Source organism: Theropithecus gelada, chromosome 7b, assembly GCF_003255815.1.
Source record: "Theropithecus gelada isolate Dixy chromosome 7b, Tgel_1.0, whole genome shotgun sequence".
Classification (NCBI taxonomy): domain Eukaryota; kingdom Metazoa; phylum Chordata; class Mammalia; order Primates; family Cercopithecidae; genus Theropithecus; species Theropithecus gelada.
In genome coordinates, this window is record NC_037675.1 from 10,266,280 (window position 1) to 10,338,368 (window position 72,089).

Sequence of the window (72,089 nt, forward strand, 5' to 3'; positions counted from 1 at the left end):
GACAATTGAATCATAGGGGCGGTTTCCCCCATACTATTCTCGTGGTAGTGAGTAAGTCTCACGAGATCTGATGATTTTATAAGGTGGTTTCCCCTTTCATTGGGCTCTCATTCTCTCTTGCCTGCCACCATGTAAGACGTGCTTTTCATCTTCTGATACAATTGTGAAGCCTCCCCAGCCACATGGAACTGAGTCCATTAAACCTCTTTTCCTTTATAAATTGCCCAGTCTTGGGTATGTCTTTATCAACAGTGAGTGAAAACAGACTAATACACTGAATGACCAAACTTCAGCTCTATTATAGAAATATGTATATGTATGTATATAGTTTGTATATTTTATACCTATATGTAACTAAATTTATAAATACTAAATATAAAACTATATTTATATAAATATATAAATTATATCTAAAATATATGAATTGAAAATATAAAATAAGGTATAGTGTGCTAAATAACAATTTTAATTTAAAAATGAATCAACAGGCTCATATTTTATTTGTTTAACTGGGAGTTTAGAGATCGTTAATAAGATGAGGGGGCATCCCCAAACTAGATAAGAAAATCCCTCAGAGCAATGGTGAATAATTGGGGTGGAGGGGTTCTGACTCCTTTGAGAATCTGATGAAAGCCATAAAACACTTTCCATGAAAATGAACATATACCCATTGATGCGAGTTTTCTTTCTGGGTGGTCCATGAACCCCTGGTGTTGATCCCTATGGAGAGTCCAAGGGCGGCCTAAGCCTTCTCTCATGATCATTTCCCAAGCAGCAAAAGAGATGGACAAACCATCAAGATTTCTAAAAACCAGTTTATAAATGTTTTGTTGAAGGAGTTCTGAGTTTATCTATTTGTATACATGGGGTTTGATTTCTATGCCTTCCAATTTCCAGATAATGTTCCAGATACACATGTCCCCAAATAATTGAAGTCAGACAGATAATAAAAGAGCAGAACAGGGATCAAGTACTCTTACCCTTTGGTGCATTAGCAAGAGACTCCCAAAGCTTAGAAACTGATGGACATGAAAGACTGAAGAATCTGATTCACAGAGGCATGGCCAGGAGAGCCAGAATGTTGCTCCGTCCCTCTCTGCTGCACATCTGTGGCAGAATTGAAACAGGTGAATGATGGTGTTGGAGCTGTGAGGTCATGGAAGCCATGTGCCAAGCCCAGAGGCTGATCCCAAATAACAGAATGGAGCTGTGTCATGTGCACATTTCACTCTCATTCATTCAATGACATAGCCTAGGGAAATAAACGAAAATGCCCACGTAAGAGCAAGATAAAAGGTAAATAATTGAAACAGTGTAGACCATTAGGCCATGCCACTCAACAAGCACAGGCCAAATGGCAGCGGACACAACGCTTCTGGCAAAACATAAAGGACAAGCAAGAACATGTGAAGGATGTTAAGGAAGCCACTGACAAGGAAGCAAGCCTGTGGTTCAGTGAGACCAGCAAGTGAGTGTTCAAGGAAGCAAAGTGGAATTGAGGACCTGGCCCACAAAGAAACATTAACCAGCGGTGAACTAGACAAATGTATGAAATCATATGCAAAAGATGGAAATGCCTAGATATTTTCTTTGGTAATTGGTGGGAGAAGTATATTGGGCGAGTACTCTCCCTCATAGAAACGGGTGGCACAATATTCATTCTTGGCAGAAAACTAAAAATATTTTTAACAAGGAAATATGACTGCAGCCTCAGAGTCACTAGCCACTATATTCCTGGATCAGTCTGGTACATACATAGTCAGATTACATATTTGTTGAACGCTCCTAGGTTGTTGTCACTGAGAGATATTAAAGTACTGACTAAAGTGGATCTTATGGTACACCTGACCTTGAGCAAGAGAAATCAAAAAGGGAAAGCATCATCCACATCAAATACTACCTGAGCTCCACAGGTGTCTCGTGCGTGTATGAATTGCACATGGGGGAGATTGTTCCAGACCACACACTGTCTGTCACCACAACTGATTGAACTATTGCAGTGAAAGACTGTGGTCCTAACCCATAAGGAAAAAGTTTATGCCTCAGATAACACTTCGTCTGTCAACACGTCCTTGAAATTACTTACCAAAAAGTCTTCCAAGGGGCTTTGCACTTGTTATCAACAATAAAACCTCAAAGGAAGTCAAATTATCCCAGAAGAGTCAAAGGACATGAGACAGTCATTTCATTGACTTCAAAAACAAGTGAATATTATTGTATTAAATATCAAATGCAAATCACAGGCAGGAGATGATAATGGGGGAAAAATAATTCCTCCTCTTATTGTGACCTACCTTAGAACTGCATTTGTAGATATAATGGTCTATAAAATCCTGTTATCACACCTGCAAAATTGCTAGAAAAAGCTTTCACTCTTATTCATACAGTACTTTACAGTTCCCAATATACCTTAACACGTACTGTCTCTTGCCATAGAGTGAACTCAGATGCAGAATATAACAGTGAGGAAACTGAGGTTCAGAAGGTTAAGTGAACTGTCCAGGTTCAGGCTTGAAATGGGGAGAGCTATTTGACCATAATGGTAAGAAATCAAATTTAGCCACTAATAAGACCCTGTTCTGAGCTATAAAAGAGAAGGAACAACTGTTTGGCTTCTATTCTCTTGGAGTAACAGCTTGCAAGTTTCCGAAAGAACAACTTGCTAGTAGGGCATTGGCTCCTTGAACTCCATTATTAATCCAGGATGAATGGATGCCCGGTTTTGTAGGCTTCTCTGGAAATGATACTGGCTCTCTGCTCTTTCCTACATCCCCATCTCCTATTCAGAACTGCTGTTTTGTTGTTTTTCATTGTCTTTCCTTTATTTATTCATTATAAAGCCCCTCCAATTCTAACATCTCAAGCTATTTGAAATACAGGCTGGGCACGGTGGCTCACGCCAATAATCCCAGCACTTTGGGAAGCCGAGGCAAGCGGATCACAAGGTCAGGAGATTGAGACCAGCCTGGCTAACATGGTGAAACCCCATCTCTACTAAAAATACAAAAAATTAGCCGGGTGTGGTGGCAGGCGCCTGTAGTCCCAGCTACTCAGGAGGCTGAGGTGGGAGAATGGCTTGAACATGGGAGGCAGAGCTTGCAGTGAGCTGAGATCATGCCACTGCCCTCCAGCCTGGGGGACAGAGCAAGACTCCGTCTCAAGAAAGAAAAGAAAGAAAAGAAAGAAAGAGAGAAAGAGAGAGAGAGAGAGAGAGAGAGAGAGAGAGAAAGAAGAAAGAAAGAAAGAAAGAAAGAAAGAAAGAAAGAAAGAAAGAAAGAAAGAAAGAAAGAAAGAAAGAAAGAAAGAAAAAGAAAGAAAGAAAGAAAGAGAAAGAAAGAAAGAAAGAAAGAAAGAGAGAGAGAAAGAGAAAGAAAGAAAGAAAAAGAAAGAGAAAGGAAGAAAGAGAAAGAAAGAAAGAAAAAAGAAAAGAAAAGAAAAGAAATACAAATGCAGGAGATGCAGGAGGCATTTGTCATATCCGTGAACATGCTGTGTGACTATATCTACCTCTGGAAGACACTGCAAATGCATGTTAGTCTGCAGCGCCTTTGCTCCTGGAATTTTCTCATTATAGAAAACCAAAAATGGCAGAAGATGGCTTATTTTGCCTGCAGTTTAGGCAACCTTTTATCTACCCTAGTATAACAATAATAATGTCTCTGGAACTCAATATTATATTCAAACCCCCAGCTCCCTCATGTAGTTGGTGGGTTCTGAAAACTAGAATAGAGGAATAACTTCAAGTTTAAAGAAGAAAATAAGCACAGATCTCATAAAACAATTCTAACTTCATGAAAGTTATAACTCTAGTCCAGATGTTTCATGCCCAATAGGCCCTCCTCTGCCTTCCAAATTGAAACTAAATCCACTCTAATCTTCAGTACTCAGACAGAGGACAACTTTCTACCTATGAATCCCACTATCAGAGTAAAATGTTTTAAAAAATTTCTCATCCACATGATGGAATATTATACACACATGCAAGTGGTGTTTTCAAATCATTCATAATGTCATGGAAAGGAAATAAATAAGATATTAAACCATGTATGCTCTCTAATCTCATTGACATGAAATATGTAATATGTAATATAGTTTATAGTTTACAGTTTAAATGGCTGGAAAGAAATACACAAAATATTCATAACAATGATCTCTGCTCTACAATGATGATTGACTTTTGTGTTCTTTATCTTTTCCTTTTTTATGTCTGTCACTTCATTTATTTTATTTAATTAATTTACTTATTTACAGGAGGAGTTGAAACACATTTTAAGAAGACTTTTCCTCTTTTTTCCCCTAAACATGAATCATTCGAGTAAAACCAACTTAACTACAGAAATGTAATAAAGTAAGGAGAGTGGGTGCAGCCCACATGTGTTTAAAGGGCTGTGTGCTCAGGATTGCCTGCCTAGAAGGCAAGCACAAAGACCCTTTAAAGAAGATATTTTTCTCCCCAAACATCTACAAATGTTTCAACTTAGAGCTTAAAATTTTTTTTTGAGAAAAAAAAAAGGTACAAAGGTGGCCGAGTTTGGCAACTCATGCCTGTAATCCCAGCACTTTGGGATCTGCCAACTTGGGCAGATCACCTGAGGTCAGGAGTTCGAAACCAGCCTGGCCAACATGGCAAAATCCTGTCTCTACTAAAAATACAAAAATCAGCCAGGCATGGTGGTGGGTGCCTGTAATCCCAGCTACTTGGGAGACTGAGGCTGGAGAATCGCTTGAACCCAGGAGGCGGAGGTTGCAGTGAGCTGAGATCATGTCATTGTACTCCTGCCTGGGCAACAAGAGCAAAACTCTGTCAAAAAAAAAAAAAAAAAAAAAAAAGAGGGGGAGAAAAATATTAACAACAAAAAACTAAAAAAAAAAAAATCCACACAAACCACTCACTCCTAATCACCTTCCTTAACTGATTATGTTTGTCACAAATTTTACCAAAAGATTAATGAAAATATTGAAAACAATTATTTTCTCACATTACATTTGTAAAGATAATAGAATTTAGGAGTGTCTCAGAAAATAGACCAGAAACTGTCATTAAGTTTCCAGACTAGAAAGTCTGGGACAACAGAGCTGCAGGTGGGGAATGGGAAGCCCAGGAGAAATCAGAAAATATTGGACTGGGGTGTGGTCGGGAGCTGCTCCATAGGAGACATAGCTGCACGAGAAAGGGGAACACGATGTAATCAGAAAAACCTTAACTCCCCGCTGACATACAGCACTGGCTTTCACAACGATTCCAGCAGTTTGGTTCCAAACTGAGGTAAACACTTCAATGCTTATTCACATGCTTTCATTCACATTGTTTTTTCAGACTCAAGTTGCCCAAATTTAATACTTCTGCTAATGTGACTACACATGCCTAAAAAGTGGGGTGAGGTGGGGGGGTGCTTTTAAAATCAGGATGGGAAAAGAGATTTAAAATCATCAAATTAATCCTTTTAGCTCAAAATGAAATGAAGCACAAAATTATTGGTTTCCAATAGGAAATAACCCAAAATCTAAGCATCACTTTCCCTTCCTGCCCTAGTCTCTACACTACACATAGAGAAGAAATGAGAAACTCAACTTAAGTCCAGTGTGTTTTGTTCTGTTGAAGAGCAGAGCTTCACCCCAGGCCCTGTGGCCAGCCTCTCCTGTCCAGTGGGATGCAGCGCGTGAGATACTTTCGGCTGTAGTAGGATTCCGCAAGGCTGGTGGGGTTGAGGATAAGATCTTCAGAATCTTCTTGAGGCTCCCCTGTTAGCTACTCACCCACCATCTTCCTAGTGCTTCTCTCCCCTAGGCAAGAACTCCTGTCAAAACAGCCCCCACTGAGTTGTGGGCTATAAATTATCCTAGGTTCTCTGTCCCACTCTCATTATCTTCAATCTCCCCTTCCTCCCCACTGAACTTGTCATGGGCCCATCTGGGGCTGGTGCTGGACTTCTGAAACATGAACCTCCCCAGCCTTGGCCCTGGCTCTGGCTCACCCACTTCTCTCTGCCTTCAACTTCACGGTCATTGTGTGAGTAACACTTCTTGCTTTTGGGTGTATACTCTGGGTTCCACTGCTAGTCCTGGTTTCTCTTTTGAAAGTCATTGTTGCTACTGTGATTCCAGAGTAGTTGACTCTTCCCAAGCCACTCCCCCTGGCAGGAAATGGGAAGGTTCCTCGAGCTCTTCTGCTCCTCTTTCTCTTGGACCCACAAAGTTTTGGTCCTCAGTCTCAATTTGTCAAAGCCCACGTGCTCTTCTTTCCCTCCTCTGTTTCTTCAGTGCACACTTCTGCTTTGCAGGAGTGAGATGCCTGGGAGGAAGGGGATGATTACCTGGGCCAGTCTGTGTTCTGGCAGCTTTTCTGGTTTTGATCCCTTGAGTTTTCTCTGTTTTCTCAGCTGATCCTTCCCTTGAGTGGCTTGAGTCTTGGGAATCCACTGATTCTCTTGATTTACGTCTTTTAAGATCTTTCTCCTTATGTTTTTTACCATGTTCAATATCAAGGTGAGGATCAATGAGATCTTCTTTATATTTTTCTTTGGCCTTATAGCCAAGTTGCTGGGGAATTCTCATTTCATCATGAGCCAGACCATATTTTTGAATGTGTTGAGGGAAATGTCTAACCTCCTGTGTATCTCTGGGCTTTTCTTGTTTTTAGCTGCATCCTGCTCAGTTTAGGTATTTACTAAAGCATTCATACAATGTCATCCCGAGGAGTGAAAGTGATGCTCCACATCATGGTGAACAAGGGTCACTATCTGCTGGGCAAACAATTCTGAGGGGCTATACTGAGACTGAGCTGACTGTACGTGCTGGAAAATGGGACAAAATTTCTGTTCCTTTTTTTGTTGCTGTGAACTAAATCCTGACAAAGCTTGTGTTCCTGAGCCAGTAACCCACTGGGTCATGGAAGGTCCTCATCAAAAGTTTCCATCCAGACATTGACCTGTGTCTCTTGAATAATCATAAAGACTTTCCTGCAGACAAGTCTTCTTTGGCTCCCATGTGTTCTTTCTTCTTCTTGTTGTTCTTCTTCTTGTTCTTGTTCTTGTTCTTCTTCTTCTTCTTCATTCCCTTAGGTCTCTGCAATAATCACATATTGCTTGTTTTAGAAAAATATCTTTTTTCAAGCAACCTTTCCTGTATTATAGCAATAATATGTCAATTTGCATTCCTACAACTATCTACTTCAGTGTTCAGCTTACTCTATGCTCAGAATTTACTCTATACATTTTCCTCTAGCCCTCTTCCTTTCCCATTCTATATTCTTCCTAGTCAAGCTCTTCCACTCCCATTGCTTCAGTTACAATCTATATATTTATAACTCCCAAACATATATTGCATATCCCAGACTTCTCCTATGAATGCTAAACCTATGTATCCAGTTGCCTATTTAGTATATATCCACCATGATCACTCACTGGCAATTCAAACTCAGTATATTTAAATCAGAACTCAAAGAGCCTTCTCCATACCCAGTCCTCTTTCTGTTTCCTACGTCAGTGAGTGACACTCCTATCTATGCCATTGCATAAGCTAGAAAACTGGTTTAACACCTCCCTATCCAACATACCACATATATCCAATACATTATCAAGTCCTATTGGTTCTCCTTACAAAATATCTCTCAGATCTTTCCACAGTGCTCCATACTCATAGACACTCCACTGGGTGAAGTCTTCGTCTCTCACCTGGATCACTGCAATAGGCTTGAATTGTTTTTGGTTTGTTTGTTTGTTTGTTTTTGTATCCACAGATGACTGCCTTCCTCCCATCATCTTCTCTCTGCCAAATTTATCATTTTGAAAACACTAATTTGACCATAAATTTTTCAAACCTTAAATCTTTCAATAGTTTCTCTTTTGATTTTTAAAATAAAATGTAAAAATCACCAAAATTACAGGACCCCCAGCAATATAACCTCTTTCTTTCTCATCATCCTTATCCTCCCCTTCCCCTTGAGTTTTGCAGCCTTATGCTGTAGGGGAGGAAACCCCACAGATCCAGAATTTGAAAACAAGGCTTTGCTTTTCATAAGAAATGTAGGAGGAAAGAAGACTTCTCACCAGCCATGGGTCGAGGACCACTTCAAGCCCAATTCTTAACACATCAACATGACAGGCTTTATTTTAGATCTGAGCACAACAAATGCTGTTTCCAAGAATTGCCCTGTATCTAGCAAAGGGAGAGAAGGCCTCAGGATGCTCAGGTAGAGAAGAAGGGGCACTGTGCTGCTCACCAGAAAAGAAAAGGTAAGCCTTGTAATAAGCTATCAAACTTCAAAAGGCCAATTGTGTAGAGGCACTGACAACATTTGTTTGAAGGAATTATTTATCCTATAAAGTGTTTAGAATCTATAAGAGAGTGTAATATTTGTCCAGGAAAGTAAAATAGTGAAACTGTACAAGGGAGACACAGTATTTGCCCAGAGCAACAAAACATTAAGGATCTCTTGGCTGATATTTTGATATGCTGAGCCAGGAACATCTGTTGATCTCAGGGAGGCTGACTTCCTCATCTACAACCACAATAACTTTCATTAAGTACCACAAGGGAGAAAGCGTCTTTATGGTTAGGTCCATTTTGTGCACTGTCTGTGTTCTATTTGGAACACTTTTCTCTTTCTTCTCTTGTTCCTTCTCCATGCTAACTCCTACTCTTCATGGAGATCTCAGCGAAACATAATAGCTTCTTGGATAGCTTCCCTGATTAACTGACCATCAGCTGTTAACTGATTAACCACTTCCTTGATTAGCTGCTTTAGAACTCTCTGTCTTTGACCCACTTACCAGCAATATGATTCAATAATTAAATGACTAATATATGTTAGAATATGCCTATCAGGTTCTTCACTGTAGGTCCCTTTCTCAGTACAGGAACTTACACACTAAAAAAAAATTTGCTGAAAGATATGTTAATTCGTTTGTATTATTTAATATTTGTTCATCTATCCTATTAAACTGTAACTCCCTTGACCAGGACTTTGTCATAATTCTCTTTGTCAAAAAGGAGATTGATGATTTAATGTGGTGCTTTGTCCACAGTATACGTTCAGTCAGTGTTTTATACATAACAAAATAAAAAGGAAAGCAAAGCACTTCTTTACTGATGTCCCTGTGTGGTAGAGCAGCAACTTAAATCTTGGCTTCACATACCTTTACATTATTCAAATTTATTTATGACTTCAAAGAGCTATTGTTTATATGGTTATATCTATGAATATTTTTTCATCTGAGTTAAAACTGTGAAAAACTAAAATATATCTACTTAGCAATTTATTTAGGTAATAACAAACCCATTGCATGTTAGCAAAATCACCGTGCATCTGTATGAAAATACATGCATTCGTATGCAAATACAATGAAAATACAAATGCATGGTATTTTTGTTGACGTGCAATGGGTTTGTTGTTACCTTAATAAATGGAGATATATTTATTACCTTAATGTATTTGGAAATGCACTTTGGAAATACATTTCCAAAATTAAAACCTTTTTAGTTAGAAAAATGGCATTGTTTTGTGTTTTTAAAAAATATCTTTAATGTCTAGTTTAAAGATGATAACTAGATTCTAAAACCTGCTTCTGCTTTCAACCTGCTGCAAGATGTTGTTTTGTTTGAAGTATATAAAGAAAACTGTCATTACACAATTATGCAGCTGGAAAATAAAGAGATTTTAATAACCTTTTTAAATAATTGTGGATTAAATTGTGGATTATATCCTCCTTTACTACTACACCAAAATTCAACAAGTGGTAATTTCTTAAAGATGAATTGAAATATCAAATCAAAACATTATCAGTGAACTTTTTTCATAATGGTTACGTTAAAATCTGTCAGTTCACTTTGCACTTTGAACAGATATTTAACTCATGCATGCTTTTGTAATGTCATGCAGTGGTCACTTAGAAGATATTAATTCACTGAGTTATACAAATCTTCTAAATGTCATATTTCATTATACAATAAAAAATTAAAAAATTACATTTATTAACACCATCTCATTAGAAAAGCAATTATTGGGAAGCTGCCAAGCTTGCAGTGGCAAATACAAATTTTCCAAAAGTCTAACTTTTACTTGAAATGTTAAATTTTATCATAGGCAACAAAAATTCTCAGTTGTTAGTGATAGACCCAATTTATATATTTTTAAGAAAGTGTCTTGAGAATATCCAAATCTGCATAACGACAGTTTGTCTATTAGTCATTGTTCCAGATAAAAATGCTGTTTCCTTAAAAAACGAAAATGCTGACATTTCAGCTTGCAACTCAGACAACTACACAAGTGCTTTTCCCCGGGAAAACCATGATGCTTCAGTATGCAGCAGAAGTGCTTTAGACACTTGACTTTTATCTTGGAGTACTCATGAAATACCAGAGCTCGAGGGGCATTTGCTGGAAATCAATATTCTATCCTCAGCCTCTTTTAACTCTGAGGGAAAACGTATGCTTTCCAGTACCTCTGTCTTCCAAACATCCCATTCAACATACACAAATTATACCTCCAAGCCTGCCAGTTTTATTGTCAACACTAATATCCTTAAGGGCCTAGGTGAGAGAATACAGATGCCAGCCAGGGAAAAAGAAAACAAAATCCATTCAAAGTCCAGGTCCTTTCACTGGTGGGTGGGGCGATTGCTTCCATATTAATTCAAAAGCACGTAGAATTAGGAGAAAGAAAGATAAAAGACAACTTCCGGGGCTGTGACTAGCATCAGGGAGGATGATGCTATCATAGCGGAAGGAGAAATCACAAAGCAACAACTCAGGAAGGAGGCTTGATGACTGCACTGAAACTGGGGATAGTTTTTGACATGTGCGACCGTGTGAAGAGACCACCAAACAGGCTTTGTGTGAGCAACATGGCTGTTTATTTCACCTGGGTGCAGGCAGGCTGAGTCCGAAAAGAGTCAGCGAAGGGAGATAAGTGTGGGGCCGTTTTATAGGATTTGGGTAGGTAAAGGAAATTTACAGTCAAAGGGGGGTTTTTCTCTGGCAGGCAGGAGTGGGAGTCACAAGGTGCTCAGTGGGGGAGCTTTCTGAGCCAGGATGAGCCAGGCACGAGATAATGTCATCGCTTAAGGCAAGGATGCGATGACTTGGCTTGGGCTCAGAGGCCTGACAATTTTCTTCCCATTAACTAAACGCAAAGGTTTCCCGAAACTCACCTACCTCGTTGATGTGGTGGTTTAGCCAAGGAGTGTAAAACCATTGTCATTAGGGAGTAAGGAAGTAGTTCAGGAAGTTCACAATGGAGCCACCACCAGGAGACAAGAGACCCCACTTCTAGAAGATTGGAGTATCTCCTAGTCACTCTCCCTCCACTGGTTCCCCTCTCCAATGGGCAACAACTTTAAAAAATACTTGTATACATTTTGAGATCAGGATTTGGAAATATCACAGGCCATTTTGGAATTTTTTTATTCACTATGGATTTTCTATTTATTAAATAATTAAGAACATCTTTAAGAGGATAAGCCATGAGAAGGAGGAATATCTTTGTCATGAGAATCTCTTGAAAGATGCTGTTGAAATGAGGATTCTTCAAAGAGAACACATCTATTACTTTATTTTCAATGAATAAGAGTAGGATGCAACCGCAGCTTTGCATCCTTAAGGAAGCTACTTAACCTTTCTGAGCCTCTGTTTCCTCACTTGTAAAATAAAGATAATAATAGTATTTGCCTCCAAAGATTATTGTGAGGATTAAATAAAATATTACACATGCGGTATTTGGCGCTCTGTTTAGCACAAGTAATACATCACAAATAGTGACAGAAGTGACAGTGGTGGTGGCAGTGGCAGCAGCAGAGGTTGTAGTAGTCATGGTGGAGACTGATGATAGTATAAGCAATGGTGGTTGTGGTGGTGGCCGTGGCAGCAGGAGTGGTGACAATAATGTCAGTGGTTGTGGTGGTGGTGGCAGCAGAGATAGTAGGGTGGTAGCAGGTGGTAGTGGAGATTTTAGTCCTGGGGGTGGGGTGATATGGCAATGGTGGTTGTGGTGGCAATAATGTCAGCAGTGATGGTGGTGATAATTGCTGTGGTGGTGGTGGACTTGGTGGTACTGGAATTGGAAATGGTGATGGTGATGGTGGTGGAATTGTTGGAGATGGATGTGGTGAAGATGAAGGTGGAGGTCGAAGTAGAGGTGGAGGTGGGGGTGGTGGAGATGGAGATGGAGGTGGAGGTGGAGGTGCTAGAGGTGAAAGTGGAGGTGGTGGTGGAGGTGGAGATGGAGGTGGATGTGGTAGAAGTGGTGCTGGAGGTGGAGGTGGAGGTGGTGGTCGTGGTGGAGGTGGTGGAGGTGGAGGCAGTGGAGATGGAGGTTGAGGTGGTGGAGGTGGAGATGGAGGTGGAGGTGGAGGTGGTGGTGATGAAGGTGGAAGTGGAGGTGGTGGTGGAGACGGTGGTGGTGGAGATGGAGATGGAGGTGGTAGTGGTGGTGGTGGTGATAATGGTAGTGGTGGAAGTGGAGGAGGAAGTGGTAGTGGCGATGGAAGTGGAGGTGTTAGAGGTGGTGGGAGTGGGGATGATGGTGGTGGAGGTAGAGGTGGTTAGAATTGAAGGTGGAGATGGTGGGGGTAACAATGGAGGAGGTGATGGCAGTGGAGGTAGAGACGATGGTGGTGGAGGTGCTGGCGATGGTGCTGGCAGTGATGGTGGTGGAGGGGTGGTGTGGTGGTGATGGTGGAAGTGATAGTGGAGGTGAAGTTGATGGTGGTGGATGTGGAGGTGGTGGAGATGGTGCTGGTCATGGTGACGCTGGCATTGGTGGTAGTGCTGGAGACAACAATGGTAGAGGAGTGGTGATGGTAGAGGCAGTGATGGTGTTGGTGGTAATGATGGTGGTGAAGACAGTAGTGGTAGTAGTGGTAGCAGTGGTGATGGTGGAGACAGTAGTGGTGGAGGTGGTGGTGGTCACGGGGGCAGCGATGGTAGTGATGGTGGTGGTGGTGGTGGTTGTGGAGATAGTTGTGGTGGAGGTGGTGGTGGTGGTGATGGTGGTGGAGACAGTAGTGATAGTGATGGAGACAGCAGTTGTGGAGGTGGTGATGATGGTGGTGGAAACAGTAGTGGTGGAGGTGGTAGTGGTAGTAATGGTGGTGGTGGGAGCAGTGATGGTGGTGGTATTAGTTCTGGTAGTGGTGGTGATGGGAATGCAGGCTGTGGTGTGATGTTGGCAACTGTGACGGTGATGGTGGTGGTGATGTCTGCTGTGGCAGTGGTGGCAGTAATATGGTGTAGTGGTGGTGGCTACACTGTGTTTAATTATTAAAGCCAGTTGGTTATCACAGAGGGGGTACAACCCTGACTCACTTGGTTATCAGAGTAAGATCAAGTCTTTTCAAAGGCATTGGTGAGAGGAGCTGGAAACCATCTCCTCATGTGGGACTCACAGGGTTCTAGCTCTGCCGCTTAGGTTATACGTCCTCAGCTCAGGATGCTTCCTGTAGCTGTAGAAAGTCCAGGAAGGCAACTAAAATAACTGATGATGAGACCTGTTCATGGAATGGGCTGAACTTGAAAGAGGGGTAGAAGAATTGATTTAATTATTTTCCCCTTTGTCCCTTCAAACCCAACTTTTTTTCTCATTATGGGATAAAATATTTTATCAGACATGCCCTTCTAATTTTTAATCATTTTTACATAATAAACAAATAATATCTTTGTTTTGGCATCAAAACGTGGAGTCCAATCTAATAATTACATAATTCCAGTGAGACAAAGCACAATTATCAAAACACTGTGAATTCCTCACCCACCTCAAGCTGGTTTCAGGCTGGGTGCCTGGCCTCTGCTGTTCCTGGAATGCTGTTTCTGAATGTTCCTGGCAGGGCCAAGATGGGACGGAACAGGGGTAGAGGAAATAGTCTTACATGCTGGTACTGTTGGCATCTGGCTTTGGTCTCTCTTGGATGGAAGGTGGAAGGCACATATTTACTGAGTTTTGCTGTTACAGGCACTTTTGAAGAGTCTTTGCCAACTTGCCACACACTCACACACACAACTCATGCACACACACACATACACACACTCATCCATACACACACTCACATATACACACACACGTACACACACTCATCCATACACACACTCATATAGACACACACTGCCACACACACTCATGTACATGCACACTCACATGCACACTCATGCACACACACACAGAGCAAAGCCTCTCTCCTGAGAACAATGCCCCTCTTCTCAGCCACTGGGTTTCTAATGGCCCACCCCTCTCCTGGGATCACAGTGTCTCTCCAGAACATCTTCTTTGGTCCCTTTCACCAAGTCCACAGCTGGCCCCTGGAGAACACTCACCTTTGTTCTTGATCATCTGATAAGGGTGGCATCGGTCACAGCTGCTTCCTTTTGAATTCTCTTGGCTATAGTAAGACACATTTCTATGTTCCCCAAATGCCAGGGGGCACATGCCAGACTCCCCGGGTGGCCCCCTCAAAGGCCTCTCAGTTGACTTGCAGTGAGGCATAATCTCCTATCCACACTCATATAGGGGACAGGGGATGGAGTACACCACCCTGAAAATGTGTCCAAAGAAACCCTCTTTCTGTCAGCCTCTCTAGCCCTCCTTAAGCCTGAAAACAGATGAAGGGGTAATGCTTGCAGAACTGATTTTCCGATCTCTCAGTATGCTCTGCTAAGGACACGGCAGAACTTGCCACCTACTGTCCTCTTTTAAGGCTTTGAGGCCCTGCTGAAAGCTGCAGACAGAGTGAGTGACATTTTCACATTCTCTTATAATAGAGTTGGAGTGCTGGCAAATAAGAACAGAACAAAACATGATGAACACGCTTGATCTAGGAAGACAAACACAAAGAGAAAATAGTAATAATGAGAAAATACCCTGCATTTGTTGAGCAAAGCTTTTACATGTATTGTTATATAATTTTCAAGGACTGGGAAATGGATATGGAGATCACAGTAATAACCTAGCATTTAGATAATGTGGCAGAGTTTACAAAGAGCTGTCTCCCATATCGACTCATTTGACTCTCATAAGAAGTTGGCTGGGTTCGTGCTATTCATCTCATTTTACAGAGGAAGAATTAGGGTCAGGAGTGGCAAAGGGGGCTAATCTCACAAGCCAACCCATATTAATTGAGCCCTCCTGCCAATCATAGTGCTATTCAAAGTATAGTCCAAGAGCAGAAAATGAAAATAAATACTTGGAAACTTTTTTTTTTGAGGTGTAGTCTTGCTCTTTCACCCAGGTTGGAGTGCAGTGATGCGATCTCGGCTCACTGCAACCTCCGCCTCCCTGGTTCAAGTGATTCTCCTGCCTCAGCCTCCTGAGTAGCTGGGACTACAGGCTGGTCTCAGACTCCTGACCTCAAATGATCTGCCTGCCTCAGCCTCCCAAAGTGCTGGGATTACAGATGTGAGCCACTGCGCCTTGCTGAAACTCCTTTTTTTTTTTTTTTTGAGGCAGAGTCTCGCTCTGTCTCCAGGCTGGAGTGCAGTGGCGCAATCTTGTCTCACTGCAATCTCCGCTCCCAGGTTCAAGCGATTTCCTTGCCTCAGCCTCCTGAGTAGCTGGGACTACAGGCACGGACTACCATGCCTGGCTAATTTTTAAAATTTTGTTTTGTAGACATGGGGGTCTTGCTTTTATGCCCAGGCTGTTCTCAAACTCCTAGCATCAAACAATCCTCCTGCCTTGGCCTCCCAAAATGCTGCTGGGATTACAGACATAAGCTACTGCACCCCACCTAAAAACTCTAAAAGGAATTTAATGTTGCCATGACATCCAAGCATGTGATCAGTAGACTCACTTCACTGAGCATAGTATGGACCAGTTTACATGTTGTCAAACTCATATGGTGAGTCTCACACAGCTTGAGCTCTTTTCTAGTCATGTACAGTAGGACTACATTCTAGTCAGCAACAGATTAGAAATTTAAAAAGAGAAAAAACCAGGCCCTTCATGACAGACAATTTAAGAAACATTTCCCTAGACAGAGCATTGCATTTAAAAGGATCCAAAGTCCAGGAAACAGTGTTGTGGTTGATTAGTGATGTCTGCCCTGAGCAAGGGGGTGGGAGGTGGTGACATGTGCACCACCCTGTGCCTATCAGCTAGGTCATGGTGTCCTATCCTAGTAGAACAACCTCAGATCTTAAAAAGAGACATATATGGGGGAAAGACTAATAAACCTGATTACAGAAACAGCTATTTTCGAAATGCTTTACAAATTTCAAATACTATCAAATTCATGTACTATCTCATTTGAAACTTGGAACAATCCTGTAAAGGAGATGAAGAAGGGATTATTAGTCCCACATTGCAGAGAGGAAGATTGTGAGTCAGACCATTTAAGTTGCTGTCCATAATCACAGAGGTGAGCAGTGGCAAGTGCTGGGCCCAGAACCAACACTTGGTTGCCAGCTGCTTAGTCCAAGTATCCTCACTCCCTATCCAGCTGCCTCCCTGTTGAGGATGAAATAAAGTGATATATGTGAAAGCTCCAAGTAAAAATGAGAATGTCATACGATATCAGTTTTATTATACAGCAGCTTAGATAATTTCATGGATGGCATCCCTACATGGTTTTTAGATTGACATTCCAGAGGACAATCTAGCCTTCCTGATACTAAAAGAGCAATTGCCCCTTTCAAACAAATCTCTGGGCTAGAAAGACACGTAAGTCCAGGATGGCAATTTATCTCTTCATTTGCTATCCTAGTTCCAGATGTTAACTACTGAGTGTTATTATAAATAGGACGGTAAAAATGTCCTGTCCAGCAAGCACCTATTGAGCACTTGCTCTGTGTCAGAGAAAGGCTACACTGCACTAGGCACAAGAAACACAGACATAAATGGGACCTACAGATGCATAGACTCTGAGTCCCTTAGGTGGCCCCTGTTCTCAATTAATATGGTTGGCTTGTGAGATTAGCCCCCTTTGGCACTCCTGACCCTGGTTCTTCCTCTGTAAAATGAGATGAATAGCACCAACTTAGCCGACTTCTTATGAGAGTCAAATGAGTCGATATGGGAGAAAGCTCTTTGTAAACTACCACATTAACTGTTCTTGCAATTAACTGTTCTATGTGTAGTAATAAAAAATAGATAAGAGGTCCAGAATTGCTTTCAAGGGAGACTGATTTACTCATGAGTGGAGATAGTGAGTTAAGCAGAGAGGAAAAAGAATTTACAAAGGAGAAGAAACTGCTCACAGCACACGTGGAAGGGTGAATGAGAAGACAATTGGAGAAAGGGCATTCACCCAAAAGGAATAGTACGTGCAAAGGCTCAGAGGCTTCAAACCATCTGATGGGTTTGGGCAATATAGATGGTTCTACATATCGCCTGCATGTAACAGGGAAAAAAATCAAGACTGACTTTCACTATGTATTTTTTTTAAAGAAAGTCATCTATTGTTCACATGAATTGCAAACATTTCCCCTACTGAAACTATCCTACTACTTAATCTGTCTTATTTCATCTTTGATAATATAAGGACGCTAACAGAACCTACAGCTCTAGGCTGTTTTGTTAACCATGTAGAGTGCTTAGAACTGTGTTAGTCCATAGTAAATGCTCGGTAAGTGTTTTATTGTTGATGACAGTGGTAGTGGTGGTGATGATGATGATGAAGGTCATGATTTCTACTTTATTTGACTCCTCAACTCAACTGCCACATCTGAGCTTCCACACCCAATATAGAATGAATGTGAAATAATTTGTTTATGCTATGACAGTTTGGCTTATTGCTTTTCTCACATAGGTTCCTTTAAAGTCTGTTATGCTTGGTATCTTTTGGGCTTTGCTGAAAAGAGGCACATCTGAGATGCCTAGAGCTCACAGCAAGGAGACCAGGTTCCCTTGCACAGGCACTGGTGCCCTAGATCAGGTTTAAGCAAACTAAAATCCCTGGGACAAATCAACCCTCCATTTGTTTTTGTAAGTAATATTTAGTGGAACTCAGTCCTTTTTATTCACTGATTATTGTCTTTGTTTGCTTTTGTGCTACAATGGCAGAGTTGAGCTGTGACAAAGATCTTATGGCTGACAAAGCCTAAAATATTTACTCTCTGGACTTTGGTTGAAAAAAATTAGCCATCTCTTGCCCTCAGTGATGCCCAGACTCCTGCTACTCACCATTGGCTATACCAGCCATTCCAAAGCTGGTCAAAGTTAGGGCAGAGGTTGGTGCACTGTTGATTAGAGCACATTGGTGTCCTGATCTAATTCTCTTCTCCCAGAAACCTCACAGCAGTGCCAAACACTTCTTGAAAATATGGCCAGTCCTCATGATTCACAGATTCTATATTTGAAAATTCACCTACTTGCTGAAATCTATGTGTAACCTCAAAATCAATATGCACAGCACTGTCTTGGTCATTCATTGACATGCGCAGAGCTGTGAAAAATTTGAGTCACCCAACGCTCACATGTTCCCAGCTGAAGTTGGACAGGGGGACTCTCTGCCTTCTTGTTTTACTCTCACAATGTAAAACGAGTATCCTTTTTGCAGTCTCTTCAGGGTCATGATTTTCTCAGTTTTGTGCTTTTCGTCCATGGTTTTGCTGTATAAAATGGTCCCCAAGCCCAGTGCTGAAGTGCTGTCTAGCAGCTAAGTGCAGGGTGGCTGTGACACACCTTATGTGTCTTAGACAAGCTTCCTTCAGTCACACGTGACAGTGCCGTTGACCCTGAGTTCAATGTTAACGAGTCAACAATATATATTAAATGAAGTGTCTTTAAACTGAAACACACATACAGCAAGGCTACGTATTGATTGACAGATGAAATGTGACTGGAGGCTTGCAGTAACCCTAACCCTGTGTTTTTGTCTTGGTTAATTTAGTGTTTGAGTTGAATTTATACAACATAACTACAGCAAATAATGAGAATTGACTATAAGAAAAAAAATGGTTCAGGAAGGCCCAAGGTGTATAATCATCTTGGCGGAGAGCACTGTGCACAGGGACCTGAGACCTTCCTTAGCAATAAAAGAAGCTCTTTTGTGTCACATTCTGATGGGTGAGAAAAGGTCTCTTGCTCTCTCATCTGCTGACTCCAGGAAGACAGGAGATATTCCACAGTGGTTTGAGCACAGGAAGTCTCCATAACTCATAAAATAAAGGTTTCTGGGAACTGACTCTGGACTTAGGGATATGGTACATGAGCTCTCCTTTCCAGAAAGTTGCTTATGTAGGATTCCAAATGGCTTAAATTCTGATTTCCTGCCTGCCTCTCTCTCTCTTCCCTCCTTCCCCAACCCCTGCCTTTTTTTTTTTTTTTTTTTTTTTTTCGAGACGGAGTTTCACTCTTGTTACCCAGGCTGGAGTGCGATGGTGCGATCTCGGCTCACCGCAACCTCTGCCTCCCAGGTTCAAGTGATTCTCCTGCCTCAGCCTCCCGAGTAGCTGGGATTACAGGCATGTGCTACCACGCCCATCTAATTTTATATTTTTTTAGTAGAGATGGGGTTTCTCCATGTTGGTTAGGCTGGTCTTGAACTCCTGACCTCAGGTGATCTGCCCACCTTGGCCTCCCAAAGTGCTGGGATTACAGGCGTGAGCCACCACCCCCAACCCCCCTCCACCACGCCACCTGCCACTTCTTTTTTCTGGAACTCTGGTATAGCTTCTGAAAAACACTTCATTCCTGACTGGCCAGACCTCACCATGTCTTTTCTTCTTCCAAGTACACAGGGGTGTTAAAAGTCCCCCAAATTATTACTTTGTGCTCATCCTAGCTGATGATGGCACCCATCTCTGAGGCCAGTCCTGGGCACTGCCTACCTCAGGGACGCAATCCTGTGTTTGCACAGTTACAAGAGCAAGTTGCCCCTCTTGCCTCTGTGGGGTGGTGTCTCGAACTGAGTAGGAGGGACATTCTGAAGGGCATACAATGAGCTGAAGTGCCTGGTGATGGTGGTGCCAACATCCCTGGGGAGCATCTAACTCAGGCGTTATCCACAAAGCAGCTCTGCAGGCTTGACATGGGGTCGTGATACCCACCACGTGCATTAAAGGAGATGGCATTTATCAGCTTCCTTTAGTGGTACCTCCTTGGATTCCCACTTTCTCTTCTTTCCTTCCCTCCCCTCTTTGCTTCTTCCTTTCCTTCTCTCTGTCCTCTCTTTATCTTGATCAACTCAAATGGTATTGAATACTAATGAATATCACACCTAGGCCAGCTGATAAGTAAAATTTAGAGATAGGAGTTTGGAGTTTGATGCCTTCTTTGTCACTCACTAATTGCATTAATTTGATTAGCTCATTCATCAAATATTGATTGTTTACTAGGTGCCAGGTGCCATGCTGGGCACTTGGGCTAGGTCAGGCAAGGAGCAGAGTGTAAGTTAGAGAATGAAAGGAGCCATGGAAGAAAGAAAACACAGATGAGCACAGTGACCCAAAGGGAGGCCAAAACCGATCTCTGAGACCCCACCTGCTCAAACATAAAATGTGGGTGATGACTCTCGCTCTCCTCGTGAAGGTGAAATGAGACAACACCTGTGAGAGGGCCACATAAATCATCAACCGTACGAGATGAATGTGTGCTGTGTCAGGAAGAATCATCTCATCCATAGGACCCGAAGGTTAAAATACACTCCTCATTTGGAGAGGAAAGTGATAAGGGATGGAAATCCACATTTGTGGGGTGCCTATTCTGTGCCACCTCCCACCCCTCAGGGACCTCCTCTCCCCTCTAAGGTGGGCCTCTTTCCCAATTTTGAGGATGAGAAAGGCAAGGCTTAAAGTGAAGTAACCTACCCAACGTCAGGTCACAGCACTGGGAGGATGACAGAGCCGGGCTGAGAATCCATCTTCATCTTTCTGGGGCTTTTTCCTCCAGGGATCTGAGGTATAAACCCGGCTGGGTGACCTCTAAAGTCCCTCCAATTCCAGGAGCACACAACTTCTCAGCAATTACTCTTCCGGGTAAGGATAATTGGATGACCCAAAGAAAAACACATCTCGGAGGGACCTCAGGGGGAAACAGACATCCACAGGCTTGGATCAGATGGTTTGGAGAGGGGCAGAAGTTTTCACTCAAGGGGCTTCCTCCACTGTGAGGGGTCCCAGAGCCCAAGGAGAAAATAGAAGCATGGGGGATTTCACTGGTGCTTCCAAGCCTCCTAATAACAAAATGAGAAGGATGGGGCTGCAGGTGAAGAAGCCTTGCTTCTGACAGCAGGGCAATTATCAGAAGGGAGCAACTCAGGCTTCTTTCTTTAAAGAATGGAGATCTACACGCTTGACCTAAAGTACAAGGTGGCTAAGAAAAAGAAGAAATACACACACACACACACACACACACACATATTCACACAAAGAATTGACAGTTCTGTTAAATATTGCTCACCAAGAAGTTGACCAGGAAGAAGTGTTTATGTCATGCAATTTTCCCAGTGTTTGAAGTTTTGAGATATTAAATCACTTAATATTATAGATAGCATAGTGTTTTTTGGCTGTTATCTCATGTCTGATCCCTGGCAGGTTATGAATAAAGATAGTGTGATTTACATATTTATTAGCTCCTTTCTTCACAAAAATAGCAGCCCCACATCTCCCATAGTCCACAGTCTGCACTGACTGGCAAGGACATTTAAAATAAGACCTTGTCACAAATTCTCATTTTATACTGGTCACAGTGATAGTGTGCATAAAATGATAATAGGGAATACTCCCAAGTCTGTGCCGAATATCAAGTTTAAGTGCAGTGAGGTCATTTGATGAGTCTGTGATCCCTCTATAGAGGTAAGAAAGTCACTGATACCCCTGAACCCCATCTCAGGAACACAGTGGCCTAGATTGGCTTGCAGAACAAAGGTTCCGATTATAACTGCTCTGTCCAGAGGCTGTGGCATCAGTGCCCTTTGCAAAAGGGCCTGTCACCTGGAGTGGACATTAAACAGAGCAGCACTCTTTGCCTGGGGTCTTAATGCCCATGGTGGTTTGTTTGAACTTGAACTCCTCAGCAGAGTTCCAGTCATTCTCCTGGGAATATGGGCTCCTTCAACTGAAAAGCACTGAACACAATTAATCTCCTTGTCTGGTTCCCTTTATCTTGTAGAAACATATGTGTATAGAAAATTTCAGCAAGGAGTTCTCCTCTCAGACACAGAAGGACCTGCCATGTATAAATTATTTGGCAAGGAAGTACAGGCATTTTGACTTAAGAAGGCAGAGCTGTTCCTCTGGGAGGAGACCCCAGGTGCCTTTTCCTCCCCTAGAGCAGTGATGGTCGCCTGTGGATGGAGAGATGATTGCAGGTAGACATAGGAGAAGAAAATTCTGAATGAATCCAAATTTTTATTTTCTAAGTACATCTTTGTGTTTAAATAAAATTTCTTGGACCAGCAGGTTTGTGGTGTCAGGAGTCCTTAAATAACTAAGTAATATTTCTAACTATTGACGTTCTTGAGCAATGATTCAAGTATTATGTGAGCGGCGTAGCCTATAATGGATCCGTATTACTATAGAAAAGGATGTCTCTTTAACACTGTACTACTTGACTGTAAATCCAACAACCCACTGGCCTCTTGCCTACTTCCCTGGGCATGGGAAGAACTGTAAAATTGTATGGACGTTTGGCACACAGTTTCTTTGAGAGAGGTATTTATTATCTCTTTTCTAAAAAGCCTGGAAGCAACTTTTTATCTACTCCAGAAGCAGGCATCTTCTAAGAAGTCACACCAAACCTAATTTGAGTCCTTATCTAATGAGAGCATCTTAGGGCTGCTTCAGAGATTTGTTGGAGACTCGTATATCCTGTTTCTAGGCCATTGGTCCTCTCTGAGCTGTTTTAGGCAGAGATTCATTCATTTACCCAGAGATTCGTTCTCACAAACAGAGAAAAGAATGAGACGCACGATATAAAACTCAAGATTGCTGGGTGATGCTCCACAGGGCAGGTACTGATGGGTATGAAAGATCTTTGCTACAGTAAACTATTTGTTTCTTCTTTGCTCCAACTATTGCAAATCTGGAATCTTCCAAACTGAGCTTGACCACCTAAGGTGGGGGGCCTCCCACAAATGTGTGGCTGTTTTAGAAGATGAGATACATTCTTTTGTTATCATTTCCAGGCCTCACATGAGCTGGTGCCCTGTTTTGACCACCTGTCTTTCCCCTTGAGTCATTCAAGTAGGTTTACAACTCCTCACAGTAACAATGAGGCCTTCCCTTCAGTATTTGACCTCCCAACCAGAATCAATGTGCTTTAATGAGGGACCTCGTATCTCATTTGGCTCATCAAGGGTTTCTCTGAGATATCCAGTTACAGCATTCAAAAAGCACAAGGGAAAGAGACCGTTGACAAGCCCCAGGAGATCAAGTGAGGAGCAGGGGTTGCTACAGGAAAAGGTAAAGTTGGGATCGGGAGGCAGGTGGGAATCTGACCCTGAGAAAGCAGTGTCTGATTGCTTCAATCTCCACACCACCCTCTCTTCTCCACCTATAACAGAGAGTATTTTCTGTGTCTTTCCTCTCTGTTATCCTCTCAAAATTTTTTACATAAGAAATTTGGAAACTGTGTGTTTGTGTGTGTGTGAGTGCAAGAGAAAATAAAAAGAAATGAACATAACATACATTATGAAGTACTTACTAAGCTCCTGTGCCAGTCTCCCCTGAATTTGAATTGTTCGTCTCTGGGGATTTGATGATGGGCCCCACCCTGATGTGGGTAGGTAGCCTACAACCAGCTAATGGAAGCCAGGTTCTTTTGTGTGCGTGTGTGATGGAGTGTTGCTCTGTTGCCCAGGCTGCAGTGCAGTGGCACAATCTCGACTCACTGCAACCTCTGCCTCCCCGGTTCACGTGATTCTCCTGCCTCAGCCTCCCAAGTAGCTGGAATTACAAGCACCTGCCACCATGCCCAGCTAATTTTTTATGTTTTTGGTAGAGACGGGGTTTCACCATGTTGGCCAGGCTGGTCTCGAACTCCTGACCTCAGGTGATCTTCCTGTGTCGGCCTCCCAAAGTGCTGGGATTACAGGTGCAAGCCAATGCACCCAGCCCGGAAACCAGGTTATGTAGCAGTAAGGAAATTCCAGTTCCATTGGCAGCAGACACCTGGGGAGGTGCCTCATGAAGAACATTTCTAGGTTGACAGCTGTATAGACCAACCTACTGGGAAAGAAAAATGACAAGAGTAAGGAGAGTAACAGCAAGTACTCTACAACAAGAGTAAGGAGAGTAACAGCAAGTACTCTACAACAAGAGTAAGGAGATTACTCTTGTAGGTCAACTTCTCCACACCTCAGCTACCTCAGTTCAAGGTAAAGAAACCAGCAGAATTTAAACCACAGGGCTGTCATGAAGATTAATTTATTAATATAAAGTTTTTAAGAGTGTAAGTGCTCAGTAAATGCTAGCATTCATATTATAGAAACACAATATGGAAAAGATATAAATGAGGTCCTGTCTACAGAAGCTTGACATCCAGTGGGAAAGCAGGAGTTAAAATAAACAGATGAAACATAGGGTAATTTCTGCAGAGGAGGTGAATGGATTTCAGAACTCGAGAGCTGGTCTCCCAAGTTTTCTCAAGAATAAGAAAAGGCTTCTCAGAGAAGGGGACCTTTGAACTAGAATATCAAAGATGAGCAGCAGGGGGGCCTTCCACAGAGACAAGATATAAGATCTTTTTTATTTTTATTTTTTCAGACCAAGAAAATAGAATGTGCAAAGGCATATAGGCACAAGAGAACAATGGATTTGGGACAAGCCCAGATACTTCAGATTTCGTCTTCTAAGCTTGCTAATTATGAGTCAAACACAAAATAAATCAGCAATATACTTTTTTTAATTGCCAGAAACTTGAAAATGCAGGCAGACAGAAACCAATTCATATTTCTTAACTACAGAGAGCAGGTGATAACATCAGCCTTCTTGTTTAAAAGAAAGCATCGGATATTTCTACTCCTCAGCTATTATTTAGTTCCAGAGCAATGGTATCACATCAAATATACTCTCTGGAAATTATTCTCATTAAGTAAACAATATACAAGATCTGAAACAAACCTTAAGGCAGTCACGCTCAGGGCCACTAATGTCCAATTTAAAGTCAGAAGTCCAAAAAGTTATTTTTGTTTTATTTTAAAGAGTCCAGTCTGCCAGTTACGTACCCCTCAGTGTGTTGTGATATTATTTCCTACGTTATTTGTGGGGGTTCTCCAGAGAAACAGAAAAAATAGAATGCATATAGGGAGACATAGGGATTTATTTTAAGGAATTGGCTCACATGATTATGGAGGCTGAGACAAGTCCCAAGATCTGCAGTCAGCAAGCTGGAGACCCAGGAGAGTCAATGATGTAACTTCCAATCTGAGCCCAAAGGCCTGAAAACCAGGAGAGGCCATGGTACAAGTTACAGTCTGAACGCTAGCAAGCTCAAAACCCAGGGAGAGCCAATGCTTCAGTTCAAGCCCAAAGGCAGGAAAGGCCGAATTCCTTCCTTGAAAGCAATCAGGCAGAAGGTGTTTTCCTTACTCCTGGAGGAAGGAGCTGTCTTTCTATTCTATTCAGGCCTTCAATGCATTGAATGAAACCCACTCTCATGAAGGAGGGCCATCTGCTTTAGTCTACTGATTCAAATGTTAACCTCATCTAGAAACACCCTCACAGACATACTCAGAATAATGTATGACCAAATATCTGGGTACCCTGTGGCCCAATCAAGTTGACACATAAAATTTCCCACCACACCTAATTAGTTAGTGTGATATATTGATCAGCAGTTGCATTCCATATGGTGGAATTTTTTTCAGAAACTGTTATTTGCAACACCGAAGATAATTATTATACCTCACACTGAATGCATGAGATTTAAAGTCCGGAAAGACATCTCTGGCCTTCAGAAGACCTGATTTGCGTTACCTTAACTTCCTGCATTTCTTATGATTTTACAGTGAAGTCTAACGTGGCAGAAGATTATTAGAAGGGACACAAATAGTTGTAATTTATAACACGAAGTTCTGAGTATTTCAATAATGAGAGAGAGAAAAATACTGTGACATCAGAAGACTTGACCTTGCTGAGTTTCCAAGGCAGTATGTGACCATTCTTTATAAAATATGTATCATTAAAATCCTGCTCCTGGATAGTGCAGACCTTTACATATGCCTACATGGCACAAACTGAAACAAAGTCTTGGCAATCACTTCTCTGATCTGATTGATGTAAACAGTGAATTCTGTTAATTTCAGGCTGAAGTGATTTTTCTTCTGTCCTGCTTTACCAGTCTCGCTTTGCACATTGATCATATTAATTGGTTAATTTTGAGCTTTTCACTGAGCTCCCTGCTGTTTGAAATCCCCAGGGAGTTTCATTTAAGGAAAAAAAAGTGAAATGTCTACTGCAAATATCCCCACACAGAACTCTTTTCCCAAAATAGGAAGAGAGACAAGACTTAAGTAAAATTTTTCTTCCTATGAAATGTGCATTTGATCCCTTCCTTTTGGACCTCATTTAATGCCATAGGACATAGGGTTCACTCTGGCCTCACCTCCTCTTTTTACTCCTGGCCAACTGGTGAAACCCTAAGTCCAGAAGCCGAGGAGCCCCCAACCTAGCCTGAGCTTGAAGAGTCGCCCTCATTGGAGCAGTCACCTCCTAAACTGGATTGATTTTCTTGTAGGTTTATGAAAAGACTCCTCCAGGGTTGACATGTAAGAGAGGAAGGTTCCCCAAAGAAGCTCTGCTTCTAACTGCATCATATATAGGACTCCCGAAGAAGATTGTTGAGCAGGTGGATCCATGACTACAAAAAGATTCTGGGCAATTATTTTTCAGTCTTCGTCCCCTCACTCCTCATGAATTTTGTTTGGAATCGATTAGTTGATGCTTCTGTATTAATTGAACTAGACTAAGTCAAACTGCAAAAACTCAACCCCTAGATCTCAGTGGCTTATCACAATGGTGGTCTGCTTCTTACTCATACCAACCTCGATGACCAGCATCGATAGGCAGAGAGTTCTCCTCCTTTGGATGCCCAGGGCCCCAGGTGGACTGATGCTCCAGTCTGGACTAAGAGTCCAGGTCCTCCATGCCACCATGACAGGACAAGAGAGTGAATGAAGGTCCTGCCCTTTAGCAATTTAAAATCTACACCCCAGAAGTGACAAACACTACTTTTACTCACAGCTCATTGGCCAGAACAGTCACATGATTCCATCTAATGAAAAGAACTGGGAAGTGCAGGTGCCCAAGAGAAGAATGGGACATTTACCACCCCTGGTAACGTCTACCGGAGCTTCTCTCTTTTCTTTTTCCCTTCACCCCAGACTCTTGACTTCCAAGGTCTTCTAACCTTCCTCTGATTTTACAACATTTTAGATTCTTTTCTTTTTTATTTATATTTTCTTTGTTTGTTTTTATTTTTGTTTTGAGACGGAGTTTCACTCCTGTCACCCGGGCTGGAATGCAGTGGCACAATCTCGGCTCACCACAACCTCGACCTCCTGGGTTCAAGTGATTCTCCTGCCTCAGTCTCCAAGTAGCTGGGACTACAGGTGCGTGCCACCACATCCGGCTCATTTTTTAAAATTATTTTTTATTTTTAGTAGAGACGGGATTTCACTAGACTCTTTTCTAGAAGTATTGTCATCAGTAACTCTGTCCAAGCCCTCACCCTCCCCCAGACAAATCATACACACACACACACACACACACACACACACACACACACACACAGAGTGGATAAGAAGGGTCTAACAATTTGTTGACAATGCTCATACACATTAGGTAAAAACAGAAGTCAAAGAGAAGTATAAGCATTCTGATTGCCTAGAAGTTGTTGAAATGACTCGTATAAACTGCTGTCAATGGCCTTCAGGCCCTGCCACTCTTGTGCTCATGTGTGTGTGAAAATGGTTCATTAACAAATCCTCTGGTCACATTCAGTGCCACTACACCTGTATATATTGTAGCTCACAAATAGTATTGATGTAGTCACAGTTAGACATGTCTCTATGTGATGCTCTATGTGTGTGTGTTGAAGGGAGGGGATTGGCAGGATTGTCCCTCTCCAAATACAGAAATAGCAAATTCAATGGAAATGATCTGCAACAATTTTTTTTGGAGACAGGTTCTTACTCTGTCACCCAGGCTAGAGTGCAGTGACATGATCTCAGCTCACTGCAACCTCTACATCCTGGGTTCAAACAATTCTCATGCCTCAGCCTCCCAAGTAGCTGGGATTACAGGCACGTGCCACCACTTATAGCTAATTTTTGTATTTTTAGTGGAGATGGAGTTTCACCATGTCGGCCAGGCTGGTCTTGAACTCCTGGCCTCAAGCGATCCACCTGCGTTGGCCTCCCAAAATAATTTGTAAATTTATAATACTCATTACTGGCAGAGATCTGGGAGACAGGAGTGCTCATATATTACAGGTCAGAGTGAATTGTAGTACATTTTCTTTTTCTTTTTTTCTTTTTCTTTCTTTTCTTTTTCTTTTTTTTTTAGATAGGATCTCGCTCTCTTGCCCAGGCTGGTGTGCAGTGGCACAAACATGGCTCACTGCAGCCCCAACCTCCCAGATTCAAGCAATTCTCCTACTGCAGCCTCCCAAGTAGCTGGGACCACAGGGACATGCACCATCAAGGTCAGCTAATTTTTTAAAAATTGTTTAGAGACAGAGTCTCACTATGTTGCCCAGGTCAGTCTCAAACTCCTGGCCTCAAGTGATTCTCCCACCTTGGCCTCCCAAAGTGCTGGGATTATAGGCGTGTGCTGCGGTGCCTTGCTCATACAACATTTCTGAAGGATGATTTGACAATATTAATCAAAAGATTTAAAATTGCATATAAACTTTGTTCTATTATTTCCATTTAAAAATTTTTCCTAGGAGAAAAAAAACAAAGATTTAGTTGTAAAGTTCTTCAGTATAGCACTATTTATTATAGGCTTGAAACATCTTTAATGTCCAGCAACAGGGAATTAGTTAAATAAATCATTTCATATTATTGGACACTACCCAACAACTAAAATTATGTTTTGGAAATATATCCACTGACTGTGAAGATGTGCATGAGTTCATGAGTTATTATTATATGTTTCCATTTTGAAAACAACTACACATGCATGCACATGCCCATGCTTTACTTTTGCATAAGGGTTGACTCTGGGTTAATTTTATCTTCTTATTTTAATTTACCTGAAATTCCTTTCTAGCTCACCTACTTGTGTAAAAATACTCTTTTGAAAAATTTGAAACGTTGCATTTTGAAGGAGGCCCATGGGTGTCAAAGAGCTCTTATCAAGGAATTTGGCCCATTCACGCATCAACCCACTCATTCCCAATGCCCCCACAGATCTCATGAACACTTGGCAAAAGCTGTTCTTCTATATTCGTTTTACCTAGCAAACATCCTCACATTGATAGTTTACAGCCTCTCGCTTTTGTTAATCTCATTCTCTGACTACTTGAACACGAGTGCACACAGAAGTCTCCCCCAGCTCCTCTCCCCAATACTTTTACTTTGGAACCCTTCTTTCTTGAACACAATTCTACACTAGCTGCATGGTTTCAAGCACCATCAACTACATGTAAGAGGCTTTCTCCAGCCCACCTGCCACATCCTTCAGAATTCATATTTCAGTAAGTGTGATGTATTACTGCATTATTGAACCATCAGAGTCAATTATCATCTCTTTATACACTTCCCCCACCCAATTATGGGAATGGGATTAAATACAAAATGTAAGTTGTTTGTATTTATGTAAACATATAACTCATGAAAACCTTTGAAAACCACGAAACTCACTTTGGGAATTTGGTATCAAAGAGTTAGTTATACAGACAGAGGAGGCTGAGTGTGGTGGCTAACGCCTGTAATCCCAGCACTTTAGAAGGCCGAGGTGGGTGGATCACTGAGGTCAGGAGTTCGAGACAAGCCTGGCCAACATGGTGAAAGCCCATCTCTACTAAATATACAAAACTTAACTGGATGTGGTGGTGGGCGCCTGTAACCCCAGCTACTCAGGAGGCTGAGGCAGGAGAATCACTTGAACCTGGGAGGCGCAGGTTGCAGTGAGCCGAGATCACATCACTGCACTCCAGTCTGGGTGAAAGAGTGAGACTCTGTCTCAAAAAAAAAAAAAAAAAAAAAAAAGAGGAACACTACTAAGCAAAATTCCTGGTAAAGGTTTATTTATCCTTACCTGGAGTTTGACAATTTAACATTTTTCCAACATTTGTCTTTTGTATTTTGCAAATATGCAGCTAGATCAAACTCTATGCAAACAAGCTCTTCTGTTTCAGTATCAAAATCTGTGAATATCCTCCGGAAAGTTTCCTCTTGTTAAAATCGTGCTAAGTGTACCATTAAGCCTCATGTATGTGGCAGGTATAAATGGAGAAAACAGAGGCCATTTTATTGAGTTGAAACAAATGCCCACCTTTCCATCAGATCAGCCTTTGTTTTTTGACCTGTGCTCTTCAGACTCCTGTTTCCTTTGGTGATGGCAACACATCCTTGCCTGTAGGGGCAATTTGCCCTTCATCCTATCAGAATCAATGAGCATCGTTTATTGGTTGAAAAGCAGTAAGTGCAAGGCATTGCCCTGGAAGAAAGAAAAATATGACTGTGCTAAGAATTTTTCAGCACATTCCAAAGTATATCTCAGCAATTCTGTGTTCTGGTGGGGTTAGAGTCCTAAGCAAGGCATCCGTGCAAATACAACATGGCACCCTCTGAGGCCAGGCACATGCCAGCTATTTCAGGACCATGCATGTGCGATGATAAATTATCCTGCTGGGTATGTTATCACACATCATGGTAAATCTGAGAAGCAATCCATCTGGAATGGCTTTAAACTCTGAAATATACGCTTTCAGAATTAGGCAAAGTGCATTTTCTTTGAGCTAGCTAGTTACGAAAAAAGAATTGGCTGCAACAGACATCAAAGCCACAGAGAGATGTTCGATACACAAGTAGATAATGAGGTGACATAAGATTTGTTACATCAGCTGGTATCTCTAAGCTCCCTCTAAAAGAGTTTCTTATTTATAAATAAAATACAAATGCCCCACCCCAGCCAAAACTTGAATGGGAGCAAGAGGTTAAACCGCTAAGGATAAGATACCTAATGTAATATGACTTGCACTATAAACCCAGTATCCTTTGGGATGAGCAAAGGCCTCTTTAAATATAAAATTACTATTTGTTGCATATAATCTTGACAGAGACATCACCAAATTTATTATGATTTTTCTCAACAAGATGGCTAATCACTACTGAAAGAAGATTCCTTAATTAAATCAGTAACAAATGAAATTCACTTAAAGCTGCATATTTCACACACTTGCTGAGAGAGGCAATACTGAGTGACTATCATGCTGGCTGTTCTGCTGATTGTCAGCAGCAGTCCCTGAGTTCAAGGCTTGTCTTATTTTATCAGCACTAGAGGGACTGAAGAAGGGGAAGTGCATTTGGAAAGGAATGCACCAGACTGACAGTTACGGACAGTGATGCCCTGAACAGCATACAGCCAACCAGAGGCCACAAGCTCTTTTCACTCTGCCACGAGCTTAGGGTTTCACATAGAAGGACACAGATTTGTCGGGGCAGGGTTGATCTCCTGCAGCATAAGATTGCAGCAGGACATAATGAAATAGGATGACGTAGCAGAAAGGATACTGGATTGGAACAAAAGGATGTGATTTTTCTGCTATTTATTTGCTGTGGGACTTTGACAAATACCATGACCTCTCTGATCTGTGGTTCCCTTACCTGAGTAATAGTGGTCATAGTGTATTCGTGTATGAGTGTATTAGTCAGCTAGGGCTGCCATAACAAAATGCCACAGACTGAGAATCTATTTTCTCACAGTGCTGGAGGCTAGAGGTTCAAGATTAGGTGTCAGAAAGTTTAGTTTCTTCTGAGGCCACCCTTCTTGACTTGTAGATGATTGCCTTTCCCCTGTGTTCTCGATAGTCTTTCTCTAGGTAAGCATTCCTTGCATCTTTTGTGTCTTCAAATTTCCTCTTCTTATAAAGACACCAGTCAGAATGAATTAGAGAGGGTCCAATGTCATGCCTCATTTCAGCTTAATCACTTCTGTGAATGTCCTATCTCCAAGTAGAGTTACATGCTGAAGTACTGTAGGTTAGGACTTCAACATATTAATTTGGTTGGGGTGGGGGACACCATTCAGTCCATAACACAGAGTCAATGTAAGCATGCAATGAGATCATGAGTCTTCAAGTACATGATAGATTGCAAGGTGCTATACAATATGATATATTATCATTTGGAAGGAAATGTCATAACACAACAGCTTCAGACCTGCACCAGAAGTAGCTGATCACGGGAACCATCTTAAAGCCTTCCTGTTGTAAGGTAAAGTGGAAATGGGGAAAGTGCAGAAAAAACATACAAAATATTTTTATGTTTTTTTTTTTTTTTGCCATTGATCATGCTTTCCTTTTCATAAGTGTACCTTGATTTCCTTTGGGTCTTTATCTTTCCAAACCCCTACAGTGGGTACTGTGAAAATGACCTGCATTTCCACCATAAACTGAGAGGTCCCTGCGAAGACTTTCTACTAGATCCTTTCTTTTACTCTATACAGCCAAGAGTATAGAGCACGCAACCCAAGCTGGCCAACTGGTTATACTCTCCTAGGACTTTGTTTCCTGTTTAAAGTGACATAAGGATAGAGAAAAACATGGTTGGGTTTTATTTTTTCCATCTGAAGAGTTTCTGATGGTCCAGTGCGTCAGATGGTTCTGCTTCCAAGCCTGTTTTTTTTTGTTTGTTTGTTTGTTTTTACCTTATTACTAATTCTTCGTGCTTCCTAATATCCTTTACTCAAATTCTCTTTTGCTTAAGTTTGCCAGAGTTTGTGTCTGTTGCTTGCAAACAAAAAGCTATAAGGAAATAAGAGTAGAAGAATGAACAGAAAGAAATTTGTAAGAAAAGAGGAAAAATGAAAGATTGGAAGATAGAAAAGTGAAAGGAAGGAAGAAAGAATGGATGGAAGGGATGAAACGGAAGCGGGGTGGATGAAAAATCAAAGGATCGTGAGGCATAGCAACTCAGATCTTTCTCGAGGGCAATCAGTTCCATGCCCAGAGAAAGTAATATGGTTTTCCTCTAATGCTTAGCATATAGAGTTACACCTCAGTGAGAAGATCTTTCTGTTCATGGCAACTAGTGCTACCCTCGTCCACCCAGTTTTCACCTCCCTAAGTAGCCTATGTTTATGAAACCTTATATAGAGTTTAAATTTGCTCCCAGTAATCTACACCCTCAAAATAGGTCTTCTGACAATGCTGCAAATATTCCAAGACTCACCGAGAGAGACGAGGTGAAGATATCACAGAGAAACCTTTCAGGAATGTTCCTCAATGAAATCACTATATTCCAGATTTTTGTCTTCAGCTTTGTCACTCCAGAAACTCAATTTAGCTAGGGGACCCAGAATTCCAGAATTGACAAGGTTAATTCAAACACACTCACAAAAGACTGATCATAGAATAGGTTTCCAGTTTCTCAATATAAAAGTACTAGGTTAGAATCTGATCTGGTTCCAGACTTAGCCAGAATAACAATGTGATTTTGTGCAAGTTAGTAAACTTCTTCTCTGAGCCTCAGTAATGTCTGTAGTTGACATGAGGGTAGCGTTAGCTATTACCTGTGAAGTGCCTGGAGCATTGTGGCGACCCAGTACATGTTAGTTGCATTCCCTTACCTTCTATGCCAGGTGCTTCTCCTGAAGCTCTTCAGATACTCTTGGCCTCACTGTTCTCATTCCAGCTACTGCTACAGCAACCAGCTCTGCATGGCCCCTGACTAACTTTATGCAGGCACAACCTAGCAGTCACTTCCTGCTGCCTGTGTCTGCTTCTCTCCATCCTTGGCTTTTCTATTGACTTGGAATATACAGGGCTCTGGGGGTGGGGGGCACTGCAAAATCCTTCTTAGTGCCCACCTGTGCACAACCCTGATATGGTGGGGGTGGCGGGGTTATCACCAAAGGGTGAATCTTTGACTAATGGAAGACAGGACTCAGGATAAACCCTTCCCTCTTTCTCTCCTCCACTGTCCTGAGACATATCTATAAGGCTTCTCAGAGGACTGTACTGTCCCTTTGTGTCTGGGTCCCTTGGCCCCTCAAAATCCAGTAAGCAGTAGCATCTGCTGGTGACTAACTCAGTAAGTTATCCTCATATTGGCTCTGTCTCCTTCTCTGCCTTATTCCCTGAAATGCTTACTCCCTACCTAGTAAGAACACATGAGTCTTTTCTTCATACTCTGTTTTCTAGGGAATACAAGATAAAATGAACTGTAACCCCCTTTCCCTTTCCAGTCATCAGAATAGCTCCATCGGTCTCTCCATTGTCCAGATCAGGCAAATTTTATGGTGCCCAGCAGGTGAAATTAACAGTTAAGAGTTTGCTGGTGTATATATATATACATACAATGGAATATTATTTAGCTTTGAAAAGAAAGGAAATTTTTGACACATGCTACAACATAGATGAACCTGAGGACATGATGCTAAGTGTAATAAGCCAGTCACAAAAAGATAATGTATAACTCCACTTACATGAGGCACCTAGAGTTGTCAAAGACAGAAAGTAGAATGGTGCTTGCCAGGGTCTGGGGAGAGGAGAAAATGGGGAGCTGTTGTTTAATGGATGCAGAGTTTCGGTTTCGCAAGATGAAAAAAATTCTGTTGTACAACAGTGTAAATAAATATACTCAACACTACTCAACAGAACACTGAAAAATGGTTAAGATAATATAAATAGGGCTGAGTGCAGTGGCTCACACCAGTAATTCCAGCACTTTGAGAGGCCAAGGCAGGTGGATCACCTGAGGTCAGGAGTTCAAGACCAGCCTGGCCAACATGGTAAAACCCCATCTCTACTAAAAATACAAAAATTAGCCAGGCGTGGTGGTGCGGGCCTGTAATCCCAGCTACTTGGGAGGCTGAAGCAGGAGAATTGCTTGCACCCAGAAGACGGAGGTTGCAATGAGTCGAGATGGCGCCATTGCACTCCAGCCTGGGCGACAGAGTGAGACTCCATCTCAAAAACAAACAAACAAAAATAAATATTATATTGCAAAGGGAATATCAGAGATGTTAGGGAGAGTTCATGGAGACTCTGCTGCAATAGAGCTCACCTCCAGTGACAGCCATGTTTAATGACTCTGCTTCTGGAAGGTTCTGGGAGACCATTGCCCCCAACCCACTCATATCTACACTTTTCCTAAAACCCAAGCAGACTCTCTCCTATCTGTGAACACCTTCTTTCTGTAGACATTACATACGATGAGAAAGCAGCAGCTTTCTTTGTTGTAATGATCACATTCACGATCTGTCTCCATCTCCTTTCCCTAGTCACCTGGATTTTATTTCCTCAGCTGTCTAGTTTCTGCAAATGATAGTAATAATAATAGCAGCTAGTGTACCACGTGTCAGGCACCATTCTAAACTTTTTACTTGTATTAGTTCATGTAATTCTGACAACACCATTATATGATCAGTGCTATAAATATCCTCATTTTGTAGGGAAGAAAATCAAAGCACAGAGAGATGATATAATCGGCCCACATAGCTATTAGGTGTCAGTGAGCTCTCATACCAAAGCAGTTGGCTCCAAAACCTGGGTCCTTAATCCCCACATTTTACAATCTAATTCCCATTCTCTATGCTTCTTACTCTAACAATGATCTTATTTCCAAGTTATGAGGACATTTTATGGTTGCTCTTTATGGGTTCTCTACCCCACTCTTCACACCTTGCTCACTCCCCTTTGTTTTGAGGTCAAAACACCTCCAGTTCTTTCCAACGTCTTCTACATGGCATGTCCTCGTGTGTCCATATCTAATTATCTAACAGGAAATCCTATCCCATGCTCTGCGTATGGAGTCCAGTAGGAACATTCCTGCTAGAATTTGTAAACCACACTTTCATAAATACAGTCAAAGATTATGCTAGACTTGGTGTAATTAATTAGACTATCAATATCATCTAAGCTATGATTTAGGCCTTGAAAGCCACCTGTTACAGGCTGAATTGTGCATCCTCCCCTTATCCAATTTATATATTCGAATCCTAACCCCAGTACCTCAGATGTGAACTTGTTGGGAAACAGGGTCACTGCAGATGTCACTAGTTAGGATGAGGTCATTTGGGTGGATCCTTATTCAATATGACTAGTGTCCTAATCACAAGGGAAATTTTGGAAACACACAGAGAAAACACCATGTGATAATAAAGGAAGAGATAGGGAGGGATGCTTCCCACAAGCCAATAAATGCCAAAGATTGACAGCAAACCATAAGAAGCTAGGGAAGACGCCTGGAGTGGATTCTTACACACAGCCCTTAGAGGAACCACCCTTGCCCACACCTTGATCTCCAACTTCCAGCCTCCAGAGCTGTAAGACAACCAATTTTGTTGTTTAAGTCACTCTGTGTTACTTGGTCATAGCAGCCCTAGGAAATTAATATATCCCCTAAGATATTTTCTACACGTCAAGTCTTCCCTATCCCGTACTATGCAATTTTTTTTTCTTTTTATACCCAAGGACAGGACTTCATTTATTTTTGTATCTCTATTTAATTTTGGTTCAGAATCTAGCCCATCAAAATCATTCAGCATCTTGATTTTGTCATATATTGCATTTACTTCCCTTCCAGGTTTATATCATCTGCAAACTGAATATTGAACTCCTCTGAGGTAGGGACCGTGTCCTCCTCCTCCTGAGATTTATAAAGAGAACAATGAGTCAATGACGCTTAGAATGTTGTTGGCCTCATAGAAAGATACACATTCTTCCAGTTGAATGAATAGTAGTGGTTTTATTATTAATGTCACTAATGTGTTTATGTGGATGGCAGATTTCCCATAGGTCGACCCAAGTCAGTAAGATGGAAAATCTTATCTCTGTCCACTAAAATGACATGGTGGCAGTGTAATAAAAGACCTCTATAGTTATTACAATTACATAAAAAATAACAGAAGCCACTGAAAAAATCAACAAATCAACAATTTCGCTCATGTCTATACCTGCCTTCTTTCTTTCTTTCTTTCTCTTTGGTGGTGTGTGCTTGTTCCAGGTAGCTCTTGCTAGCTACTTAGTTATCTCACAGATTGGCTTGGCTGAATTCAATACAAAGGAAGGTATGGCAGTGCCTTTTGTTTTTTGCATGCTTGTTGTTTTGAAATACTTAACCTGAAATTTTCTGTTTGGCATGACACAGCTTTTGTGTGTTATTCACATTTTAATTACAAATAAATCTTGCTGTTTGATATTGTGACACATAAAAGAAGCAGCTTAGACTTCATTTTTCTCTCTCCAGCCTGTTGCACCAGTAGCCATATAGCACCTGTTGGCACATGATCTTGCTTCTTAATTTTCGTGGGCTCCCTGAGTGATCTGGAGTCTGTCACTGCACCTCTCTGGGCACCTGGAAAATGAAGAGCTTGGGACGGCTAACTTCTGAGGTCCCTTTTAGCCCTGACATTTTCAGATGTTTTGGGTGGGTGGTTGGAGGCAGGGGGATTTCTCATTATAGATATAAAAATGGAAATTCTCTTCTTCAGAAAAGCAATTCTTGCTAGGAATTTCAAGGGCAACAAAGACAGAATGGGAACAGGTTTAGTAATCATAACTCAAATCTTTCTCAAAACATTTTTCCTAATGTTTGTAAGCAGAAGGTGTCAAAGCATTACATTCACTGGTGTGAATTTTTATTAGATATCAATAGTAAATAATATATAATGGGAGGAAATTTCTATTAAATCTATTTGGGACCTTATGGAGATAAAGCCATTCAATTTGTGCTTGGATTCAATATGGATGCAGCATTAATATTTATCTATGAATAATTCATGGCTATTATTTTTATAGGTGTCTAAAACAATCTATGCCTTTGAAAGACATGTGGGGAATCAGGAGCTTCCCCAAACCTCCAGGGAGCACCGTGGATAATAATTCTTCTGCATGCGTGTGGCCCAACTAGGCTGAGCATTTGTTTGTGATCATTAAAGGCAGGTGCAGCCTGGTGGGGAGAGAAGGCAAGGGATCCCAGCAAGATGTCTTGGGGCCAGTGGTGATGGAAGAGCTTAAAGTTCCTGTTAGTGCAGAAACTTAGTTGGGCAAATGTAGAAAATAAACAAAATTAAATTTTGGCTTACCCCCCACCCCCCCCAAAACGTAACCTCTAAAAATTGGTTTTGAGGAAATTAACATGTTTACCCTGCACTACAGAGTGAATTACAGCGAAACATTGCATATGCAATTTCAATAAAACTGCACCAGCCCAGGGAAATACTAACTTCAGCTTCTTTGTATAGATCTGCTAGCCAAGTCTCAAAAGGCTAAAGTAGGACAAAAAGAAGCCAGCATTTATTAAATATTTGCCACATTTCAAACAGTAGGATAGATTTGATTAATTCACACAAGAATCCTGTGAGACATGAGTCTATTTGTGAGATAATGAAACTGAGGCTAGCAGAGGTTACGTATCTCATCCAAACAAGAAATGACAGAATCTGAACTCTCCTTTCTATCCTGCTGCATCATGAATACAGTTGGAGTTTAATATTAGAACAATACTAACAACCCTAAAAACATATTAAGATTCAGTAAAATGCCTATAAACATTTCGAACATTGGAGCATTTTCCCAATAGCCCCAAGTTGAGGTGTACTTCAACAGGGCAAACTCTTCTCCAACACAGTTCAGAGCAAGATTAACCTGAGATCTGCAGATTTGCTTCAGATGTCAATGAGCCCTCTGGAATTGCATGCAAAATGATGCAATTGTGTGTGTGTGTGTGTGTGTGTGTGTGTGTGTGTGTACTGCTCTCATTTGACTTTCAGAAAGTTCTCAATTTTAAAGAAGGTAAGGAATTAATGGCACAGATTTGTAGAACTATTTTTATGAGCCTCCAGGCTACTGGTGCTTTAATGAACCAGTGAGAAGATGGACAACGTGAGCCACAGAGGAGGTGGTTGCTTGAAATTAAGTAATAGCTATTGAGAGAAAATTCAGAAGAAATTCATTGCCAAACTTAAGAGGGAGTTCCAACAAGCATTTTATGGGTCAAATCACATCCACATTCAGATAATTCAGTCCTGAGTGCTAGTTAGGTAGGACCTTGACCCATCAGAGAGAAAGCAGAGGGAAACAACCACGGTGGGGCTTGCATCAGGAAACCACATCATAGAGAGAAAGATTGGGGAACCAGGGATGAAGGGAACATTCAGCCGTTGTGAGTAGGAGTGTAAATTGTTAGGATAACTTTGAAAAGCACTTTTACAATATGTCATAATCTGAAAACATGCATCTTCTACAACTCAGCACTTCTACCTTTTCGTAGAGAAACTCACTCATGTATGCCAGGAGCCATGCACAAAAAATGTTATTATTGCATTGTGTGTAGTAGCAGAATTGAAAAGAACTTTTTAAGAGCGAAAAAAAGAAATGAAAATCTATATACTTATCAACAGGAGAATTAATTACTAAAAAGGTGTAAAATTTTTATGAAATGGAAAGTAAGCAAAACAAAAAGTAGCTAAAATGAATGAACTAGAGCTACATTTACCTATATGGAAAATTTCAATACAAATTAACAAAATTTTTTAAAATAAAAATAAAGCAAATAACAAAAGGTTACATACAACATGAATCCTTAATATAAAACTTAAAACTGTGCGAACTAAGTTATATATGGTTGATAGACACATGTCTATGTCGTAAAAGCGTGAAAATCTGCATGGGTGCACCTGTAGTTCCAGCTACTTGAGGGGCAGAGGTGGGAGGATCGCTTGGGCAGAGGAGGTTGAGGCTGCAGTCAGCTGTGTTTGTGTCACTGCACTTCAGCCTGGGTGACAGAGCAAGACCCTGTCTCAAAAAAATAAAAAATTAAAACAATTTTTTAAAAAATAAAAATCTGCATGGGAATGATATCCTCAACATTAAGACGGTAGTTATTTTGGGGGACAAAGTGAGAAATGACTTTAGAGCAGTTACAAAGGGAGCTTCAGCTTTAAATGTGCTGTTTTATTTCTTGATAAAAATCTACAACATATATGGAAAAATAGTACAGTTTAACAAAGCTAGGTGGTAGGTACATAGTTTTATTATTGCTGACATTAGTATCCTTTATACATATCTCTGTGTGTCAAATATTTTATAAAAATGAAGTACAAAACATGTCGTAGGCTCCCTTCACTGGCAGGTTCAGTTTGAGGCTGCACGGGTTTTTTAGAGTCAATCCCTACACCAGCCTGAGACTAAATTAAATGCTGGATCTTTGCGGCTAGCAGCTTGTGCCCCCAGCAGCACCCTAGCATGCCCTTAACCAACCTTTCTTTGCTTTTTACCTGTTTTGTTTTACCTGGGACTCCAGAATCAATGCAGAGAAGAATGCAATGAAATGAAAATCCCCACTGGAATTCTTGTTTCTTTTGAGGACAGGATCCCTTTGAATATTTAGATCCTGTGTGTAATCCCTACACAATATATGGATGAGTGAGTCCTTACAGACTTGATGATGGCATTTCAGGAGGACTCTCCTTACCCGTGGGGGATACATTGCAAGACCCCCAGTGGATGCCAGAAACCAAAGTTACTACCGAACCATATATATGTGTGTGTGTGTATGTATATGTATATTAATCTTATGTATATTAAACATTCTTCCTATATATACGCACCTATAATAAAATTTCATTCATGAATTAGGCACAGTAAGAGAAAAACAATAATAAAATAGAACAATTATAACAACATACTGTAATAAAAGTTATGTGAATGTTTATTTCTGGAATTCTGACCCTGGGAAACTGAAACCTTGAAAAGTGAAATCATAGACAAGCGAAGACTACTGTCGTCTCACGGAGAAAACCTTCACATCTTTTTGTTTTCAGAGCGCTGACCAGAGGTTAAATAGGGACAGAGTTTGTCCCTGGTTCCCTGTCCCCCAATTCCTTTCAGCTGCCTTCTTACTCCTCCAAGCAAGAAAACACCCAAATACACCACTCACTCTGCCCTAGAAGTGCCCGATACCTTCAAAACTGCCCTGCCCTGCACGAAGGTCCTCTCCCCTGACCTGACACCCCACTTGTGCCTGGCCTCTGAGCCAGTACTTCACATTGCCTGTGCTCCCTTCCCACCCTTGTCCCATTCAGAGCTCCCCTGCTTACCATCTCCTTGGGGACCTGTGTCCTACCAAGGGGAAGATGAGGTGGTGCATTTGCATGTAGTCAGCTGTCTGAGTCTTTAACCCAAAACTGGGACCCAGGGCATTGAAATAGAAGCAAGAAAGATATCTGGGGGCAGGTAGGCTTTTTAGTTTACCTGTATCTAAGGGTTTCCTGAGTTTCCTCCAGAGAAGCTTTAATTTGGGGGAATTCTTTCCTTTGGACCTGGTATCATAGACTTGGCACACACATTGGAGCCAGTGGATCCTGGTTGAAACTTTGTCTGCTACTTTCTGGCTGGCTGGCCCTAGGCAAATTCCTTAAATATCCTGTATTCTTAAACAAACAGCTTTCCCAGAAGTAAACTAGGGAACTAAATAAGATAAACTGTAAAAGGCTGCATCGGAGCACTGCTCAGTTGATGTTAACTCCTGTATTAGTTATCTATGGCTGCACAACCAATTAGCCCAAATGCAGCAGCTTATAACAGTATGCATTCGTTATCTCACACTTCTTATAAATCAGGAATCTGGGCGCAACATTGCTGGATCTTCTGGCTTAGGATCCCACAGGCTACAACCAAGGTATCAACGAGGGTGGGTCATCTTAAGACCCGACTGGGGCCGGATCTGCTTCCAAACTCACTCACGTGGTTGTTAACAGGATTCAAGCTCCTTGTGGGCTATCGGAATGGGGGCCTCATTTCCCCACTGGCTGGTGGATGGAGGCTGTCTTGTGTTCCTTGCCACATGGGCCTCTGCAGCATGGCAGTGGGCTCCATTAAAGTAAGCAAACCAAGAATGCAAAACAGAGAGGGAGAGAGAGAGAGAGAGAGAGAGAGAAAGAGAGAGAGATGGAAGTCATAATCTTTTATAATCTAGGCTCAGAAGTGACATCCTCTCCCTTTTACCATATGTTACTCATTAGAAGCAAGGAGATCTAGCCCACACTCATGGGGAGGGAGCTACACAAGCATATGAGGCCCAGGAGGCAGGGCTCACTGGGGGCCTCGTTTCAAGGCTGCCTACCACTGTTCCTTTACTTGCCCATTTTGACTCATCCTCCCCAAAAGGACACTCTTATACATTGCTCTTTTTTCAACTTATTTTATTTTCAGTGATTTTGTAATGCATATGCATATCATCATTTAATATTTCTGTAACTTTTCATTCAGATACTTACCGAGAAAGTATAAAGTATTCCCTTATGTGTACCTCTACAGCTTCTTTCCTTTGAGAATTTCTGATACCTTAAGATCAGTGATATAATTCTGCTATTGCCTCCTTTCTTCTAAGCTAGGATCCAGCTAATGAGCCACTGGGGGACCAAGGCTCAAGATCAGTCATGTACGCCCTCCTTTCTGGCCCAGTGACCCCTCACACAGCACGTCTTTGGGCCTGAAGGTCGTTCTATCTGTCCACAAACACAGAATAAGCCACCATCTAGAAACTGCCCTTAATTCACAATGCCATTCTCCCTTTGCTGCCTAGGAAGATGAGCCATGCTGAGTTTCCCTTGCCCAACCCAGGAAGACTGAAGGCAGGCTCTCAGTTCTGTCTCTGCCTATGTCCATCTCCAGACCAGGAGGGCACAGTCTTCCCTTTCCTCTTGTGTCCTAACACAGTGCCATCAGTCAGGGCCCTGCACAGCCCTGCTGAGACACCCCTGTGGCCATACTTGTTCCAACCTCCAACACATGACAGTATAAATTCGTGATCATCCAGAGCATCATAAACACAGCTCCATCTCAGGAAACTCAGAACGCCAAAGTCTTCTTCTTGTCTCTTTTGTGCAGCTTTGTCCTCTGTCAAAACTTTTGGACCTTCAGAGTGCTTGACGAGCAAAGGAGAAATTGCTTAGACTGGTGTCACTTCATCACTTCCTGCTTGCGTGGCCCCATTCTGCCCCTCTCTGTGCTCTCTGCCCACTGTTCTCTGTTGTCAGCCTCACAACACCCAGGAGAAGTTACAGTCAGTATCAGTGGTTGCCTCCTAGCTCCCTTAGGGTGATTGATGCCTCTCCACTTTTGTTCAAGTTATCCTCAGTATCTCTGATGCTCTTCTTATCTGACTAGCTCTTCTTCCTCCTTTAGAACTCAGCCAGATGCCAGTTTCAGGAAACTACGTCTTATTCTAAGCTCCAGAGTGGCCCTCATGTGACAGAATATAGTGCCACCATATGACTTAATATATTCTATTGAAATGTTTTATTTGCACACTTATCTCCACGTGGGACATTTGCCAAGATGGGTCCAATGCCAATGTTATCGGCTCATGGTTACTGAGCGTTATCTTACATCAACTACCCTGAAAACCTAGGCATTGTTTTTATTTTCACTTTGCACATAAGGAAACCAAGGTGATGTCGCTTGCTGGAGGTCATGAGGTTAAGAAGGAGCAGAAGGAAGTTTCAAATGCAATCTATCAGACCACAAAGTTCATGCACTAAACTATTAGGCTACACTGCCTAGTTCTTCTCTCCTCTACCTCTCAGCCCTCAGCCCTCTGCTGTCTTCCCCATCCTCTTAGCAAGGGGGCCCAGCACTAAGTTGGTGCATAATCAATGTTTGTCTAATACAACGGAGTTGGACCGTTTTTTACAGATAAGAAAATTACATTCCTACTGCCTTCATCAGAGCGAGGAAAATGAACAGGACTTCTTATATATCGGGGTTTTAAATAGATTTATTTCATGTTTTCCTAAGTGACTGAATAATCATCGTTCTCATCAATACATGCAGGCACAATACAAACTGCAGATTAAAAGGCTGTATACTTACAAATGTAATTTGTTATTGAAATATAAACATCTTGTACTTACATGCCTCTAGATTCAGCTCTGAAACACATCAACCAGGCTAAGGTGCATTATTAAAAATTAGGGGGAAAGAATATTAACTACACTTGCAAAATGTACAGTAATTTGTAAGATGGCTCTTAACTGTTGCTGAGCCAAGGCTGTTCATCTGCCGTTCCTCACTGTCCCTTTAAAGACCCCTCTGTCACTTCGGTGGAAGGAGAATGATGTGTATTTCTAATTATAACCAACCAGACACTTCCACACTCTGTTTGGTTCCCTGCAGGTTACACTATTTGCCAATATCTATTTAACTGTAGCAGTAACAGGAAAAACTCCCAAATCCAACCAGCTAAAAATTCTCTGACTCTCTTCCACTTTAGTGGAATCATACTTTTGCACTTGTGGTCATCTTTATATATGAGAGGAGAGCAAGGCTGGGAGAAAGCTGGTGTTAAAAATAGAGCAAAGTTCCAGACTCTCACTCTCTAGAGCTCATGGAAGATTCTGGCTTCTTATTATTAATGATTAGCGTTGACACGATCCCCCAACCTCAAGAGCACGCTGAGGATCTTCAGGGAACCCCAGCTTTATCTGGGCAGCTGCCAGGGTTGGCATCTATCCGAAGATTCTGTTCTCCTCCTGCCCATCATGTCAAGGTACCATGCAGGGTGAGTCAAGGTGAGTAGCGTATGTGTCCACCCCCTGAGGCCTGCCTGCCACCCTGAAACCTTTGCCACCTCTCCCATAGCCACCACCTCCCTCTTTCCCATGCCTAAGGCTGCCTTGGCCCTGAATACCTCCACATGCCCCAACATTTGCCACTGAGGGATGGGCTTACCAATCAGCTACATCACTAAATTAAATACTGACAATATGCTACCAATAAGAGAACAACTTCTAGTTACAAAATTCAGCTTTTCTTGATAATGCCCCTGCTTGTGAATCTAACACAAAAGTCTCTCTAGGGATAAAATTCTAGAATAGTTAAGAATGTATTTTTAGGCAGATGAAAGCTTTTTAGAAGATCTTGGATCTGACTGCATCATAAATGGTGCAGGGATGAGCAAGCAAAGGGGAGGGGAACATGGGCTGTGTACTTTCCATGCCAAGCACTGTGCCAGAGTCTAAATTCAGAATATATCATTTCATTGCTGCTCTCACCCTTTGGGTAGATATGAAGATCTATATTCCTCTTCCCGTTTAGTTGGGATTACAAGTGCCGGCCCCCCCCCTGGGTTCTTTTTTTTTTTTTTTTTTTGTATTTTTAATAGAGACGGGGTTTCACCGTGCTAGCCAGGATAGTGTCAATCTCCTGACCTTGTGATCTGCCCACCTCGGCCTCCCAAAGTGCTGGAATTACAGGTGTGAGCCACCGAGCCCGGCCTGAAGATCCATATCCTTGTAGTTGTGGAGACTGAGGCTCAAGGAGATCACATAGCTCTTCTGAGGTCACATGTCAAAATCGAAACTTGAGCCCTGCTCAGGGGATCTCCAAAGTGTTGATTTTCCCTTGACACTATATGGGGACCAGGGACAAGTGTTGGCCTGTGTCAAGTAAAGGTGCAGCTTCTGCACATGGAGCCAGGACAAGAGCTGCTCTTCTAGAGAAGGATGCATGGCAAGTTCCAGATTCTCATTATTTGGAGCTCATGGAAGATTCTAGGCTTTTCTTATTAATGTTTAGTACTGACACCATTACCCTCACCTTGAGAGCACAGCAAGGACCTTCACAGCAAGCATCCCAGCTTGATCACAGCTGTCACCAGGGTTGGCATGTATCAGAAAGTGCCTCCAACAGACACCTATAACAGAGTTGGCATCTGCCCAAATCCAGTGCCTAGGTGAGGGACTGTACCCAGGCAGAGGCAAGGAACTACACGGGAAAGGCCAAGTAACCAGCAGATGCACCAGATGCGCTTGGAGAGTTGCAAGGAAGCAAGAGAAGGGCCCCAGGGAGGGCCGGGGCAGGCCCACAGAAACTGATTCATGGCTGGAACTCCATCTATTTGGTAACTGGAGGACAGCGCAGAGACCTTAGCAGATAACTCAGTCATCTGCAGATGAGAGCCTCAGGACTAGGGAGGGATCTATTCTAAGCCTGGCCTGATGCTGAAGTGCTAAGCATATATGCCAAGTCCTGGATAAGGCAGATCCCTGGGGAATATCCCTGGTATCTTAGGTTACCAGATTGAGAGACCTGCAGAGTTGTGGAGAAGTGAGGACACTGACTCTGTCAAGGCCTTGGAGAAAGCTTGAATATGACCACATTTTACAGAAACCAACAAGATGACCAATGCCCTCCACATGCGGTCAGTCAGCACATTACTCAGTCGCCAAAGCCTTTTTTGGGCACATGTGATTCTTTCATTCTACCAAGAGTTGGTGCCACCTGACTATGCAGTGTGTTATGTTCTTCTCTGGGTATACAAAGCCAAAAGCCAGGTTCTGTGCTAGGTATCACAGGAGATGAGTCAGCCAGGCAGACCGAGATTCTCCTTCATGGAGTTTATAATCTAGTAGAGAAGATAGGATGCAAATTAGAACAGTTATAATATCAAGCTATAATATCAAACTAAGAATCCCAGTGGAGGAGCAAAAAAAACAAGCTTTGTATAACAGGAAAGAAAGAAGAGAACTTCTGGTACAGGGAGGAGAAAGCAGGGTGCCTGAGTTGATTTGATGAGACTTCCAAGAACATGGGAGTTTTGCCGTAAAAATTATGAGGGACTAGAAGGCATGGGCTGTAGGACTGAGCTTCAGGTCTGGGGTGACCCTCTTCTACATGGCATGTGCTCCTTCTGTCCTCTCTAGCTGATCCATTCCAATCCAGAAGTCAATGCTCCTTAGCATCCTTCATGTCTGTGCTAGACCTCAAAATGCCATCCCCCACTCTCCCTGCTTTTCCAGTGAAATACACTCTTCTCCTGACAATTGCTGGCCACAGTCCCCTCCACCATGAAGTGGTCCAAGATCAGATCTCTCTATCTTGACATCATTGTTGAATCCCCATCGCGCTGAGCATGCAAGACTGGGTGACTAGAGTTAGCAGGTCTCTCTTTACCAAAGTGTACTTTGTGATACGAAACAGCAATACTCCTGAAACAGGGGATGGAAAACCAATCTGTCCTTCTGATCATATTTGAAAAATACTAGAGAACATTGCAATGATCACGTAGGAAATTGTTATTAAACAGAGTGATCATTTGGGACACCAATAGTCCCACCTTATGTGTCTATTTTCTAAGTATGAATTCTAGAGAGGATTTTTCTTCCACCTTGTGAATCTATGAGTTCTTGGATATGTATTTTCATAGGAACTTTTCCTGAAATTGTCTCTGTCTTTAAATTGTAAGAGGACCTTGAGAACAGAGATGTCATTTTTTAACTCATTCTCCCATCTTTGCTACTCTATGAGGCCTGAATGCTGACCTGGCAACCTAGGGGACATACAAGGGGCTTAGTCTTCGTGGACACTGTTGTCTGACTGAATCTAGGGATGCTTAATGCAAGTCAGCCCTTCTGTGAGGACAAGCTTGCTCAGATCCATTCTGCAAGGCCTCCATGGTCTACCTATTCCAGGTAGTAGAATTCTAAAGCCCTAGGAAATTGCATCCTTTGGCTTAAGTTCTTTCTCCTCAATAGCATGAAGCAGCCTAATGTAATAGAAAATGACCCTCAAATCAGGCAAGCTGAGCTCGAAGAGCACCTTTGGTAATGACTAGCTGTGTGGGCAAAGTACTATACTCAACCTTTTCAAAGCTCTGTTTATCTTCATAATGAGATTAGCCCATTCCAGAAAGATGTGAATATGAAACAAGTCTGGACTGTTGTAGGCCCTCAGTAAATGACAGCTATATACGACATTCCCTCTTTGAATTTCCAAATTTTAATGAAAATCATTTTTAAGAATGGAATCTATGCTTTTTAAAACCTATTTTGAGTGTACACAATTATATTTCTAACGGGCTGACTGAAGCTCAGACACATCTCCATAAAATATATTTATACACATATTATATATCCAGACCCTATACACTACGTCCCTATATACCTGAGTGTGCAGGGGATGGAAAACCAATCTGTCCTTCTGATCATATTTGAAAAATACTAGAGAACATTGCAATGATCATGTAGGAAATTGTTATTAAACAGAGTGATCATTTGGGACACCAATAATCCCACCTTATGTGTCTATTTTCTAAGTATGAATTCTAGAAAGGATTTTTCTTCTACCTTGTGAATCTCTCTCTCTCTCTTTCTCTCTCTCACACACACACATACACACACACCTCATCCCAAATTAATTGCAGGTGTAATAAGTATTTGGTTCCAGCATTAACTCCCATTCACTCCTTACTAAGGAATTATTATTGCTAAACTGAATTAACATCGCTGTGTCTTGTATCGTAAACATACCTGCCAAAAAGAGCTTCCCTAGAGTTCCTTAGTCACCAATCCCTGAACTTAACCCTGGCTGGGCTGGACCTGCAGCAGCACCAGTTCACCTGGTTGCCATGAGAAAGAAACAGAACACGGTCCTTTGACAGAACTAACAAGGTCCTTGAGGGTTTGCTTCAGCCCTCAAATAAGAGGAAGAATGCCACACACAGCTCTGTGCCTCCATGGATGTAAGAAACACCTGCCACACCTTGGGGATAACTTCTACACCTGGCTCTTCTGACATAATTGGCTGTTAACTAGATCATATCACTAATGGAGTTTCATTGTCCTTATTCGTGCACCTGTCTTTCTCCTGTGCAGGACTGTGAGTTTTTGTGCACGTGGAGTTTGTTTTGTTCATCTCTGTGTCCCCAGCGCCTGCCTTCTGTAGCTTTTGGCACACACTTTGTTAGTTGAATGAATGGATGGGTGAGTGACACATTTACTATCTGGGTCCCTATATCAGCTTTGATCTAGAGTCACAAGAAAATTTTTTAAAATAATTATTTTTTTTTTGTTTTTTGTTTTTGTTTGTTTGTTTGTTTTGAGGTGGGGTCTCACCCTATTGCCCAGGCTGGAGTTCAGTGGCACAATCTCGGCTCACTGCAACCTCTGCCTCCCAGTTTCAAGCAATCCTCCTGCCTCAGCCCCCCTAGTAGCTGGGACTACAGGCATGCACCACCATGCTGAGCTAATTTTTGTATTTTTAGTAGAGACAGGATTTCGCCATGTTGGCCAGGCTTGTCTTGAACTCCTGACCTCAGGTGATCCACCCACCTCGGCCTCCCAAAGTGCTGAGATTACAGGCAGGAGCCACTGCATCCAGCCCTATTTACTCTATTCTTAATGATCATCAAGTATTATCTCCTCCACAACCAGCTGCTGAGTCTTTTGACAATGAACAGCAGGTGATTATGTTGACCTGTACCACATCCTTGCATGTATCAGGTTCAGCCTCAAGGCGATGCCTCATCCTGTCACCCCCTCTACACCATTACCACCCCGAGTCACTCTCCATTCTGTGTCTCTCTCCTGGTCTTATTTTGGACTGTTGGAGATCAAAATGAACTGGGACATGGGCGTCCCCAGAAGGCACTGGAAGGTTTGCCAATGAATACCTTATCTAATCAATATGCAATTACCCAAGGGGCTTAACTACTTTAAAACCCTCCTCTGACACCCTGAAACAGTGTGCCTCACCTGCCAGTCCTTGAGAACAATGCTTACCTGTCTGTTTTCTCTTCTTTCCTCCCTGACAGTCATTACTGCTCACTTTCTTTCTTTCTCCCTCTCTTCTTCCCCCTCACTCCCATTAGAAAGCTCACATCAGTCTCTGGAACGAGTTAATATGCTGGCTGGAAAATCTACTGGCTCAGGTGGATTTCCTCTTCAAGAAATCATCAACCCCGATTAAATCATCAAACATCTCAATCCTTCCAAACAAAAGTGACTGCTTAATGTTCTACACCTTTGATTAGCCTTTTCCTCAACACCCTCTGGTTTACCACAGTCATCAAAAAAAATTAAGGAAGGAGCCTCCAGCCTCTGAAGTGTATTCCTGGGGGAATCATCCTTTATTGATATTACTATTAGCCACCTGCCAGGCCTTGAGGGATTTTCAGAAAACATCTTCCTCTGTGTCTACAGAAGGGCACTGGGGGGTCACTGGCAGCCCCTGCTGTCCCAGCAGGCTCCACAGCTATTGGTCCTGGCCAGACAGGACACTTGCACTTGAAACAGAATCCTGTGCTCAGAGAATATTCCTATGGTCCCCCAGTATCTTTCAGTTGCCAAGCCGTTAGGTGGTCCTGGTGCTGAAAATGGAGCTGGTATTTTTAGTTCTATTCTCTTCTTTGTTTCTGTTGACTTTCAGGAAGAAAAAGCAGGATTGTCGACTTTACACCATCATCTTCACTGTGGCCTGAATGTTTGTGCTCCCCCCGCTTCCCTCCACCCCAGGAAAGTCATGTTGATATCTAATCTCCAATACAATGGTATTAAGAGGTGGGGGGCTTCTGAGAGGTGATTAAGTCATAGGGGTGCTTAATGCCCTTATTAAAAGGCCCCATGATGTATATGTACCACATTTAATCCCTTATCCTCAGCAAATTAACACAGGAACAGAAATCAAACACCACGTGCTCTCACTTATAAGTGGGAACTGAACAATGAGAACACATGGACACAGGGAAGGGAACATCACACACTGGGGCCTGTTGATGTGTGGGGGGAGGGAGAGCATCAGGGTAAATAGTTAATGCATGCAGGGCTTATTACCTAGGTGATGGGTTGATAGGTGCAGCAAGCCACCATGGCACACATTTAGCTACGTAACAAACCCACACGTCCTGCACAGTACCTGGGAACTTAAAAAAAAAAAAAAAGCCTCCAGGGAGCTTGTTCTCCCACTTCTGCCATGTAAAAAACACGGTGAGAAGTTGCCATTTATGAACCAAAATGTGGGCCCTCACCAGACACCAAATCTTGCAGCACCTTGATCCTGGGTTTTCCAGCCTCCGGAACTGAGAGGAGTAAATGTATGTTGTTTATAAATTACTTAATTTAAGGCATTTTTTAATAGCTGCCTGAATGGACAAAGACAGTCACCAAAACAGATGTTTTTCTCTGAGTTTCAAAGTAACAGCAGGAAGGGTTGAACCTTCATGTCTATTTCTCCAAAGATGGAGTGAGGCTCTGTCTCTGTGCTGTTATTCTGTCCTCCCATCCATCTGAACATCTTTAGCAAACGGTTCCTCTCTCCTGCTGTTCTTCAGCTGTCCTGCTGTCCAGACTCTGGCAGCCTGGAGGTGGGTCCGGCCAACCGTGGGCCTGATTTCTGGGTAGAATTCACCCTAGCCTCAGTTCCCTCTTTGGGTGAGCTGGACTGTGTGACCTGAAAGAATAGAGTCTCAAGAGCTTTTTCATTCTCTGCATTCAAAAACAGGCAATGCCCAGGGTGGTTAAAAATGTGGGCTGGGATCCCATTACTGGGTATATACCCAAAGGATGATAAATCATGCTGCTATAAAGACACATGCACACATATGTTTATTGCAGCAGTATTCACAATAGCAAAGACTTGGAATCAACCCAAATGTCCATCAGTGTCAGACTGGATTAAGAAAATGTGGCACATATACACCATGGAATACTGTGCAGTCATAAAAAAGGATGAGTTTGTGTCATTTGTAGTGACATGGATGCAGCTGGAAACCATCATTCTCAGCAAACTATCACAAGAACAGAAAACCAAACACTGCATGTTCTCACTCATAGGTGGGAATTGAACAATGAGATCACTTGGACACAGGAAGGGGAACATCACACACTGGGGCCTATTGTGGGGAAGCGGGGAGGGGAGGGATAGCATTAGGAGATATACCTAATGTAATGACGAGTTAATGGGTACAGTACACCAACATGGCACACGTATACATATGTAACAAACCTGCATGTTGTGCATATGTACCCTAGAACTTAAAGTATAATAATAAAAATAAATAAATAAATAAATTTCTGTTGTTTATAAAAAAAAAAAAATGTGGGCTGGGGAGTCAGATTGCCTGTGTTTGAGTCCTAACTCTGCCCCTGCTGCCTGTGAGCTTTGCACAGGCCACCAGGTTTTCTCAATCCAGCTATCACATAAGCTGTACAGGCTGAACTGAATTCATGTGGACCAGTGCAGTGTCAGTCACCAAGGTCAGCGGCTGAGCCTGAAGCTGACTCACATTGCTTCTTCCCAGGTACCCAAACTTCACCAGGGGCAGAGAAATTTTCCAGTCCCCAAAATGAATCTCCCCAATACCTCAAAATCCATGGCTCCTCCATGCCTGATAATTTTATAATTTGTTTCTTCTACCCTGGGAAGAGAGGGGAGGGCGGAGGAAAAATGGTGCCTGGGTGGGTCATTGTCACTCCACTTTCCAGTCTTGCCATTTAATGGGGGGTCCTTTTCTTTGTAAGTCCTTGGTGACCTCACAAAGGGATGATGAGGGGGACTGTAATGCTACCATGTATCAGCCTTCTAGGGAGTGTTATAGGGATGGTTTTGGCGAGAGGCATTTCCAGGACATTTTATTCCAAAGCTTTCAGCGTAAAACAGAATATAAAGATAATCCTGAAAATCCTAAAACTTTTGGAAGCATTATCAGACAGGAAGGAGTTTCTTAGACTCTAGAAAGACAGCACATGTTAGGAAAGGCACCAGACAACGAGACAGAGACATGGGTTTCAGGATAAGCCTCGTCCATGAGAATTGCAGTCTTGGCCAAGGCAGCAAAATTCCAGGAGCCTTGGCTTTCCAAACTCTAAACCATGGATAACAGTTTCTTTTTCCCAAGCCTGGTGAGAAATTTTCATGGGGATTTTTTTATTAAGACATTTGAAAATAATGATGTGCTATCAATATTGTTATCATAAATTATGAATCATTATGGTAGGTAAAAGGGGAGTCTGAAAGTTAGATTTGTTCGGTGCTTCTCAGAATTGTCTGAGGAAAGAAGATTCTTTCTAGGTAAGTGATTTTAAAACTTTTTATTTCACTCTCAATGCAAAAACGTATTTTACATTGTGAGCCAGGGCCCATATATCTGTGTCTGTGGATATACATACAAAAAAAGGTTTCATGAAATAATACTTACCTTGAAAAAAAAATGGACTCTGATGCTTTCTATGCTTTTTTATTCCTCTTAAAATAAAATGCTAGTTATAAGTCTTTAAATTGAAGTGTTTTTTGTTGTTGTTGTTGTTGTTTTTTTTGAGACAGAGTCTTACTCTGTCACCCAAGCTTGAGTGCAGTGGTGCGATCTCAGCTCACCGCAACCTCCGCCTCCCGGGTTCAAGAGATTCTCCTGCTTCGGTCTCCCTGGGAGTAGCTGGGACTACAGGCACATGCAACCATGCCTGGCTAGTTTTTGTATTTTTAGCAGAGATGGGGTTTCACCATGTTGGCCAAAATTGATTTTAAAACTTCTAAAAGGTCACAACTATAGCTTGAAAACTACCTTTCTAGATTAGGGGTTTGCAGACCCCTGTAAAGGACCAGATAGCCCATCTCTTAGGCTTTGTGTGTCATAGGGTCTCTGTTGTAGAAGGAAGCTGTATTCAATGCATGCAAGAATGGGCATGGCTGCGTTTCAATAAAATTTCATTTACAAAAGCAAGTGGCTAGTCTACAGGCCATAGTTTACTGACCCTGGTCCAGATAAATCCAAGTTCTTCAGGTAGACATGTTCCAAAGGACTATAAAAGTGTGATGTTTGCACTTTTGTCTCTAAGTTCATTGCAAAGCTTGCTAACAACTTCAATCTGGCCTCCCGTGGCAATTCTCCCACACAGAGGGAAAGAGCTCTTCCACCAGCAGGAATCAGCAGGCCCTGGGTCTCATGACAAGTCCTTCTCCCAGTGCGAAGTAACAAACTGGCATCTGGTTTACAAATCAGTTCCTTTCCAGTTGAATTACTGTGAGTCATTGCCCAAGAGCCTGATCAGGCTTGCATGAAAAGAGAAATCATGTTTCTGAATGTACAAAATGAAGGACCAGACCCCAAAATATCACGTCTCACAAAGTACTGCCTTTCATTCTCCACTCCCTTCCCCTGAGCCCCAGCTGAGAAAAGTAAGCCAGGTTGGCAGAGGACAAACTATGGAAACCAAAACAATCATATGCTAGAATATGCAATTTCATTTTCCGTCAGGCCTTTGACATTGTGTGACCACGGGAGAGGAAAATGATCACTCTGGTAAAGGAACACATGCTTACCTGAAACTTCCTAATATGCAATCTAGGTAGTTTTTTAGTTTGAATATTCCAAAAAACCATCTTGTTTCCATTCAAAATGAGCAGAAACCATTTATGTCCAATGTTTCTCCTGCAGCTTGCCCCAGACAAGAAGAGTACACCCACCCAGGCTTTGTATGCTTGGTGTCTTAGGTTCCTGCAGACTTTGTTCCAGCTATTAGAGTTCTTTGCCCTTAGTTTGTTTTTTTGTTTGTTTTTTGTTTTGTTTGTTTTGTTTTGTTTTTTTGAGACAGAGTCTTGCTCTGTCTCCCAGGCCGGAGTATAATGGCACTATCTCAGCTCACTACAACTTCCACCTCCTAGGTTCAAGCAATTCTCCTGCCTCAGCCTCCCAAGTAGCTGAGATTATAGGCGCCCACCACCACGCCTGGGTAATTTTTTGTATTTTTAGTAGACACGGGGTTTCACCACGTTAGTCGGGTTGGTCTCGAACTCATGACCTCAAGTGATCCACCCTCCTCGGCCTCCCAAAGTGTGGGGTTACAGGCATGAGTCACCACGTCCAGACTTTAGCCTTAGTTTCAAAAATAATAAAACACGGGGAATAAGATGAACTTGGGTTGTTAGATTTGTGGAATGAGGGAAGCCCTTCAGGGCATATAATAAATGCTGAGGATAAGGCTCTGCTTCATGTCCTCCTCCTCCCTCCACCCCCTTTGCACTTGACGGGAAACAAAGAAAGCCTCTCCCTGCAACCAGGACTACCATTCAACCACAGCAGCACGAATATCATGCACATGCATTCCCCATGCAAAATCAGAGCTACTGTCCCACTTGAGCATTAACATTAGTAGAATCAAGCCTGGTGACCCCTGACATAGCCTCAACTGTGTGGGGAGAACCAATGCTTAAATGAATCCCCTTTTGCACGTTACTTAATGCATAAAGGACACAGGGCTCATTCTGAGTTCACCAAGCGGTCAGCAAACTCTTCCATAAAGGACTACATAGTAAAGAGTTTAGGTTTTGCAGTCCCAGAGGCAAAATCAAAGATATGATGTAGACACTTAAAGAACAATTTAAAATGTAATCATTTAAAACTGTGAAAAACCATCCTTAGCTCACAGGTCCTACCAACACAGGAGGAGGGCTAGATTTGGCCCACAGGACGTAGTTTGCCAACTCCTGGCTTAGAAGGATAGAGGGCAGGACAGGGGCATGGCAGAATTGTTCAACTAGGAAGAAAATGTGACAGATGTGGCTTTGGGGATACATGCTTTCAATGTCATTGTCCCCTTTTGCTGGGTTGTTTTAATGAGAGGGAATTTATGGTACTGAAATAGAGATATTTACTAGGTTAAAAGTTAAGTGCATAAAGTATGCATGGTTAGAAGAACTTAAAGGAAAACTATATGCTCAACTTTGCTGATAAATATTTTGTATGATATGTATAGAAATAAGATTCTAATTTTTTAGGTTTAGGAGAACAAGTCTTTATGAATAAGTTGAAAACACAGGTATGGTGCTACAGACTAAAATTTCATTAAAATTCTATATTTTTGAAACTCCTACAATGAAGTGCAACCAGAAAATGTTTAGAACCTGGCCAGTAGAGCAGAAGTCACCATGAAGATTGGACTTGGTTGTGGTGTTATGGGATCCTGAACGCAAGCTAATGGCAGCTGAAAAGTAAAACCACATGTAGATAAAGTAGAAAGATCATCAGAGATGAGTTGCAGATGGTCTTTTGAGTTCCATTTGAAAGTAATATTATGGAGGGGCTGGGGGAGAAAAAAGAGTGAAGTAGTGACAAACTTGGCAGGAAAATACAAAAAGCCGAGACCATGTGAATTGGAGTATTTGGGGACACTAAGCATGCCAGGCATTTCTGCGTAGAACAGCCAAAAATCACCCAACTTCATGATTCCATGTTGTCTTACCTGTTCGGCTCATCACGTGTAAGTGACCAGAGGCAATGTAACCAGAAGAATCAAATGGGAATTTTTATTAAGGAAAGAAGCCATGGCCTTGACTTGGAAAACAGACTCAAACACAAGAGCTCAAGGGCAAGATGAGGCTCAAAGTGGGAGAATGAGCATGAAGATCAGAAGCCAGAAGCAGCAGCGATGAGTACAGATGCAGCACACATACATGATCAGCACAAGCAGCACAGGACAAAATCATGAGCAAGATGAAAGCATGAACACCCAGATGAATATGGTGCCAGTCTACAGTACAGGAATGGCACATGCTTCACAACTTCAATGGCGCAAGCAATACTGGACTTGGATGGTTGATATAACAACATAGCCATAAAGTATAAGAAGCATATGGGATTATCTCAAGATGATAATTTTGATTATTCAACATTGTTATGCTCATAAATACATATTTGTGAAACATCTTCCTCACAGGTGGCAGACACTTGACACATGTGCTGTCAGTGGCAGGGATTACTAATTGATCACAGTTGTTTTTTCCCCAAGGCTTGGATACAGCCTCAAAATTCTTCTCAATACAGTCATCCAGTATGTTACAGATAGTTCACTGTAATTGGTACATAAAGGCAAACATATATGCTATCCTAATCTATAGATGATAGATATTGATATGGTTTGGCTCTTTGTCCCCATCCAAATCTCATCTTGAATTGCAATCCCCACGTGTCAAGGGAGGGACCTGCTGGGAGGTGATTGGATCATGGAAGCGGTTTTCCCCATGCTGTTCTCATGATAGTGAGTGCGTTCTCATGAGATCTGATGGTTTAAAAGTGTTTGGCAGTTCCCTGCCAACCCCCTTCTGCCACCATGTGAAGAAGGTCCTTGCTTCTCCTTCACTTTACACCACAACTGTAAGTTTCCTGAGACCTCCTCAGCCATGCAGAACTGTGAGTCAATTAAACCTTTTTTCTTCATAAATTACCCAGTCTCAGGTAGTTCTTTATAGTGATGTGAAAACAGACTGATACAGATATAATATGCAATCTATAGATATATTTATAGATTATTCTGTGTAATCTATAGATACATTGACAGATTATTCTGTATAAACTATAGATATATAGATTTAGCCGGTAAATTTAAATTTTTAGCACAGTGTCCACTGAACTTTTATATTAATTACCACTTTAACTACTTATTACTTTCAGTTCAATAACCTTACTTGAATTCTTGCTGCCGGATTAATTTTTCAACAATTGTCGACACTACACTGAATTTGTCATCTATTGTCCCATTCTTGTTAGTGACATAGACTCTTCAGTTATGAACTGTCAATCATTGTTATATTTATTTACGATGTAAGAATCACCTTCCAACTGATATGAAGTGCTCAGGGTGAAATTGGATTCATCTCCTAAGTCAGAAATGGTACTTGAATTAATGTTAGTTTTAATTACTTAAAGTCTCATTTAAAATTTTGAATTTTGATGATATTCTTTCTTTAATTATTTTTATGACATTCACACATTCTAGGATACTCTAGATTGTCCACTCTCATTGAAATGTTTGTCACTGAGCCAACAGCATCTAGTTGCTAAAATTCTTCTTAACTGAATGAAAGGTAGGGAATAAGATGTGATCTGTTTCTGGTAGAGTAGCCTGTTGCAGACCAATCCTTCCACAAAGAAACTGAAATATGTGGTCCAAATATTTTTTTTTAAGTTCTATTTGAAGGCACTGGGGAGCCATAAAAGCAGTAGAAAGGAGAATACTGATGTGAGTCCAACATTCTAGAGTTTTTCCTCTTGAGGTATCTGCCAATTCTGAAACAACTCAGGGCCAAGAGACTAGGAAACAGGGTACAAAGTGGAGTCTAAGAGTCTGAAAGACTGAACAAAGATTTTTGTAACCCACAGAGTTGAGGAGACAAAAATTAAAGATTAGAGCTCACCAAATAATAAAAGCCCTGGTAAACTCCTCAGACCTCTAGTTAGAAACAATAGGAAGGAAAAACTCTATGAGTAAAGATGAGCTGGAAATAAACCATTCCTCGCAAAAACTGAAACCAGTATTCAAACCACTCAACCCCAAACTAAAGGAGATAGGACCCTATTCTAACTGACTGCCAGAAAGAAAACAATAAATCCTCCATGGAGGAAGATGTCAGGCAGAGTCTCAGATGATCTAAGTAATTTTCCATAAACAATATTTGACTCTCAATAAAAAAATTACCAGGCATGTTAGGAGTTAGGGAAAGTGACCAAAAATCAAGATTTCATAACTAAAAAAAACCAGGAAAAAGACAAGTAGAGAATTTCATTAGAATTTGTATTTTAAAGGGTCTAATGAAAATTCTAGAACTGAAAATGTATTATAAAAGTAAGGGCTCACTAGGTGAATGAGCAATAGACTAGACACAGGAGAAAAGAGGATTAATAAACTAGAAAAATAGGTCAATTAAAAATAGCCAGACTATGGATGAAGACAAATAAAAGCATGTAAAAATAATATACAATATATGGTATATATCTAAAAGATCAAATATTTAGATAATTGGTGCACCAGAAGAAAATGAGAAAAAGCATGGAGCAGAAGCAATATTTGAAGAGATGATAACTGAGAAAGAACCTCAGAAAACTGAAAAAGGGCATAAAATTAAAAATTCAAAAATTTATTTGAAATCTACAGAGTTGAAATAACTATTTACAAAGAAAACCCCAAGATCAGATGTCTTCCAGACCAGATAGACTAGATTATCTTTAATGACTCTCCTAGTCTTAAAATTATAACTATAAATAATGGATGTATTGCCTTCATACATGATAAAGCAGAGAAAAGCTGTTTCTCCTGTGCCCTGCCTAAATTTTCAACCCATAAAATTATGATTATTATAAACTGGTTGTTGTTTTACACACAAATACATACACAACCTTCCAAAGAAAATTTCAAGACACGATGACTCCACTGATGCATTCTTTAAAATATTAAAGGAAGTATGACAGCCTTCAGAAAATAGAGAATGAAGACTTTCTAACTAACCTTGGTTCCCAAAACTGACAAGGTATTATAAGAAATGAAAATTCTAGGTAAATTCCTCCTATGAACAGAAATCAAAATGATCTTAAATTGCAAACCAAGATCAAGGATATACTAAAAAGATAATACATTACTACCAATCTTAAGCTTATCTTAGAAATTTAAGATTGGTTTAAGATTCAGAACTTAACTCATCACATTAATAGAATAAAGAAGAAAAGTAAAGGAGAAAAACTAAATAACTATCTTTACAGATGAAGGATAAAGTATGACAAAATTAACCCTGATTCATGATTTAAAAATAAAAAATCTCTTAGAAACCAGGCATCAAAGGGAATCTCCTTAATCTGACAAAGGGTGTCTACAAAGCACCAACAGCGAATACCATACTTAATCATCAACTATTACAATTTTCAACAGAGATCAGGAGCAAAACTGTGATGCCTGCTGTCTTGGTGTTTTGTGTTGCTAAAAGAGAATACCTGAGACTAGGCAATTGATAAAACATAGAAATTCATTTCCTCACAGTTCTGGAGGCTAGGAAATCCAAGATCAAATTGCCAGCATCTAGTGAGGGCCTTCTTGCTATGTCATCCCATGGCAGAAGACATGGAAGCAACAGAGAGAACAAGAACAAGCCGTATTCATTCTTTTATAAGGAACCCACTCCTGTGATAAAAATATTAATTTATTCATGAGAGGAGTGCTCACATGACCCAAACAACTCCCATTAGGACCCACTTCCAAACACTACGACGTTAGGGATCAAGTTTTTAACACATGAACTTTGGGGAACACATCCAACCATTGCACCTGAGCTCTCCCGGCCTATTCAACATTGTATTAGAGGCTGTGACCATTGTAATACATCACTAAATAAAATACATATGGTCATATATATATATAAAATAAATGTACATTGATTAGAAAAAATGAAATAGAAAAAAAGCTGCCATTATTCACAGACAACATGATTGTACACATAGTAAAAATTACAAACAATTAGAATTAGTAAATGAATTTAGCAAAATTGTTGGATACAAGGGCAGTATCATAAACAAACTGCAACACGAACCAGCAACAAACAATTAAAAATGAATTAAACAAGTGAAACTATGTAGAAGAGTATCAAAAAATTCAAATACCTAAATATAATGAATATGAAAGACTTCTACAAATAAACATATATAACAGTATAAGAAGGATATAAATAAGACTTAAATAAGTGGAGGACACATATTTAGGCACATGACACATGGATTGGAAGAGCCTATGTAAATTTGTTGATTTTTCCAAGTTGACCTAAATTCCTGCCAAGATTTCTTTGTGTGTGTGTGGGTGGGTGGAAATTGACAACCTGAATTTTGAAATTTGTATGGAAATACAAAGATAAAGAGTAGTCAGGATAAATTTGAAATACTTCTACCATCAAATATCAACACTTACTATAAAGGCACTGTAATTAATATATTAATTAGTAAATTAGTATAAGGATAGACAAGTAGACTGATGGAACAGAATGGGAGTCCAGGGATCGATCTATACATATATGGGCACTTTATTTATGACAGAAGTGATACCACATAGCAGAGGAAAAAATGAATGTGTTGACAATCGGTGATGCTGTATCAACTGGATATTCAGATGCAAAAATGAAACGAAATAATACAAAACTTAAACCTTCCTTTAACACACATACAAAATCCAATTGTATTTATTTATTTATTGAGACAAGGTCTTGCTCTGTCACCCAGGCTGGAATGCAGTGACACAATCACAACTCGCTGCAGCTTCAACCTCCCAGGCTCAAGAGATCCTCCTGCCTCAGCCCCCCAAGTGGTTGAGACTACAGGCAGGTGCCACCATGCCCAGCTAATTTTTTACATTTTTTGTAGAGACAGGGTTCCACTTTGTTGCCCAGGGTAGTCTTGAACTCCTGGGCTCAAGTGATCCTCCCATCTCAGCCTCCCAAAGTGCTGGGATTATAGGCATGAGCCACCATGCTCAGCTCCAAAATTCTGTTTTAAATGGGTTATAGAAGATGTAGGAGAATATCTCTTCAAAGCTATTCATTTTGGCAAATATTTCTTATAAAGGACAAAGTAGATACATTGGACACTATTGAGAGAATGGAATGTCAAGCCACAGAATTGGAGAATATATTTTAATCTGTTTTACCAACAAAAGATTCATATTCAAAATATGTAAAGAGTAAATAAATAAGGAAAAGGTAGACAATTCAATATGAAATTGGACAAAAGATTTGAACAGATGCTTTTTAAAACATATGATAATCACCAGGAAAATGCAAACTAAAGCCATAATAAGATACCACTTACACACTTAGAAGAACATGTACAATTAAAAGGGTTGACCAGACCAAGTATTGGTCAATTATGGAGAAACTGTAACCTTCACACACTCCCAGTGAGAGTGTAAATTAGTGAAACTACTTTGGAAAAGTATTTAGCAGTACCTGCTAAAGCTGAACATACTCATACTTTGTGACTCAGCAGTTCTATTCCTCGGACTAGATATATCCAACAGAAATGCATACATAGGGGGCGAGGGGAGGGAGAGCATTAGAAAAAATAGCTAATGCACTCTGGGCTTTATATCTAGGTAATGGGTTGATAGGTGCAGCAAACCACTATGGCACATGTTTACCTATGTAACAAACCTGCACATCCTACACATATACCCCAGAACTAAAAATAAACATTAAAAGAAAAAAATGTATAACATAGGTTCACCAATTATAGCCTTGTTTAAGAATGCTCACAGCATCTTTATTTATAATAGCTAAAAATTAGAAATGATCCAAATGTCGATTGACAGTAGAATGAATAAACAAAATATTTTATAGTGACAAGATAAATAAGTCTCTTCTATGTGCAAAATATGAATAAATCTCATGAAAATAATATCGAGCAAAAGAACTACATGATTTCATTTATATGAAGTTCAAAACTAGACAAAGCTAACCTACAGTACTGGAAATGAGGAAAGAGGCGACGTTAGCAGAAAAGTACTGTAGTGACTTTAAATACAGTGACCTCCCATCCTAGTTTTCTTTCTTTCTTTTTTTTTTTTTTTTAAATCATACTTTAAGTTCTGAGATACATGTGCAGAACATGCAGGTTTGTTACATAGGTACACACGTCCCATGGTGTTTCACTGCACCCACTAACGCATCACCTACATTAGGTATTTCTCCTAATGCTATTCCTCCCCTAGTCCCCCACCCACTGACAGACCCCAGTGTGTGATGTTCCCCTCCCTGTGTCCATGTGTTCTCATTATTCAACTCCCACTTATGAGTGAGAACATGCAGTGTTTGGTTTTCTTTTCCTGTGTTAGTTTGCTGAGAATGATGGTTTCTAGCTTCATCCATGTCCCTGCAAAGGACATAAACTCAACCATTTTATGGCTGCATAGTATTCTATGGTAAATATATGCCACATTTTTTCTTTATCCAGTCTATCATTGATGGACATTTGGGTTGGTTCCAAATCTTTGCTATTGTGAATAGCACTGCAATAAGCATATGTATGTATGTGTCTTTATGGTAGAATGATTTACAATCCTTTGTAAATCCCATTAATGTACCCAGTAATGAGACTGCTGGGTCAAATGGTATTTCTGGTTCTAGATTCTTGAGGAATCGCCACACTGTCTTCCACAATGTTTGAACTAATTTACACTCCGACCAAGAGTGTAAAAGTGTTCCAATTTCTCCACATCCTCTCCAGCATCTGTTGTTTCCTGACTTTTTAATGATACCATTCTAACTGGTATGAGATGGTATCTCACTGTGGTTGTGACCACAGCCGATATCATACTGAATGGGCAAAAGCTGAAAGCATTCCCTTTGAAAATTGGCACAAGACAAGGATGTCCTCTCTCACCACTCCATCGTAGTTTTCTAATAACTGAAGAGTTAACAAGGACACAGGGCTTGCATTGTTAAAACTGAGTTAATACTAAACAAACTGAGGTGGCTGGCAGGGTCCTGGGATCTGTTGGGGTGGTGATGGTTACATCTGGGTGATGGTTACATGGCAATCACTTTGTGATATGCCCTCTGTGATAAACTACTATGACTTGTTCTTTTCTTTTTTCAAATACGCTTCACTAATAGATTTATTAAGCAGTTCAACCTACCTGGTATTTATTGATAAATGTAGAATAATGTAGGGGTATATGGAAAACTACTTATGCTCAAATAATTTATTGATTAATGTGTGCTTTTTCCGCTGATTAAAAAGGCAAATTGTCATCAAAGTGACATTTATCACTACTATGCATTCAATTGGCACCTTCTCCCAGGGAGGTACTCTTCCAGGGCTGTGAATATAAAAGAGAACAATACCCCTATTTTCAGGTAGCTTTCGTTCTAGTGGTAAGGACAAGCAATAAACAAAGACCTGTATTATATAACATTCTGTTAGGTAGCGATAAGTGTAACAAATAAAAAGAAAGAGGTCAACACAGAGAGTAATGGGACTGACATTTAGGAAAGGGTGGTCAGGAAAGGCCACCTTCAATGAAGGTGAGATTTCAGTAAAGACCTGCATCACCTCAGGTAACAAGAAAATACCTTGGGAAATGAGGAAAGAAAAATTCCAGAAGAAGCAATGAGTATAAAGTTCCTGAGATGGGAGCACAAGTGCTCCAACCCTCATAAGCACATACCACAAGTGAAACTATTCATTTAAAGTTTTCCTTTCCCACCATCCACTAGTAGTTCCACTGAGACAGGAACTGTATCTGGGTTATTCACCAACATTTTGTAAGCACCACTATCATGCATGGAACATAAATTTGCTCAATAAGGATTTTTATAAAAAATAAACTCAAAAACTCATTTTAATATGTACTTTGATTTGTTTCTAGGCCATCTCTTCTGCCCCCGGAATTGATCTGTTCATTTGTGCATCAGTCCCACACTGTTTGAATTACTGTGGCTTTGCAATTTTCCTAACAATTGTCAGCACAGTCACGGGAGGCATAATTCTAGCACTGGGCTATGCACCGGAGACACAACTGTTAAATAAAAATAGACAGATGGTGTCATTGTCCTCATGAGGGTCAAATCCTTGTAGGATTATGAGGTGAAAAAGTTTAATTTCAAAGAATAAATTGCCAGTTTAGTCTATATGTGATGAGTAAATGCATAAAAGCAGGAAATGAGTAGAATTCTTTGTAAGGATGGATAAACAGGTTTGCAGGTCAGATGCTGGCAAATCCCTAAGATGAGGCTCAAGGTTTTTATCTCAGACTAGCTTCTCGAGAACCATCGTAGGTTCTAAAAAGGGCGTGCTATTTCCAGTCTCAAAACCAAGTGGTAAGTGTTAGCATCTGTGACACAGAGCCCAGAGTAAATGCCTACTGAGATTGTATGACCAGTGTGATGTGTGGTGTGACCTGTTCATCTGATCCTCCTGCAGTAGCAGCAACACAAACAGCTCAGATCATTCCTCTGTGCCCTTGCTTTGAACCAGTGCTGACCCAGGACCCAAGGTTTAAGTATGGATTTAAAAATTTAAACAGCTATCTGACACGGTTTGGAGGCAATAACCCAGGTGTGCCCCCATTGGCTGGGGCTTGCTTCCCTACCGCCCCAATGTGGATAATGTTGCTGGCTGCCTCAGATTTTGGGGGTGACATGGCAGGAGGTGAAAATGTCCCCATTTTTGGTCAAGAGAGGATATCAACGCAGGTTTAGAAACTTCGTTAGCCCCAGTGTGCAGCAGAGCGATTAGACATGTATTGTCTTTGCACCTCAGTTGCAAGTATTTCCAATAGTTTGTGTTTATGTTGCATTCTCTCACCACAAGCTTCCAATTCAGGGTATAAAACTAGGCCTTTTATAGTCAATTTTTTGGTGTAAATCTCAATGCTAACTGAATTTCTACAGCCCAAATCATACCCTATACGAGCTCAGTAGACTGTTTAAATAAATGAAATTGCTTTATAATGCTAATAACTACCCAAGTTCATACATTTTATTTTTTAAAGTTTTGTTTTTTTAAAGCAAGATATAACTTTGGATGGCCTTCCTGCAGAGGGACAGGCATGTGCAGTGTCTTAACTGAAGTCTTAGGAAGGCAGAAGGGGAGCATAGCTGGTTTCTGGATCTGTCAGCATGCTGTGAGCCTAGTGTGCTCTCATCATCTGAGCCGCATTAGCATCTTCATCCATTTGCTTTCAGATTCTCTTCTTGCCCAGAGATGGGATTTCTCCCAGGGCTTTGGGATGAAAAAGCATCCCTGGCACCTTCCTAGATTCTCTGTCTTCCTCCTGGGAGAAATAAAACCAGCATGGGTAAGTGTTTCGGCGCTGCAGCCAGCACTCCCAGCACACTGTGAGGTCTCAGCCTCCCCTACCTGAGCTGGTTGCTTGACTCACTACTGTCACGTACCAGATTGTGACCTTCTAGAGGGCAAGGGGCCTACAGTGGTGGATGAAATGAATCAACGATGAATAAGGGAAACACAAGAAGTCATGGGATTCGCTGGAAGCAGTATGATAATGGAGTGAAGCTTCTGGGCTTAGAGATGATGAACCTCATTCAGGTCTTGTCACTCACAGTCGTTTGACATTTGCAAGTTATTTTGTTCCCTCTGTCTCCCTTTTCTCCTCTGTGTAGAGAGGCCTAATACTTCCTCCACAGGAGGGTTGCGAACACTGCACAGGATAGCATCGAATCCACAGCACCTTGACCCCCCAGCCCATTAATGAGAAAACCCACCCCTGAGAACTGTTTGTGCCTCAAGCCAGAAGACACCATGGCAACTGGCCTGCTCTCTTCTCTGAGGATTATCAAGACCCCTGCCTTTATCATGTTAGGCCAGCTCAAAGAATGAAGAGCAATGAAGAAAAATGTCTCACCTGTGCATCTTAACAAAAAAGTCTTCAGCACTCATATATCACTGAGCTTTTTGTTTACTGCCCTGTTTCTCAGACAGGCTCTGATCTTTCCAGTGAATCACTGCCTCCTAGCCCAGAGCTCAGTGCTGTTGGTAACAGTCTGTTCACTGCCTTAAAAACAAACTAACAAAATAATAGTTAATAACCTGACTTCAATCCATATGCTCATTGATTGAAGTACACCCAAAAAGGAGGACAAATTATAAGCGTAAGGCTCAATGAATTGTATCTTCCACTCCTATTAATCCCATTGCTTCTAGCATTTATTCTTATTGTTACGGGGCAGGAATAATCAATTATCTATCTATAGGTTTCACATATGCTTCCAGTGTTGAGATTCCAGCATGAGGAGGAAAGAGTGATTAACAAAAGTGGTAAGAAGTATGTGACAGCCGAAGTGATTGGGAGCTGGGAACTCTGCTAAGTAGGAAGAGACAAGAGGAAAGCAGACTAAAGCAAGTTAATTTGTGTCTATAGAGTCTCCCAAGTTCCAAGCATTAAATACAGTAGAGGATAAAGATTTAGAAAGAGACTAGAAATCAAGTCGAAAGACAAAGGACAGAAGGAAGTTCTGTAGATCCTCATCTTGACCAAGTAATTGATGGAAGAATGGGATTATCATCTGAGATGATTGTCATTGTCTTTATTCTGAAAGTTTAATGACAGTTAAAATGTCACTCATGGTTGTGAATCAGACCTAGAACCCACTAGAATTTAGCTTTTCTTTGGAATCTAATCAGATGCAAAATAATTAGGCTGATGGCAGTGGAACTCACCCCTATATAGTGTCATTTTTGAGAAGGGGCAGACATATAGGAAGAGAACTAGAAAAAAAAAAAAAAATCTGCTATTAGCCCGATGCAAGAGATTCCAAGAAATCCTTGTCAGGAATTCAAAAGGAGACTTAGGCATTTTCAGTCCATACTTGGGGTTGAGGAGAGTGGTGATTTCCAACCTCCTTGGAGAATAACATCTTGTACCTATCACCTGAGTCTTTTCACTCAGACCTCAGGAGATGTCCTGGAGCCCGCGGTACCCTATATTCAATAAACCCCCAACTCACTCATGCAGTGATAAACAGACGTGGGGAAATCATCACTTTCCTGGACCTGAGAGGAGAATCTGTGGGAAGCCCAACTGCTCTATCCCACACTACCTGGATGAGAGAGAAGATTTCAACCATAATATGATACTAATTTTCTATTTTATTGAGATCTTAAGGGGTTAAAATTTTACCTCTTCTTACTACCCAAGTTTAGAACCCACTAAAAGAGATATAGAAGGCAGAGAAACAATGAAGTTTAAAATTTTTTCTTTGTTATTGATAAAGACCCAATGAATGGGCACAGCTTAGATGTACAATGGTGACATGTTCCTAAAACTGCATCCCCACCATGAATCAGCAATACCCACCCAGTTGTAAGTAGCAATAGAAAACATCAGGTCTCCCCATCAAAAGCAGCAGTCTTGACTGCTAAACTAACCATTTGGCACACAGCAAACTAAAGCACAGGTTTCCTCTCAGAAGAAAAGAGGAAGGAAGGAAGGGAGGGAGGGAGGGAGGGTACTTTCTCCCAAATGCACTTCTCAGAAAAGCCACTCACCTTCTTTCAGGGATAAGTAAGCCAGGAAGAGGAGAGAGGCCAGGAGCATTTCTCCAACAGAAGTTCCTCCACATGGAGGGAAACATTAGGAGTGGGATGTAATATTCCCCTATAATATATTTTTACTTATTTTCTTCCCATTTATCTGACTTTGTTCTTTCAAAGAGAAGGAACCACTTCTTCTCCTTCTTTCTGCTGTGCTTGAAATATTGGATTAGAGTATGTGCTGTCACACCAATGTTGATAACTAAGGGATTTCCATATGTGCATGGGAACGGCAAATGGCCTGATAAATGAGGAGAACACCACACACAGAATTCCCCAGCACCGTGGAGTTCCCCAGCACTGCTGGCAGTAGGTCTTAGGTCCTTCACAGAAGGGTAAGGGAACTCTTTCAGAGGAATGTCTCCTTACAGGTTTCACCAAATCATCTGAAGAGTGGCTGGCTGGGGAAACAAGGGCAGCAGAGAAGAACGAAGGATGTTGGTTGAAGGAGCAAGGAGGATATAAGAGAATAGATGTGTTTCCAGATCCACATCTAGATTTGAGCATATAAGTGGGATATTTGACATTCTTTCATTCAACAAATATTTGCCAAGCACCTATGAGAGCCAGCTTCTACTGAGGACTCAGTGGTGAATAGGACCCAGTCCCTGTCCTAATGGAGTTTTCATTTTGGATGTCAGCAAAAAATAAAAACTAAAAATAACAAATAAAGAAATAACGTGCTATTACTACAAGTAGTGACGTGTGCTATGAAGGAGAATAAAGCTCAGTGAGAGGACAGAGAGTGGTGTAGTTGTCGGGGTACACACATTCTAGGTAGGGGCCCCTAGGTGGAGGAATCAACCCGCAGCCATGGATTGGCACATGCCATTCAGTCTTGTTTCCCATCCAATGAGAAAATCTCAGCACCGGATTCCCTGAAACACCCTCCCAGCATGAGTGTGAATATGTCAAAGGACAGAGTTTTCTAGGTTTTCACAGAAGCTGTTTCACTGCTGGACAGTTCTAAACATGTAATAAATGTTTTTCTTGAGCTAAAATCAACAAGTTGAAGTCCATATGCCAGTTCTCATTTTGGTTTCTGGAACAACCCAGAATAAGGCCTCTTCCTCTTCCACGTGCTGATAATAACAGCTGTTGTTGATTGAGAATGACTCTCTACATGGAGCTGTACTTTCCAATATAGCCAAGTTCCGTAACCACTGCAAGCATCAGTCTCTTCATTGGTAAATCGAGATTAACAGTGCCTGCTTCCCTGGGTTGTAATGAGGATTAAATTAGGTAATGCTTATATACCCACGAACTGAACCACATATTGACATAGCTGATCTCAAATGATACCCAAGAGCCCTGGGCAAACTCTTCAGTGTTGGTTTCCTATCAGGTTCTTTGCATATTAACTTGTTTATCCAACACTTACTGAGCCCTGAGGAGTGTCAGGCAGTGTTTCCAAAGCAGAGGATATAAAGATGAATCTGACATAGTATATGCTTTGGGGAATGGCAAGGTCTAATGGGAGGGACAGGAGAGTAAACAAATAATTACAGTGCAGCATAGGAAGTGCTATAATGAAGCGCTACAGAATTGCGGAGCATGGAGACACCAGCTCTGCCCAGGAAGAAGAGGGACTGCAAAGGTTTTGTACAGGAGCTAATGCTTGATTTGAGTCCTGAAGATGGCTAGGATTTCCCAGGCAGGTGATGAGAAAAGAACTAGAAAGAGATGTAACAAAAAGCACCCCTTAAAAAAAAAAAAAGGTATGCCATTCAACCACTCAACAGTCTCCTTTTTTTCCTGAAGAAAGATTAAAATTGGAATTCTGACTACTTTTATCATCCTTATTACCTAAAGATAATTTAAAAGAAAGAATTGTTTAAAGGGTTTTAGGCAGGTGCATTAAATTTTTTCATACCTAATTTGCTTACCGTAAATTGGAATGAAATGGAAAATATTTGGAATTTTTAAAAATGCAATTATTTAATACCTTAATATTTAATGCACAAAAGTAATGCCATGTTGGTATGATGTTTTGGTTTTTGCAAAACTAAGAACGAAAATACAACAATTAAAAAATGTTATATTTAATGGGAAGACCAAGAATAATGGTTTGAAGAAAAACATTTCCACCACGTGGTATACTCCAAGAATAGCTTCATTAATTTAAACAAAACACAGAATTTCTTATCAGGTGCTTGTATTTCCTACAATTCATTAAAATAATTGCATGATTGCTTTTTAAAAATTCCCTTATCTGAGCACAACAGAACATTCTTGTAACCTACCTAAGAACAATTTCTTAGAAAAAAGATAAAAGAATTCAATAAGATGTGATATCCTACAATATCACATGGTTGTAAGGTGATCCCATAGAAATAATAGCAGAATATAAAGGTAACTATCAGTCAGGATCTCTTAAATTTCCTTTCAGCTCAGTGATTAACAATACAGCACCCAAATCCTGTTAACTAAACAGGATTAATTAACAGTCCTCCGAGTGTTTCAAGGGTCTGGCTGATGGTTTTTCCTGTGACTTCCTATAGCCTGTAAGTCCACAAAGACAGGAACCATGATTGTCAGTTTCAGTTTATCTCCAGAACCATAGTGCATTCCACCCACACAGTAGGAGCCGAATAAACACTTACTGAGTGAATGAATAATATCATCAATTTTCTATATTTGTAGCTTCAGGAATGTTTTAAAAAGGCAGCCTCCAAATATGGTACTGAGAACCAGTGGAGTCACAGCTTTCAGAGTAGACCAGAAATACCCAAGAACTCACCACTCAATACATATATCACCAATATAGTTTATCAAATGAAGATCTATTTGAGTCAGGAGCTTCTGTTGAAATTTAAAAACCCTCTTGGAGATACAGATATATTGGTCACAGTCTAATGCCATTTGCTTTAATCTTACAATCGATAATAATTATTCAGACTGATATCTGAAATATAATTTTTTCATGTGTGTGGATAAAGGTTATCTTTTTTTTTTTTTTTTAAGCGAAGTATCGCTCTGTCACCCAGTCTGGAGTGCAGTGGCCCAGTCTCGGCTTACTGCAACCTCTGCCTCCCAGATTCAAGCGATTCTCCAGCCTCAGCCTCCTGAGTAGATGGGACTACAGGCATGTGCCATCACACATGGCTAATTTTTCTATTTTTAGTAGAAACGGGGTTTCACCATGTTGGCCAGGCTGGTCTCAAACTCCTGACCTCAGGTGTGCCACTGGTCTCGGCCTCCCAAAGTGCTGGGATTACAGGCATGAGCTGCCATGCCTGGCCAAAGGTTATCTTAAGAGAAGACTTAAGCCTTCACGGGATAGGGAAATTGAAATGACAGAAGCTATCACATTTAGGCACATACCTCAAGCTAGGAAACCTCTTAAGTGTTTATTTCATTCTATTCTCACAAAACTCTATGAAAAAAGTATTACATCCAAGTTTTACAGATGAGGAAACTGAAGATAAGAGAGGTTAAAAGACTTGTTCAACACCAACACAACTAGCAATGATAGGACCAGAATTCCAACCAACCTGCACTTTTACTTACTACAGGAGTCAGTGAAATTTTTTCTATAAAAGTCCAGAGGGTAGATATTTTAGGCTTTGCAGGCCACTTAGTCTCTGGTCTGACCTCTCAACATGACTGTATGCCAATAAAACTTTTTTACTGAACTGTGAAATACGAATGTTAGAGAATTTTCATGTGCCACAAGATATTATTCTTTTTCAACTATTTAAAAATGTAAAAATCATTCTTAGCTACAAGCTATATGAAAACAGGTGTCAGGCTAGATTTGGCTCCTAGGCTCTCATTTGCCAGCCCCTGACCTGCTACAAGTACCTCCCCCTACTTTGGGGGCAGCAGGAGTGCTATGGGTGCTTGCAAAGTGGGTTTGAGGAAAAGTGGAGACCTGAGAAAATTTCTGTCACTTGAAGCCAAGGAATGAGGGGGCCCTGATGTGCCAGGGAAAGTTTATCTTTTGGTTTGATCTGATGGTCTTTCAGTCCATAGGCTGTTACCATACAAATTGGGGTGTGAGGAGGAACTTATAAATCTTCAAACTCCAGAAAATTCTGATTAAGTCTTACCCATTTTAGGTCAACCCAAGGTTTCCCATGATGCTTCCACTCCCTCATCCTTGGAGAGTGGAGAGAGCAAAACAAGAAGAAGGAATGTGGCAATCACGTGTCTGAAAACAACACAGTCCAGACTCCTTCTCTCATCCATTCTTTCTTCTCCACCCGTATTACTTAAATTCACTGCAGACAACTGAAAACCGAAAATAACAGAGGTATAATTAACAACAACAAAAACATGTATTGGACATCTGGCTTCTGGTCCCACATGTAAGGAGGTTGCAAGTGGCCACTCCAGCCTAACAACAAGAAAAAAGCAGAACAAACTGGAAAATGAACACCTCTTCTTAGATCCATAAGAGAAGTGGGGTGACAG